This window comes from Lactuca sativa, chromosome 8, assembly GCF_002870075.4.
Source record: "Lactuca sativa cultivar Salinas chromosome 8, Lsat_Salinas_v11, whole genome shotgun sequence".
Taxonomy (NCBI): Eukaryota; Viridiplantae; Streptophyta; class Magnoliopsida; order Asterales; family Asteraceae; genus Lactuca; species Lactuca sativa.
Genome location: NC_056630.2, coordinates 112,191,792 through 112,263,880, shown reverse-complemented (window position 1 = coordinate 112,263,880; position 72,089 = coordinate 112,191,792). Strand labels below are relative to the sequence as shown.

At 37.0% G+C, this 72,089-nt stretch overlaps 1 protein-coding gene and 1 long non-coding RNA gene across 7 annotated transcripts; one reads left to right on the top strand and one right to left on the bottom strand.

The window, feature by feature from the left end:
• Nucleotides 1-17,662: 17,662 nt before the first annotated feature.
• On the bottom strand, nt 17,663-18,687 carry LOC111880361 (transcriptional regulator SUPERMAN). Its single transcript, XM_023876782.3, has one exon. The coding sequence runs from the start codon at nt 18,472-18,474 to the stop codon at nt 17,950-17,952; it is 525 nt and encodes a 174-aa protein (XP_023732550.1). The 5' UTR covers nt 18,475-18,687; the 3' UTR covers nt 17,663-17,949.
• Nucleotides 18,688-50,103: 31,416 nt separating this feature from the next.
• On the top strand, nt 50,104-55,100 carry LOC111880372 (uncharacterized). Of its 6 annotated transcripts, none has more exons than XR_008225884.1 (13): nt 50,104-50,249; nt 50,341-50,573; nt 50,661-50,897; nt 50,993-51,053; nt 51,189-51,356; nt 51,453-51,618; nt 52,409-52,454; nt 52,566-52,616; nt 53,747-54,073; nt 54,190-54,222; nt 54,357-54,415; nt 54,686-54,771; nt 54,877-55,100. It is a non-coding gene; the product is annotated as an uncharacterized LOC111880372 (long non-coding RNA). The 6 variants fall into 6 exon arrangements; XR_008225883.1 differs by adding an exon at nt 53,600-53,691 and having other exon boundaries at nt 53,790-54,222; XR_008225885.1 differs by lacking the exon at nt 54,190-54,222.
• The last annotated feature ends 16,989 nt before the right edge of the window (nt 55,101-72,089 follow it).

Below are 72,089 nucleotides of genomic sequence, written 5' to 3'. Positions count from 1 at the left end.
AACACACGAAAATAGTAAAAATGAGTTTTTGGAATTACATCTCAATCAAATAAACAGCTAAAATAGTAATATGGATAAACTGAAGGTAGACAAATCTATTTAGGTAAATTGGTTTAGATAGAATTACTTCTCAAAGTGATAGATAATTACCAATACAATAGTTATTTATTCTTTATTCAGTGATTTCTAATATGACTAGTTTCTAGGTCTAGACAACTAATCATTTAATCTTTAAGACTTTCAGTTGTAGTGATCAAGTGCACTAATTATCCTAAAGATCAATATTCACCTTGTACTATGAGAGACTTGAATTGTTAACATAAAAGATCATGAAGATAATTACACATGAATGGTCATCACATGCATACATACGCAATTAAATCACAAGCTTACAGTTTAATCCTAGGTTTTGATCAAACACTAGACATACAAATCTATAATTCATTGACTCATATGATTCAAGCACATCAAACTAGATTATCCATCTAACCTAACAATGCTCATCAATAAACAAATAAGAATGTAACTTTAACAACTACGAATCTTTTATCAAGCAAACAAAATAAATTGAATAAGAAATAATAACCTCAAAAGCAATTAATCCACAAATTTAAGGATTCATCTAATCTAACACAACACGTAAGGTTTTTGAATCCTTAAATCAGAAAGTAAATACATATAGAATCACATTGGAATGCTAATCATGGTCGGAACAACAAACCAAATGATTTCTAGCAGGAATCCGCTCTCTAATCCGTTACATTTTTGCTCCTATCAGCTTAACGACCTTCCGACCGCCCTCTAGACCCTCAAAATGGAAGAATATGTGTAACATCCCAAAACTTCATAGAAAATTTTTCATTTTAAAAAAAATAAACCATACAAATGAGTTTTTCCAGTACCAATCAAATTGATTATATCATTTAAATATCATACTAAAAATCATAAAATGCCAACGCGGAAACTCTGTGGGGGATGTTGTGCACTCACGTCGGACCCTTCCACTTCATACTAGAAGTACCTGAAGCAATAAACATGAAATCGTAAGCACAAAGCTTAGTGAGTTCCCCAAAACACCACATACCACTCATATAATAGAGATTTCTATGTGTCATCTATAAGCTTACAATTGCCATTATCCCATGAGTCGTATCAAGGTCTTTCCATGCCAAGTCGGGCACCGAAACGCGGCTCTTACAAACAAGTGCCAAGAGCTTCCTCGTAGACTTCCATGCAAGTATCACAAAGACAACTAGAATACTACATATAATTGCCAAGGTCCAAACCCTGGTCTTGCAGACAGTGTGTCAACCACCTAGTCTTTCTACAAAACATAATCTAGTGGAATGACATTGATGCCTTCGACCCACAAGTACAACATGAAGACTCATCTTAATCCTGAGGATAGCCAAATCTCACACACATTTTGCTACTATGAAAGCTCCTCTTACTAAACATATCAAAACCAATCCTTCTCAATAAATAGAGTGATAGCCTATCATCAACGTCCATTTCTTATTCTCTTCAATGAAGGGTAAAAGACCATTTTATTCTTCCAAGGCTAAACCCACCCATCTTGGCCCAAATCCCAAAAATGGCCCAAGTCCAAATCTGGTAGTACGTCATGCGTACTCCACCATTATGCCCAGTGTACTGATCGATCAAAGAAAAGGAAACAAGTCAAAACCAGTTATGCGCTGCATACCAGAGTGTTATGCCCTATGTTATCTAGCTGATGCCAAATCGAATTATTAAGTTCTTAATACCTCAAGACCTCATCTCCAACTCTCAAATCAGCCTCTAAGGGATGTCTAAAGTTATAAAATTCATGACTTTGCATGACTAGGGTGAGCCCAAAACCACACCCTATTTCCATAACACACTTGAATAACCACAAAATCTTGCGTGAATGAGAAATGGTAACAAAGACTCTGTTTTAATCACCCAAGATCCTCAGAAACGTCTAAAAGTAACAAACTTGAGCTCTCGAGTACCTTTTACTCACAAGAACCAAACCAATGGATCAAAAGCATGGAAATATCAACGTTTGTCTAGATCTAACATATAGTACCATAAAGGTTTAAGCTTTATACCTTTAGAGGCTTGCAAAAGGGATGGAAGTTCTGGATCATCAAGCTTCAAGCTCACCAATGCTTCTTTAATGGATTCCTTCTTCACAAACACCCAAAAACTCACTCAATATGCTCAAGATCTTCACAAAGAAGCTAGGGTTTTAAAATGACTGCTTTGGGGAGAATGGAGGCTGAGTATGAAGAGGCCTCAAGGGACTTAAGGTGTTTAAATAGGGTATCTACCCTAAAATTTAAGGTTTTGGAATCAGCATGATTACGCCCTGTCTACTCCTTATATACGCCCAACGTACTCAATGAAATCCCCACTATCTTTAACGAATTACGCCATGTGTACACATAGTGTACACACCTCATACTCTCTCTTTTTGGAATAGCCATCATGTTTTTGCATCGAAACACCCATCGAAATGAGTACCCTCATTGACCTATGAACCCTCATTCGCATCTGGATACTTCGTTTTCATCCAACCACTATCGTCAGCATTCAGATACCCTCTTTTGCATCCAATCTCTCCCATTCACATACAATGTATCCCATTCGCATATAATAACTCCCCTTTGCATCCAATTGCTCCCATTCACATCTAATCACTCTCATTCGCATCCAATCGCATTTGAACATCAATCTTCACATGGCGACACTCAGTCTTTTTCAAAAATCAAACTTTTGATTCCTTAATACCCCATATCAATCAATCTTGGAAAATGGGTATTATAATATCTGTTACTTATCGACCAAGGATAATTAGAAGTCAAAATCAATCTTTAGGTTAATGATAAAAGACTATTCAAAGGTTTTTTTGCTGACGTATTATGCATGGCATAAATAGATTTACGCATGGTGTAATTCATTAATATCGTGTAATCATCGAATTGTTTAAATAATAATTTCCTTATTTGATAATACTTGATTGTTTAAATTAATTGTTGAATTATCTTGCAAGTAATATTGACTAGGTCAAATTTAGATAATTATTAAATTAAATGTTTAATTGATAAAATTATTTGCTATTTGATCTTTGTGTTTTGAAAAAGTTCAAAACTTGCCCTCAAGTTTTGAAATTTAAATTTTATGGTTAAAATGTTTAATTTGAACTATTTAAATTTCAAACCCTAGAATTTTACAAGTTTAAAATTCAACCTTATACTTTATAATATTATAAGATTAATATATATATATATATATATATATATATATATATATATATATATATATATATATATATATATGTATGTATAACTTAAATGTTAGTCTTACCGTCAGTAGGCCTCATTCACGAAACCGATCTATAAGGGGGTATAAGGTTATGGCCTATAAAATGGCCATTTAATGGGTGTCCACTCTCACCCACCGCTTCCTTGATTGGTGGAGGGTCGTTAGCCGAACGGGTAGGATAGGGCAAACCCTTCCTCATTAAAAGTATAATGAATCTATATAAAGTAACTGAATGTTTTTACAAAATTCCCAATCTTAGTTACTTTAGGCAAAGTGAATTGATGCAATCCCATGAAATTACACTTTGTACCCTTGCTAAGAAGTTAGTGGAGCGTGTGTGGTTAACCAGCACACTAATTGATTCTAAGCAAAGGTGGCAAAGGGTGACTCATTGTTTGTCATAGTTCGATGGAGCGTGTATGGTTAACCGGCACATCGAATGGGTGATTGTAACAATGAGGGCACCATGTACATTTACATGGTTATTCAGACCCACTTTGTGATCCCCGGCATCCCAGTCACAAACTTGAGGGCATATCGAGATTGAAATATGCCATTGAAAGGTTCAATGAATCTCAAAGGAATCTAGGAGTTTTCAATACATTTAAAACTTAATATTCCTTTTGTTTTTCGTGGTGGAGAATTAGTGAATCGTCATTCACTTACCTTCAAATTATTTGCATGTTAGATTACGGCATCCCTTTTCTAATATGCAAATAATGTTGTTGGATCCTAGCCCTAATTTCTCATTTTGGGTGTTTAATTAGGGATTCATTTCTAATCAAACTTTGTTCTTTATTTCTGATGTCGAACTCATACAACACCAACGCTTTAGGATCAACCTCATCCGACTTGTTCTCACTCATGAACTTGTGTGGGAGAGTGATCTTTGACGGGTCCAATTTCAATGATTGGAACCGTAACATCCGAATGGTCACTCGTTACGAGGACAAAGAGTATGTCCTCGATAAGGAGATGAAGGAGGTGAACATCAACACTGCTATTGTGACATCCCTATTTTCACGGCCAGAAAAGACCGATTATGTTTATGCTTTATAAAAATCAGAGTACCCTTTTTATAAAAATGTTGCGGAATTTGTTCCCAGAAAAACATGATAAATACGTTATCAAATCATTTCCGAAGAAATTTATTTTTTATTTATTTTAAAACATTGGGATGTCATTGTCAATACAGAAACATAAGCATAAACAGAACTTACATTCATTATCATTAGTGATTTACATCTCCTTAATCTCTCAGTGTAATATAACTTCATATCGACACTTGTGATACAAATAAACTGAGTGGGTCGGTTGGGAAACCTGGTGAGTACATAGGGTTTTCAACCCACAATAATATAATTAACTTGTTTCTTCACATAATACATGTCAAACAATTAACCCGATTACTCATCCTCATTTTCTTCATTTGATATTCCCTAAAGTATTACCTTAAGGTTCATCTCCTATATCGTATTTACCTCTCATCTCTTTACATCTCATTTCCTTATATTTTCGTTCCTAAGGACTTTTCCTACGGATCATCGCTTACATCACACAGACAATAATGGTTCAGGGATTACTCCCTCGATACACACCTAGTAAGGGTTGGAGTATCATCACATGAATACGTAGTTACAACATCGCATGAACTCGTAATTCATAGTAAGGGTTAGAGTATCATCACATGAATACGTAGTTACAACATCGCCTGAACTCGTAATTCATAATAAGGGTTAGAGTATCATCACATGAATATGTGGTTACAACATCGCTCGAACTCATAATTCATCACCTACAGGTTGTGAGCCTGCTGGTGTTTCCACGGGGTTGTCTATAATAATATGTGGTCGCCATCTATACTCTGGTAGATGACTACATCTCCAAATTGCCGGACAAGATTATAGTATCTTTCATCCTACATCACCGATTCATCATCACCTATCCATCACCTAATTATCATCACCTTCCTATCATCACCTATCTTTCATCATTTTATTTCATCACACACCAACTATTTCATCTACGCATGTTTTATCCCAACATATTTGTAGATATAAAATAAATATATATATATATATATATTTAAATCATTTAAAACATGTATAAAATCATTCATCCATCATAGACAGAAGTATTCAGATAATATGCACACATAGCACGTAATTTATATAAAATACTTCATATATATAGATATATATATATATATATATATATATATATATATATATATATATATATGTGTGTGTGTGTGTGTGTGTGTGTGTGTAAGATGAAAGAGACCATGCACTCACTTGATAAGGTGGTGACTCGGTACTCGGACAACGCTTCATTTACTTTAAAATAATTTCCTTCGACGAAACCTAGTATTATTACCACTAGATTTTAGTCTAATATTTACCGTGACTAATTATTAGTCTTATTATTATTATTATTATTATTATTATTATTATTATTATTATTATTATATAAGCGTTTAAACAATACTTTCCAACTAATATGTACAGCCAGGGGCCAGACCTAAAACACCGGAGGGCAGGACCATTTTAACATATAGCACTTCTGAAATCCAACAACCATATGCAGCCCTTTAAACCAGATTCCCCGTACCGCAAGTAGTTAAAAAGATATTATAACGACACTTATATAAGTCATAATAATAGCTCAAATATTTATTATAAGTTCATAATAACAATACTATTTTTAAATATAAGCTATATTAAAATAGGGTAATCATAACTTACTTACAAGGGGGTTTTAGCTAGGAGTCGGGCTCTATAGGGGCAGAACTTCGTCGCTGAATCTTTCTAAGAAAGATTCATGCAGCGCTTCAGCGCTCACCTCACTATACTAAAACTACAGAAAGAGAAGTCGAATCACGAGGGACCGAAATGCTCGGGGGGATAAGAAGAGAAAGACTCTTGAATCAAGAGAATGGTGCAAGAAATATGAGAGCCCAAGCCTGTTGTTTATAGTAATTGAATTTACAAAAACTACCATCCATAATTACTTAATGACCTTATAGTTATATAAACAACTAAATACCCCTTCATAAAACTATTTTAAATAGATTTAATGATATTTGTACTAAACTAATGTCGAAAGTACTCTACACTAGTCTTATAATAACCGTATCGTTGATACCTTTTTATTGATATACACATTTGTGTATATATATATATATATATATATATATATATATATATATATGTGTGTGTGTGTGTGTGTGTGTGTGTACGCATATATGATTTATACTTTATTTTAATACATAAATATGCTATTATAATTTGTAACTCGTTCATACGAACTCCATTTTAGACGTTCTTTATATCCACGCGTTGGTATTTATGAGTACTACAACTTTCATTTATACACCGTCAGCTAATTCTCATTCTACCTCAGATTTACAAAACTGTATTGAATTTATCGGGCTCGAAGAGTATGGACCAAGTTTCGTCCATATCTTTAACAAACAAGCTCCACTCTCGAAATTCTTTATATCCGCGCGTAGGTAAAAATAAGATCTAAAACTTTCATTTAGACTCTGTCGGCTAATTTTCGACCGATCTTAAATTTAACAGTAGGAGGAGATTATACTGTTAAATGTCCGCGTAAAATTCATAACTTCTATATACGAACTCTGTTTCCGTCTGTCTTTTTACCGTTGAGTTCCTATTAATGATATCTTCAACTCTCATTTAGGTTGCGTAGGCCAAAAATCTCTCGAACTAAAATTCGAGTTTCGGGCTCTGCACTGCTATGCCAAATGTTAGAAAATTCACAACTTCCTCATACGGAGTCAGATTTGGGCGTTCTTTTTATGGAAGCTCTCAGTTTAACATATTCTACGACTTTTGTTTAGATTACTAAGGCTAAAAAGTCATCTATCATAAATTCACTATTTACGTCTCCTGGTGTCGTGCCGGTTTTGACGAAAAACTTCGACGGGTCATAACTTCTTCGTTATAACTCGGATTTCGGCGTTCTTTATATGTACTGAACCTTGTAACATATACTAAAACTTGGTTAGGATTAATCCTTCTAAATAATCTTCCATAAAAAAACTCATTTTTTATGCTTATTGTCTCTAAATTGACTATCCCGGATCTGCGGGCGTTACAATACTTATTCGACAGACCTAGTGAAAATGTGGTCTTTGTAACTTGAAAGGTAGTCTTTCATGAGAAAGATATCATATACAAAGAGGAGAGTGGGAGTGCTATTGACCTGGAAGAAATTATAAAGTTATCCAATGATGGAACCTTAGATAACAGTAGCATTCAACCCACGGATGAGATTCCAGTGGAGCCCATTGGCAATTTATTACATATTCATCGATCTAGTAGAGTAAGTGTGCCACCTGAGTTTTATGGCTTTCATAAAACTATAGATGGGCACACATTCATCTGTGATAACACATCAGTGGATTTGGATGAACTTGCTCACTACAAGGAAGCAATGTCAAGCCCCTGAGGCTTCCAAATAGAGGGAGGCAATAAATAGTAAGATTCAGTCCATGTATGATAGCCAAATATGGAACTTGGTTGATCATTTACCTGGTTAAAAGACAGTAGTATGCAAATGGATCTTCAAGAAGAAGACCGACATGGATAGGAAAGTACACTCTTTCAAAGCTATGTGGGTTATGACTAGTGGCTAAGATCAAGTCTATTAGGATAATGCTTTCCATAGTTGTCTTTCATGACTATGAGGTATGGCAAATGGATGTTAAAACCGCTTTCCTAAATGGAAAGTTAACTGAGGACATCTACATGAGCCAGCCAGAAGGTTTTATACATGCCAATTTCCTGATAAAGTGTGTAAGCTTGAGAAATCAATCCATGGATTGAAACAAGCATCTCACAACGGGAAACATACTACTTATAGGAAATAATGTTCCAACCTTTCAAGAAGTAAAATATTGGCTTGGAAAATGTTTCACTATGAAGGATCTAGAGGAAGCGACATAAATTATTAGGATTAGGATTTATAGGGATAGAAAGAAACTTCTTATTGGATTTAACTAGAGTACATACATGGATAAAATATTGAATCGTTTCAGTATGGAAAATTCCAAAAAAGGGGATTTACCCATTCATCATTCTTTTAAATTGAGTAAGGGGCTGTTTGGTAGTATCTGTATTTTTAAGATCTGAATTTTTAAGAGGTCTGAATTTCTAAGAGAGTCTGAATTTTTAAGATCTAAATTTAAACATGTTGTTTGGTTAGAACCTCTGAATTCTTATACTGAATTATAAAATTGACCATTTTACCCTTATGTATTGTTTTTGTTTATAAAATAACTAAACCAACTTTTTGAATAACTAAAAAATATAAAAACACCATACAAAAGAAAACACTTGCAATTTTGTATAAAAAAAATAACGAAATAATGTATACAAACACAATCACATATGTTCTTGAACATGAAAATGGAAAAATATTGCTAATCTAAAGACCATAATCACAACTGAAAGTTAATCGGTTAAGCCAATTCAAGAGTAACCATCTAATGACCAGAATCTATTACTTGGAAATCTAATATAAATACCATAATAACAACTGAAACTTGATCAATTAAACAAATTCAAGAATAATCATCTAATGACCACATTCTCCATTTGAATAGTTCCATATATGTAGCACATAAAACCCTAGCTTGCACACTTTCTCTTCTGCCTTCAAACACTTTCATGTTTGAAAATGTATGTGCTTTCATCATGAGGAATCTCTTTATTCAAACAAGTTCTATGAAGATCATAAGTCTCTTCCTGTATGGAGAATAAATAGGCTTTAACAAAATCATCTATTTGCAAGAGTACACAGTCAAAGAACTTGATACCTTAAGTTTCGTGACTTCATTCCTTAATGTTATTGCATAAGATGCAAACACTACATATAAAAGTGCAAGCGACATTAAGAAATAAACGCGGCATCATCATACATTAAAGATTAAAATGCGGGATAGATGCTCTGAGGGCTCCCTGCAGAATAACAACATGACATTATAGACTTTTAAACATGATTCAAGTGATAAGTTCAGTACATTAACTCACACAAACAAAATTTGAGTTTCAATGGAAAATTAGGAAATGGAACACAGTTTAGTTTTATATACTCGCTCAGATTATGACTGTATACATATAAATTCTTGCAGAGAAGAATAATTCAGCCGGTTACGTATCAATGAACTCCTGATCCTGGCGTTTTTTCGAGCAGGCGAAGATGAAATCATGGAAGACGAAGAAGTCAAATTAGAAACTGGAACTTGAGCAAGCACTGGCGGAACGATTCTCTCTGATTTTGAATCTGAACCCGGCGTCGGTGAATGTGACGTACTCGCCGAGAGAGCCGACGACGCAGTGGGCTCATTGGAGGCGTTTTTTGCTGGCAATGCTAGCTGTACCAGCAGAAGCGGTGGCCGACACTAAAGGAATAATAGAGAACAGAGGCGATGTCGAAGGGAGGTGTCGGAGGTGGTGTTGACGCTGGAAGGAGGTCGAAGCCTCAGAGGTTGCGTATGTGTCTTGTGTGCGATGGAGGGCAGCTGTTTATGCGATTAGGGCAAGATGGGAAGCGGCCCTTTTTTTTCTTCTTTCAGATGTGATAACAAGTCTGACCGAATAAAAGGTAAATTTCAGATTCAGATGTGAAATTTATAGATAAACAAACACTCTTAATTGAAAAGATTCAGATATGCCTCTTATTAAGAGGCAATAAGAGGCAAACAAACAGCCCCTAAGACTCAATGTCACAGTACTTCTGAAGAAATAGATGACATGAGTCGAGCCCAATATGTATCTGATATAGATACGATCATGTATGTTATGACATCTACTCATCCTGATGTGTCTTATGCTTTGAGCATGTTTAGTAGATTTTAGGATAATCCAAGCAGATCCCATTAGACAGCAGTCAAGAATATTCTAAAGTATTTATAAAGAACCAAATAAATGTTCTTAGTTCTTGGTGGCAATGATACTTTGAGAGTGACAGGTTATAGTGATGCCAACTTCCAAACAGATAGAGATAACTTTTATTCACAATCTGGCTGAGTGTTCTTATTGAATGGTGGATCAGTGACGTGTAAGAGTTCCAAGTAGAAAATGGTGGTTGATTCTACTTGTGAGTTAAAGTACATAGCAGCAAGTGAAGTGTCAAAGGAAGTTGCCTGGTTGAAGAATTTCATCAGGGATATTAGAGTCGTTCTAACTAATGACAAACAAATGAACTCTTTTGTGAAAATGAAGGCGCAATTGTTTTAACCAAAGAACTGAAAGATCATGGCAAGTCAAATCACATTGACAGGAAATATCATTATAGCAGACATGGAGTTGAAGATGGGCATCTCCTGTGAAACGAGTGTCATCAGAAGATAAACGTATAGATCCTTTCATAAATGTTTTGAGCAAGGCTAAGTACATCCAGCATGCGAGTATCATTGGTTTAGAGACGACATTAGTTTTAGTAATTAGTTGATAGGTTGAAACTTTTATCCCATCACATCTCTATCAAATCTATATGAATGCACTCTAACTGTTTGTGTAAATGCCAATGTCAGTATTTTGTTATTAACACATCTTTATCATTCTCCACTTTTATCCCACCAGTACCAGTGACTTATAATCTGGATAATAATATCACCTTGGTATGTGGACTGGTTAGCTTTCTTTCTAGTTATATGAATGGGGGAGGGTCAATGGCGAGGGGTTTGTTTGAAGGAGATGAAAATCCCAGCGATATCATTCAGTTGGATCTCCTTCAAATCAGCTCTCCTTCAACCTTCTGGAATCATGGATCAATAACAACCTTGAATCAGTTGTATTAAAAAACGATAATCATTCATATATTCACTCTTGAAGAAACTTGCCTTCTTCCAAATGGTTTTAGAATTACTGAATCAACCCTCAAAGAGGCATACGAACAAGCACAAATGCATAAATAAATAAATAAATATTAATTTTTTTAAACAAGGGGGATATGTTTTTTTCAGGTGTAAAAATGGTCTCTCATAAGTGAAAAGACAAATATACCCTCATGTGGGAGGCACATGAGGGGGTTAATAGCAATAACTTAACGGAAGTTAAGTCGGGGGACTAATTTTGCGTATAAAGTAGGCCAAGAGGACCACGAATCCAAAAAAGTCGAGGTTTAGACTGAAACTCCAAAAAAATGCATACCTCAGGGACCATTTTTGCAATTTTGTATTTTTCTCCACATGTCATTTTATGAGTTTTTTTATTTTATGCATACCACAGGGACCATTTTTTCCACAATAAATGGATATCTATTTCATTAATAAACGTGTATTTTAATTTCAAAATTCCCAAAATTAAAGATCATTATTTTATTTTCTTTATTTAAATTATTTGTTTAAATTTAAAAAATAAAAAACATTTACATTATATTATTCATTATTTTTCTTATTTTCTTATAAATTCAAAGTTATCAAATATTTTGACATTTATAGTTAATTTTTTTTAAATTAACCTATATAATATATGGGTCTCACAACTAGTATATATAATAAAATTAAGATACACAAAGGTAAAAGAACAAATAAAATAATATATATCTAAACGTTATTAATATTTGGAAAAAGCACAATAAATTTTAATCATTTTTCCGATTTGATCACTAATATTTTTCTGTACAATAGATCACTAAACTATAAATAGAAGAAAAATCTAATTAATCCATGGTTCCACCGGTTACCCTTTGATTATATAACTTTTTTATTTTTTTATTTTAAACTAAAATTAAATACATAAAAGATGCATCTTCTTCTCTGAAACACCCAAAAGCCAAACACAACAATGTCAACATTATTTTCGCCTTTCTTGCCCCTTCACTATGCTTCTCTTCATCAACAAACCGGTAATCCCCTTCACTATGCTTCTCTTCATCAACAAACCGGTAATCCTCCTACCACATATTACTAGCTTCCGATTCGAACAAAAAAACCCCTCAACTAATCAAAGATGGTGTTTGACTTATCTTTTGAGAGGCCAAAAGTCCTTTTAGGAAAAGTTGCAAAAAGTCAGGTTTTCCTGATTTTTCTAAAAAAATCATTATCCTTATATCCAAAATCCAAAAATAGCTTTTAAAAATGTTTTTATCAAACATCTTTTATCTTTTATTTTTTCTTAAAAGGACTTTTGCCTCGGCCAAACACCCCAAACTCACATCTCTAACAATAATTAGTGGTAGCCATCGTCGAAGCAGGAATTGCCGGCCTCTCCACTGTTTCGCTACACAAGTTACTTACATTTCTAATTTCTTGTATCACGAAAGTTGTGACTGCTAATGTTTATTATTTTGTTAGGATATGTTTTATGTTAAAATTGGGGGTTCGATCGGTGGTGTTGGAGCAGGCATAGTTGTTGTGAACCGGAGGAACGTCATTGACTTTGTTTAAGAATGGGTGGAAGGTTTTGGATGCCATGAGAGTTGGTGATGAACTCAGATCCAAATTCTTTGAAATTCGAGGGTATGTTCTTCCCCCTTTTCTCAATCTTATATAATTATAGGGAAAATGACTTATAAACCCAACGAAGTTTTCAAACCGTTCAAAAAATCCAATTATGTTTTGTCTGTTCAATAAAACCCAACAAACTAACATTTTGTCTAAAAAAACCCAACTAACTTGCACTTTGTTCACTTCTCATTTAGGGTCAACCGGCTAATAAAAGTCAACGAATGACATGGCTTATGACGTGTAATTAAATATCGTAAAATGATTTGTAAGACCACGAAGTTTCAAATCCGTTCAAAAAACTCCAATCATGTTTTGTTTGTTGAAAAAAACCCAACGAACTTACGCTTTTGTTCAATTCTCATTAGAGGCAACCAGATTCATTATGTATACAACTAGTTGGCAAATGACATGACATTATATTTAATAACATGAAATAAATAGATTAGAATTACGCTTTATATATCGATTTAGGGTTTCGAGAAGAGAAAAACAAACGTTGTCTGTGTTCGAACTCTTGTAATAGCTACTTCTTATTCTTACTCTCAATCGTTGATGTCCAACTCAATATCCACAAAGAAGATATTTGATGATGAAAACCCTTGTAGATGTGGACACTCTTCTTGGATTTGGACATTTAGAACGGAGGATCATCCAGAAAAAAAAGTTTAGGGCTAAATCGATATATAAAGGGCAATTTTAATCTCTTTATTCCATGTCATTAAATATAATGTCATGTCATTTTCCAACTAGTTGTATACCAAATTAATCTGGTTGTCTCTAATGAGAATTGAACAAAAACATAAGTTCGTTGGGTTTTTTTCAACCAACAAAACATGATTGGGGTTTTGTGAACACTTTTGAAACTTCGTTGGTCTTACAAGTCATTTTCTGATATTTAATTACACGTCATAAGCCATGTCATTCGTTGACTTTCATTAGCTGGTTGACCATAAATGAGAAGTGTAAGTTAGTTGGGCTTTTTAGACAAAATCTTAAGTTCGTTGAGTTTTCTTGAACAGACAAAAGATAATTGGGGTTTTTTGAACGCTTTGGAAACTTCGTTGGGCTTATAATTCATTTTCCCATAATTATATGTTGTTGATCTTAATCAGATATCAGATATCAATCGTGCAGGATGGTGATAAAAAAAAAATTGGGAGTTGGTGATAAGGTAAGAAAGGGGAAGGTTTATGTACATGTCTGATCCCTTATCTTTCCTATCATCTTTTGTCTAATGTGAGCAACTAAATCAGACACAAATATGAAGCAACAATTTTTGAACATCTAGGACGAAAGCAACTGCCATAGTGGGTTTGATTTTTGTTAAAGGTATAAATGATCAAAATTCAATTTTTGGTGCAATGATAGATCGATTTATTGGTTTGAATGGGAGAGATAGAGTTCCTGGATACGTACGAAACCTTGCCATAATGCAAGCGAGCAAATGAGAGACCAAGAATGGAAGAGAATGAGTATGTGGTGATGCAGGTGAATCTTGGTGTCCCTGGTGATTGATTTTAAATAATAATGATAATATTAATATAAATAATATTAAATTTAAGATTAATGAAAAATATAATTTAAAAAGCTACATGGAAGTTATCTCAGGTCTACATAAGCATCTTTGACACATCAGACAACCTTTTAAAATTTAGAATAATAGTTTAATTGACAGGTAAAAATGAAGTTTAATAGTCTGTTGTAAAAGAAAAAAAAAATTAGTAATCAAATCTAGAAAATGACTAAAGTAAAGTTTAATGTAAACCTTTTTAAATCTACAATAACTTACAGGTAAAAATAAAGTTTAATGGTATGTTGTGCAAAAAAAAAAAAAAATAGTAATCAAATTTAGAAAATGACTAAAATTTAATTTGTTACGATGACATTTTTCCTTAATATTTCTTAGTATATTAATAAATACAAGATGGAAAAAGTAAAAATAAATACAAGTTGAGAAAACCTATAATCCGTGTTTTGTCTTTAACAAATAGAAACAACAAAGATGCTTAAAGTTTAAACGCCAACAAATTCTATTAACGAGGGTCAAAAGTTAAAACTCATAAAATGAGTTCAGATGGCAGAAAATTAATAATACTTTTAGACAACCTTAGTAATAACAACAATTTAAAAAAAAAAAAAAAAAAAAAAAAAAAAAAGATGCGTGATCATATCCAGCTCCTTTCCACTTTCCACCTTTCTTGATGAATTAAACGTTTCGAATTTCAGAGTACTTACAAATGTAAATGTACCAGCATCAATGTATAATTAGCAAGATGAAGCTGTAGCCAGACGATAAAGAGAAATTTTCTTCCATCTTCCATGATCGCCACGTGGCAGCTATTAAACGATCTTTAATTTATATCTTATCTGTCTATGAAGAATCTATATGAATTAGTTATTCCTTCTTGTTTCGAATATGTATAAGTATGATATTATTAACAATTAATTAATTTAATACAAATTGTAGGATGCCTAGATTTAGTGATTTATATATTTATACACAATGATGGTGACATTACTAGCAAAAAAAATACTATCACTAGCAACGTCTTATATCTGCAAATTGTATTTTAAAATAGAGTAAATTACACGAATCATCTCTCGTGGAGTTACCATAAAACACGTTCAGTCTTTATTTTCAAAAATTAACCCGGACCGTCTCTCGTTACCTTAAAACTTATACGCTACATCCATCCGGACATAAAAGACAATTTTACCCTTATTTATTTATTTTCTATTTATTAATTATTTATTTCCTTTTATAAAAGATATTAAATAAACATGCCGTAAACCCTAACCACGTCGTCTCTCTCCTACAATTTCTTCTTCAGTCCACTCCATTAGTATCATTGCCGACTCCAGTGATTTCAGGACCTCTTCGGTCACTCAAGACACCTCCAACGATGCTATCAAACCCTCACCCACCACAAACCAACCTACCCTCCCTCTTCTATTTCACTTTTTCCTTCTGTCCTCACTGAAACCAGGTCACAAGTCCATCACGCAAGATCGGAGAAGAGGGATATTAAGATTGGAGAAGCAGGTTCAGATCGAACCCAAATCGTCTCCATCGGCTGTCCTTCTCTGCGAAGACATGACGATGCATACCCTAGATGATGCGACGATAGCAACGCGCCGGTGGCGATAGCCGCTCACCGATCGAACGAAGTGCAGATTTACAACCCCCCCTCTTGCCATCTCATTTGGTAATGAATCGGATTTGCTAGTTCAATGAATCAGGTTTGCTTTCAATTTAAGAACCTTAAATCTTTTACTTCCAATCAGGTTTGTATCGAATCGGATTTTCCATCTCCCTGATTCTTGTTTCCTAATTTACCTTGATTAATCTTTCCCGATTTACAAGTGGGCTTTTCGATGGAGGATGGTGGTGGTGTTAACAGTAAACGTACCTGGTTCTATGGTGGTTTTAGTATATGTTCCTAGTTTGGTGAATAAAGTAGTGATTTGCAGTTATTTTTAGTGAAACATGTTAACTTTGAATGCAGGAATAGGTTGGGTGAAGTGAAGGGTGGTAGTGGTGCTATATTTTCTGATGATGCTCTATTTTTCGGTGAGAGACAGCCGTGGTGCTCCATTTTCCGGTAGTGACATAGATTACCAATGGTGGTGGTGGTTAGGTCTTATTCAACAAAATATAAAAATAATTAAAATAATTTTTAATCATTAAATAATCAGGTCGACTAATTAAAATATATTTTAATAATTAAAAATATCAACAATGTTTAAAATAAATGAAATAGAAAAGGAAAATGGTATTATAGTTTTTTCATGTATCAAAAGGGATGAAATGTGCAAATTTAAACTAATGAGTGATGAACCGTGCAATTTTTAACAACATGAGAGACAATCCGAGTTAATTTTTAAAAATAGAAACTAAATATAAATTTTAACACCTGCATGAGGGACAGTTAGTATAGTTTATTCTTTAAAATAACAAGGGCCTATGGGGTTGCTACTTACTATATCTTTCCTATCTCATAGAAAATTCCCTCGCTAATTATCATATTAATCTCTTAATTTTTATACTTCATCACATATATTTTGATCGAAGTGTTTTCTTTTATTTCTATGTTTCAATGTTTTTTTTTCTTCTAATTTTGGGTTCGAATTTTATGCTTATACAACTCTTTTGGATAAAACTACTAACATGACAAAATATTGAAGATGTGATGTTGTAACCATTTTTTTAGAACGGCTGTAACCAATTTATTCCTTGCCGAGGTAGTAATTATATACTTTACATACCATATATTTCCATATATTGAAGGTAGTAATTATATACTTGTATACAAGCCTTATAGCTACGAGGGTCATTTTAGAACCTTGATTATAAGTGATATATAGATACATTTTAATATTGATACATAATACAAATTATAGTATATAACAACAAACATGAACATAAATGAAATGATATTAACAACATAAATGAAATGAGATTAACAACATAAAGAAATGAATATAAACAAAAATTCACGAATGTAAATGAACAAATCAGATAATTGTTCGTGTTTTTTTGTATATTTAAATAAATAAAAAAATATTTTAATGTCTTGTCATTAAATAAACAAACATACATGAAAATCCTGTTCGGTTTAGCAGTTTGATGAATGTTAACTTCGTTTAGGCTCTATTTGTATTATATATAAACTTATGCATGAACTTCAACGGCACAGACGTAATTGAGTGATGTTTATTTTTTATGGAGGGGCAACACCATGTCGGAGTAGGTAATTCATTTTGTCGATGTTTTGTTCACTACTTATGTGAAATCAGTTCTATAATAATTAATAGTTAAATGTTTTATATAATAAAAGTTATTACGAAGAATGTAGCAATTTAGATACGACAACAGTGAAATCATCGATCAACAGTCACAGAAAGTATAAAAAAAGTAATTATAATTAGGTATTTGCTGATTGATGAATAAGAACAAGGTAGATCGTCCACAATATGAACAAAAGAATGAATTCAAGAAGAAAAAACAAAATGGAAAAGGGAGGGAAAAAGAAACCCTAAACAATAAGAACGGTTTCTTGGTTTTTTGCGAAACAAATCCACAAAAAGCATAAAAAGATTGAAATTTAATACCAAGTCAACATTAATAAATAAATACCATTTTGAATATTAATTTGAATTAGTCAGAAGAATTTTCTGGTGGTTGTACTCTTGTTCTCCGACGATGATTCCGACGGTGGTTCAACATGTCCCAATCTGAGCTCAAGGTCTACTTCCCTGTCCGGCGATGGAGAGTTTCCAGGTTGATGAATGTTTCTTGGAACCTCCGAGACGTCGTTGGGGCCAAAAAGTGGGAGTGGTTTCTTTTCATCTGGTTGTGGGGTAGGAAACCAGTTGCCTTGATGAGAGATTGAAAAAGGATTGGTGGTAGTGGTGGCGCTTAATCTTGGACGGGTGGGAGAGGGTGATTCCACGACGGCGTTTGGTGGCGTTGTGGAAGAGGAGTGTTTGAACTTACCTTTGTCCTTCCGGTGGATGTTCATATGGCCTCCAAGTGCTTGTGCATTTGTGAAACCTCTTTTGCAGAAATTGCACTCGTATGATCTTGGTGTGTGGGTTGTAGTTTGCTGTTGTTCTTCTGGGGTGGTTGTGGTGGAAGATTGTTTTGGGTCGTCGGAGGCTTCTGAAGGCGGTTGGTCGGATTCCATTGACGGAGGAGAAAGGTGTTAAAGGTGGTCAAATGATAGATTCAAAGGGTGGTGGGTTTAATGGTTTATAATATAGGAGTATAAGTAATTAAGAGAACGGCCTGCAATCGATGCTTGCCGCCGTGATTGTTCTTTGGTTTAATTACTATTTCAAAAATTCTATGTTTGCTTTGCATCTTTGATCTTTTCTAATCATATTGAAACATTTATAAAATTTTCATTCATTTGGACACATGGTATTTTTTAGAATTTTTAAAATTTCTATTTTCCACTTGTCATTTTATTATATTTTTCATTTTATTAAATTAAAATTTCACATTCAATATATAAGGTAATATATATGTAAAGTATTTATTAGAAATGGTTTATATATGTAATGTATTCAATACATTAAAGTCTCATTAATTTTAATAATTCAAAATTTTTCTTATTTTTCTTATAAATTCAAACTATTCAAATTATTAAAATTTCATATTAATTTTTTTAATTAAACACATGTAATACATGGGTCTCACACCTAGTTATGTAATATAACCACAATTTAATATGTAATTAAAGAAAATAAAAAAAATGTTTTTAGCAGAAAAAAAAATCACTTGGTCCATAATGACCATTCCATACCAGGAAACAATTTTTCCGAAAAAAATCAAGAATTTCAAGAAAAATCCAAAATTAGTGAATAATTATGGAATTCCAAAAAACATATAGTTTTTACTTAAATTTAACAAAAAGTTAAACAAACATATTCATTTTGAACTATATACATTATTAGTGAATATAGGGAAGTGGTGGTGGCGTTTCAAGGCAAACCCGAATAGTACATGGGTTGTTGTAATAAAATCAATTTATGGTGACGACGGTGGTTTTAGTAGACCTTCGGTAGCTGGAAGGAAAAGCGGGTGTTGGGGTGTAATTGCAAACCTCCCTAAGTACCTTGAAAAGGATGATATCTCATTTGCAAGCCATTTCAAGCTGGTAAGCAATGTAAATGCTCCCGGATCATTGAAGTGGAAATGGGACCTAGAGCCATCGGGTATCTATTCGGTATCTTCTTTGAGATATTATATTGACATGGCCATTCTCCCCTGCTCTGCTGAGAAGTGGCAGTGGAACCCGCTAATTCATGGGAAGCTAAATATCCTAGCTTGGCGAATCATCCACGGGAGACTCCCAACAATGGTAAATCTGTCAAAAATTGGTGTCACAACATCCACCCTATGCAAAATCTGTGGTGAAGCTCCAGAGACTGAGAACCATCTTTTTACTCAATGCGGAATAACAAAAGATCTATGGCAAAGATTATCTGGCTGGTGGCGGCTATTGGATCCAAATGTACGTTCGATTGGGGATCTCCTTAATTGCAAAAATCTGTTGCAAGGCCATAAGAGGTTGTCAAACATTCATGAAGGTATCATGTTAGTATTTTTATGGGTGGTTTGGCGTTTCCGGAACTTGAAGGCGCACGCCTCAGCTGTTAAATCAATATCAGTGCTGGCTTACGAGGTTCAATCTTTCTCAATGTTCTAGTTGAATGCGAGGAATAGAAAGGTTGTCCCCCTTAGATGGAACGATTGGTGTTGCGATCCCGTTCTTGAGTGCTACTCTAGAATGTAGGTTTTCTCCGTCTGTGTTTTGTTTTTGTTTTGTCTCTTTGTCTTTCTAGTTTGTGTTTCCTCCAAAAACTTCTGTACCTCCTAGCCTCTGGCTAGTTTTCTTTTTTTGTTAATGTCAGATTGCCGTTCAAAAAAAAACATTATTAGTGAATAAAATAAGAGATTTTTTTGAAAAACATTGAAATTAAACACTTCAAAATAGACATTTCGGACATAATTATGGATATTTCTTTTTAAAAAATTGGGAAAAAAATAAAAAACAATTCCAAAATTTGAAGATCAAATCCGAAATGGAGCATTCGGGAGTAAATGCTCATTTCGGCACCTTGAAAGAAACATTTCATATATAAGTTACATAGAATGATTTCTTTTAAGAACATTTGATTTTTTTTTTTACTTTTTTTTTTGAATATGAACAACACTCCGAGATGAAGACATTTGAGAGAAAATGTTTATTTTTCAAAAACTAAAAAAAATGATCATATACGTATTTTCTTTGAAAAGCTAATTTATAATGGTTAGATTATTTAATTTTTTTTCTCCCAAATAAACCAAAATTTTATTCGGTCAACCTTGAAACAAATTTTTTTTTCTTTATGAGACATTGAAAACAATAATTGGTTGAATTTTATCTTCATTTGTTTACATGAAAACACATTAAAGTATCGCTTTTTGCTTTAATAGGTCCCTAAACCTATTTTTCTACCTCTTACACCATTAAAGTAAAAAAAATGTCATTCACACAATTTTATATCATGTGTAGCAGTTACTCGATTTGACCTTTGTTTGACTTCTCTTAAATGAAATGTAATCAATTCCACGTGTACGTGGACTAAAAATAAAAATGTAAAATCGGATTGGGTAGAATATATGAAGTACTTATTAACAAACGTCGCACTCTTACACCACAGTTAATGAAGAGATTTTCCACGATAGGTTTTCCTCTCCTGATACGAGTAAGTTTTCTTTGAACTTGGGGTAATTTTGAGATTTTATTGAATTGCATAACTAATGAAAACCTTGATGTTGTTTATCTAAAATTCGTTTTGAACTTTAATGGTGTTTTTATCAAATATTCATACTCTTATACTGGAGGTGATAATTTCATGTTTACTGACTGGATTTTGTTGGAATGAATTTTGGGGAGTGTGCGGTTTTTCTAGAATGGTTCATTGGAGAAGCATTTGAGAAACTTTACAATTCACTCTATAATCGAAGTTTGGCAACTAGTATTAGGTTCATTAAAAACGATCTGGACCATGCCAATTTTCTTGATACAACTTATGAAGACCCATAAATCTCAATATCCTTATATATTGACTGTACTAGGGATGGATCCAGAGGGAAGTGAAAGAACCTTTAGAGGCAACTATTATGCAAGAAGCAACCCATGTGCTTGATGCTAGTTTGGAAGATGAAATCATAACAAAATTATTTTATTCTTATAAAGAAGACAAAAGACAATGAATTCATTAGTAAGTTGTGTCCATAAGATGAGTACAATGGATAGATGGATAATAGGGATGAGAGAGAGAGAGAGAGAGAGAGAGAGAGATTGCAAATGTTGAGGTACATCGTAGCTTCAATCCTTAGTTACACTACTAGAAGCAATAAAAACCAATATTAGGTATGAGATTTGAGGACCCTAAAAAAAAAGAACATTTCTATAATTATATTCTTAAACATGGATATAAACTATGTCCCCATAAGAAAGGAATTTCAAGGCTTCTGGTATTGTGTTGTAAAGGGGCTTGAACTATGGGAAAATTGGATGAGTACATAACACTTTTTTCATATCAAATCACTAAAACCATACCATCATTATGCTAGGAATTACAAGTTAGGTTCAATTTTCAATTATCAATAAATTGGTGGACATTACACCAAGGAGATTTTAAACAGACAAAAAACTCACAATTATGCAAGCAAGATTGGAGGTCATTAAGAAATTTGGTATTGATGTTAGTTTAAGAAAGTGCAGAAGGACCAATAATCATGTCTTAACCATTATTTGAAGGTACTATTGTTGAACATTATGATAAACTTGGTCTTACACAAAGGAGATTATAAGATCAAACCATGGTGCAACAGTCAACATGGATGTACTTACAATGCAAGATGGTAAAAATTACTTTAGTAAATTTTATATGTGCTTTGATGGTGTGAAGAAGGGGTGGATATAAGGGTACATGAGGATAGTTGGGATTAATGGATGCTTCTTGAAAAGTTACATTTCAGTTGAATTACTATGTGTTGGGATCATGGTGTTACTATGTTGGATATTCATACTTTAATGGGATACTTTTGGTTGTTTCGTATTTCCGGACAATGACATCGTCCTCCGGTAGTTACTGTTGTTTGTATAGAATAATATTTCTTATGTCTTTTCCTCATATTTCCGGGATATTGCTTTTATACCAAGAGAGTATTTTATTTAAGTATACATTGTCAAATACTTTGTGGGCAGGGATAATATTCTTGGTATATTTCGCAAGATTTGTATATTAATTCTTGTGGGCTTGATAGGGCTTCCTTTGTCGTCTTGGAAGCTGTAAAAGGGTGGGCACCATCCCTCATTAAGCCCCTATCTATAACGCTTGATTTTCGGCATGTTCTTATTTAACAAGTTTTGAATTTTCTTTAAGAAAGGGAATGGTTTTTGGGTTGGCACGACGTATGCCTAAGTAGTTGTGGCGCGTGTTCGTCGCGATGCGTCTCTCTTTTGGCACGACGCGTAAAAGCTAGCGCACCAAACCCTAATTCTCAAGATTTGAGCCTTATTTACGAGCACTAGCTCATAGTCTCCTTCATCACCCTCCACCTCTAGAGAAACCCTAGAGCGAACCCCAACCTCCCTTTGGTGTGTTCTTGAGTCTTGGTGCTTTTAAGTGATTCTTGTGAAAAAGGAAGCCTTTGGTGCATTGTAAAGCTCATTTCGGCAAAAGATTCCACCTACATCAAATGAAAGTGTTGTAAGTCTTAAAGTTTACTGCTTCATGTTATTACATGCATAGATCCATGGGTTATGTCATAACTAGGAATTCTAATGCTTTTGTAAACATTAACAATAATAACATTTGTGACTAAAACTTGAAAGTATGCATGATGTTTATTCAATAACACCAAAGTTCCATCAATCACCCTATGCAAACACTTCAAATAGTCAACAAAAGATTGGAAACCCTAAAAATCTTGGTTTAAGTCCATTATGGACTAGGATTTCCTTATTGGGCCTAATGGACCAATAAGTTTCCAATTTGACTAATTTGGGTTTAGAACCCTTAATTGGGCTCTAATTCAACCCACTTTCATGAGATTTGACATTTTGGGCCATATTGGGCCTAAAATGGAATAAACTACTCCAATAATCCTTGTTGGGCCATAACTAATCTAATTAGCTGTAACGACCCAAAAATCATGACTAAAAATTTCGTTTGAAAAACGTTACTTAAACCACGATTATCAATCCATAACATGAATTATAGCATCAAATCAGAGTGTTAATTCAAAATATATTCTTATCATCAGAGTAAAACATCCCAGGCTGACTACTATGGTGTGTGCCATGCGATCACCTCGAGCTCTTCCTTCCGCTACCAGAAGTACCTGAAACCAAAACTAAAAACTGTAAGCATGAAGCTTAATGAGCTCCCCCAAACTACCACATACCATACAATAACTTATAAAGCACATACTAGGCCTTACCCACTGCATCAGACTGAAGTTCGGGCTAACTGGGGTCTTGCCCCCCTGCATCGGACCGAAATCCGGACTAAATGGGGCCTTGCCCCCTACATCGGACCAAAATCCAGACTAACTGGGGACTTGCCACCTGCATCGGACCGAAGTCCGGACTAACTGGGGCCTTACCCCATGCATCGGACCGAAGTCCGGACTAACTGGGGCCTTGCCCCCTGCATCGAACCGAAATCCGGACTAACTAGGACCTTGCCCCCTGCATCGGGCTGAAGTCCAGACTAACTGGAGCCTTGCCCCCTGCATCGGACCGAAGTCCGGACTAATTGGGGTCTTGCCCCCTGCATCGGACCGAAGTCCGGACTAACTGAACATAGCATAACATGATCATAGCATACAACATAAGCACATATACTGCATACTAAATCGGACTAAGGTCCGGACTAACTAACACATAAACATGCCCGAATCACAAAGACATCAAGCATACCGAACTACTGCATCGGACCAAGGTCCAGAATTACTGCTATCTAAACGGGCCGGCATTGTGGCCGTAGACCCGTTCCTACTGGAAGGAAAACTCACCTATACTGTTGAATTATGCTGATAATCCTCTGGCTGCTAATCGATTATTCTCTAAAGCGCTGCACTCCTAGCTCACCGAGCTACCAACACCAAATAATAGAACTTATCCTAAACTGTCCTCCAGAGGTCAACTAAGTCAACTCTCGTCAAGGTCCTGGTCAAAGTCAACCTTCCAGTTGACTCGACTCACCGAGTTGTTCTACCAACTCGTCGAGTTCATGCTCCTCAAGTCCCAAACAACCCCGACTCCATTCGTCGAGTCTAGCGAGAACTCGACGAGTTCTCCTTCATCTAACACTTTGGGACTATCTTCAACCGACTCGTCGAGTCCATCTTCATCGGCTAAGGAGATTGTCTTGGACTCGTCGAGTTCCTACTTGAACTCATCGAGTACCATGATCTTCATGTCCATCACGGGCACAGACTGGATGAGTCCTTCTCTAACCCCACTCACTAATCTGACTCATAAACAGAAGGGTTTGGGTTTTGCGACCCGGTTCGTCGAGTCCATGAGCTGACTCGCCGAGTCCTCCTTGTGACAACTCTATGTTGTCGATTGTAGTCTATTCCAACACTTCCAACTCATAGATCTGGACTCCTTATGCTAGCATTGCACGTAAAGTTGCTAACTTTACATGCATGCAAGGTGTTATGAGGCTCGAACACCCTAATCTAAACTACAATGGAGGTCTAAGTCATGAAAGGAAGCCATAGCTGAGTAAAGCTTCACACTAGGAGCTTCTAGAGGTCAGAAATGCTCAGTTCTAATCTCTATTCGTCCTCAAAGGCTCAATACTCGGGTTGGCCTTGGAAATGGTCCCAAAAGTGACAAGATACTAGCAAAGAAGGGGGTCTAGATGATTAATAGCCAAGGTATGAGCTTCATACCCTCAAATGACCTGAGATGACACCCAAACTCTGGATCTATACTCCTTTCCTTGCTCCTTTCTCCTTCAACCTTCAAGATGCACTCAAAAGGGACCTTAATCTTCTCACATAAGCTCAAGAATGAAGTTGGGTGGCTAGGGTTTCGTCTCTGGACAATGGAGGCTGCAAATGAAACCCTAGAAATGAGAATGAGATGCTTAAATAGGGTGCCAAGTCCTGAAATTAGGGTTTCTCAACCCAGACCAGACTCGCCGAGTCAGTCTCCCTGACTCGCCGAGTCGGTCACTTAATCCGCGACACGGGCCACGCTTCGACTCGTCGAGTTCCTCCTTGGACTCGATGAGTTGACTCCTTTGACTTAGGGCTTTTCTTTCCTTTCCTGGTCTTCCTAATTCTGGGTGTTACAACTCTCCCCTACTTAAACTAGACTTCGTCCTCGAAGTCCGCTACAGCCAACTATCCTGCAATCCGTTCGCATCACCATTGCCTGATGAATATAACTCTGGCCGACCACTTCCATGGACCTTCCACCCGGTCACTCAGAATAAAATTAGTTCTTGTAGCTAATCACCTTGAGTGCACTCTAATTCTCAACAATCCTGAGAACACATCTTACCCAACTGACCATCCATCTAGTACTCTCCGAGTACTTATGATGAACATCCTAGGAGCTCACCCTCTTTTCCTTGCACGTTTTCTGGCTTCCTTAAGGCAACTCCCCATAACTAACCATCTCCCCTGCCACTGCGAAGAACATATCTTTCACGCTATCCATTACTCCAGCCATTTAAATTAGATTTCATCCTCGAAATCATTCCTTACATTCCTTACATGCTAACTACTCCAGATTCCCACTAGAACAACAGAATTCACAGATCCACTTATCCCAGCGATCCACTTTATACTTGGCCATAACTCAAATAATCATGCTATGAGTGACTTGCCACTCCCCAAGCTATCCATGAAAATCCAAAATACCATTACCGCTGGAGACCCAACACTGTCTGAAACACTGATCTGCCTGGAAACACTGAACCGCCTGGAACACTGATTGCCTGAAACACTCAACTGCCTCAACACTGAATTGCCTGAACACTGAACTACATGAACACTGATTGCCTGAAACACTGAACTGCCTGAACACTAAACTGCCTGGAACACTGAACTGCCTGAAACACTGAACTGCCTGAAACAGCATGTTGCTACATGGCTGCTTTTCCAACATCTCTTAAGACCTTCCTGGTCTCAATTCATTCGTCAGCCATCTGAAATATCGGGTTCCAACCCAACTGCGGTGCCAAATGACTCCCTATTTTAGTCGCCACACACGACATCCAAACAAAAACCTTCCCTGGAACTACTTGCCACTAGTTATCATTCAAGGGTTTTGGTCATAAGACATCCTATGTGCTCATACAAACCCTAATGCTTGGATCTAGGTTTCTCTATTGTACATGCAAGTTATCCAAGGCTATAAACCCTAATTCTAGTATATGGGAATCGATATTAACATATAATTAGGTATAATATATCACCTTGATTGTTATGTAGCAATAACAATCCAATTCCTCCTTGTATTGACTTTAGAAAGCTGAGAGTCACAAGTGTCACTCCTCTAATGGCTTACAAACACCAAGAGCAAATGGAGAAGGTATAAAGAGAGAGGAGAGGTATAAGATTTCATCCCTAAGAAGCCTTGGGAAGGTCTGGCCGAAATCAAGAGCCAAAGGGGTGTTTATATAGGTGTAGAGATAGGGTTTCAGTCCTTATCCTTATCTAGTTGCTTGCTCACCAAGCAACCCATAAGATAAGCCTTGAATCCTTATCATGGTCAAATTCTAAGGCCTTATCACCTCAAATTCGTCCAACCTATCCTTAGGATAATCCTTACCTTATTTTGTAACTATCACATAATTACAATTCAGCCCCTCTAGTTTAATTAATTACATTTGATCAAAAAATTAATTCTTAATTAATTATTGACCAATATTAATTAAACAAATATGATTTCTCCTTTAATATAGTATTCTTATAACATATTAATAAATCTTAATAACCTCTCTCTCTATTTATTTCTCCAATCAAGTTGCTTTGGTAAAGGCAACCCAAAAGGACCATGCACAATCGGGTCAAGTACATACCAAAATAGTTATGGACTTAGACATTAATCCAACAGTCTCCCACTTGGAAAAGTCTAATAACTATTATGCGTATGACTTCGGATCCTGATATGCAATCGTAGCTTTCCAAAGCCGCTGTCAACTCTGATCCTATCATATACGCGTGTCCTTAGATAAGAGATCATATATTCCTCCATTCTAGATATCGTATGAGACATGATTTCTAATCATTCTCTTTTGTACTATATCTCGATTCTTGATTTATGACGACTGACTAACTGAACAAATCAAATTAGCCCTATCCCGGCCGAGCATTTACGTTTGTCATCACTAAATCATTCAGGGGCCCAAAGATATCGCTTTTATCCTACTTTGGATAAAAGGAACGGATAAACTTTGATACAATGCTTGCTTGCACTCACTCACCGAATCACACACAACAATATATTTTATAACACCAAGTTACTAGTGCGTTTACATATTATCAATGTGCAACCGATTTGCAAGATACAACTCACACATCTCGGTTTCAAGAATATAAGATGTTATCGTCTCACCAATCACTCGTGATACAATTCATGGAGTGATCCAAGTGAGCGTGGGTTTAATCCAATGCTCAAATCATATTCGTAAGCACTCATGAACGTTGCAGCAAACATTTGCTTATGTCTAATACTCTTCTAGACAATCCACACACCAATTCACGACAGTCTTCATTCATATCTACTTCCAACATATGAATGATTGTGGCCCATTTGAATAATTCGATTATTCTTAACAAACTCAATTATTCTGGAAGTCAAAACATGCAAAGTGAAACACAAGAATAATACTAATCCCATATGGCCTCAAACCTTTGAGTATAAATAAAACACCTTTTATTTATCACCATATCGATTACTCATTATTTGTCGTTTCGGTTAATCAACTTCTTACTTGAATTATAACACTCGTCCCATGCTCCTAGCATGCACACAATGTTTACCTATGGTTCTTACTTTGTGAAATAGATCACATTGAACACATTTCCAGTCATTCTCATTTCACAACTCCAAATCCTTTTTCCATAAGTGAAAGAATATCAAATTCTTGTTACTAATATGCTAGATTATAACATTCTATGCAACTTATCCTTTCGTAATGTCACTGCACCAAAGTCACAAAGACTATTGCCAATGATATTACAAAGTCTTCTATCGGAGATTGTTACAAGACAATTCCTTAGATATGATGTCTCTCACTCAAAGTACATTCCTTTGAACATCCTTTTGCATAAAAGTTTCTAATCTAGACATAGATTTTCCATATTCAATTCCCAATATGGACACACTTCCATATTTTCCATATGACAACTCATTCTTAATAGAATCTTATCTATTCGTAATGATGTCGATATGGTCCATCCAATATGGAAACATTTCCATATTTTTCCAATACTATACTTCCAACTACTCACAAGCGACCAATCCTCATCGAACTTTGGATTGTCCTTTGATAGTTGTTTAATTATTTTAGTCAAAACCGATTCTAGTCCTTTTTCCCTCTAAATGCGCTAGACATTTGGAAAATTTTAGAATGGTCAAACATTAAATCATTTTCAATTGATCCTATACCCAAAGCGTATGGGACACGACGCATAATGTTTTATTTGCTATGTTCTCAAAATTCGAATTGTGAAGAGGAATGCCGTAATCATAATCGAAATTTTAAGAACACACTATGTACCTTTGACTAAATTTATTAACATTTCTCAACCTAAGCCTTTAGATTTGAAATGAAGCATAATATTCTCTCCCTTAATTATAGCAAAACAACTTTACAACCCTTACGACTTTGCAAGGTATAACTCTTGTTTTCTATAATTAAAATTGCCAACTTGCAATACGTGCCTTAATAATCATACAATCATAACATTTATGCTCCCACTATCATGATGATTATTATAAAACATAACACTTATGCTCCCACTAGCTTCGACATGGATTCATAAACATCTTTACTTTCAGTAAAACAATACTTATTGAATTTCTTAAGTTCATGTTTCTAATACTTAGTGCTTTGATAATCTTTTATCAAGGCTTCTTATACACTTTTTCCTTAGATAGTTCATATGTGTGTCTAAACAATTAAGACTAATTGTCAAACCTCACAATTCAAATTATGGAAAGGGATACCGTAACCATAATCGAATTCGAGAATGCAATTTTACAATCACTATCTTCTTAAAATCTTTCTTAGTGAAAGCATTTCCTCACAATCACTTTCATGAAGGAGGAAATCTTATGACACTTAGATTTAAAACGGTGTATGTGTTCCTATCCATGTGAATTTGTTAAAACCAAAGTTTACGACAAATTCGAACTCATATGGACCGAACTTTCTTAATCTTGATTTCTTGCCTTATGGTAGCACAGCTGCCCACCATGTCTTCCAAGTAGTTAAGCAGGTCACCCTTTCCTATCAATGTACCTTTCATTGATTAAGGTGCCTTGCCTTTTATGCGTTCAAAATGAGAACTCATAGAACTCACATGCATAATTAACTCAATTGGAACATCACAGAAAACAAAATAATGTCAACACGATAGGTTGTAAACCTCAACTCGTGTGCTAGTGATGATCGATAAGGTTTATTTGATTTGTTCTTGAAACCTTTCAATACCATTAAGACTCCCACTGACTCCTTGACATATAAGATTCTCTTGTCAATAACCATTTCTTGACAACCAAATATTCAAGAGTTAGTGTAGCTTTTATCAAAACACTTCATAAATTGGTCCTAGTTGGTTTTTGTCTTATCCAAGACATCACAACTTTCCACATTTGATGAATGTTATAAACCTTCTTAATACTTTTCCACTCAATGTCCCAATCTTAACTCTAAGACTTGTTTTGGAACGAAGTATGATTGACTTCTTGATTTAACCATTTTTCAATTCTTGATTCCTCTTCTTAGACATACAATTGTACTAATACTCACTTAGAGGGTCAATTGAGACATGGTTCTTAATCATTAAGACCTATCATAAAGCATAAAAGGTACTCTCCCTTCTTCTTAGAATGGAGAAACTTTTATCTTTCTGTCTACTTGATTCTTCTTATCCGTTCTGCTATTGATTTAAACTTTTTCAATCAATTCAGAATTACACTTAATCTTATAGGTATAATCATATTTACTAAACCTTTAGTAAATCATGACAAATATCTTTGTTACTCTTATGGTGGACTTTGATCAACATACAAATTTGTGTACTCGATCTCCTAGCCCTTCACTTGACACTTTGTCAATGAATTAATCTAATTTCCAAATATGAAATTTCTCATTCATCGTGCAATCAAGTTACATGATTCCAAGTTTCTGTCCAGTTGAAACTTGGGCGATGAGAAACTCTCCCTATTTGGTAAATTTTTGACATTTCCATAATTAAGAATCAAATCCATTATTGCTAATCAATTTTCATACACGCCATTGCAAGGATGAATAAATAATACAAAATCAAAATTTATATTATTGCGGAAAAATTTGTCCTTACATTGCAATTCATTGCTAATACATATTTCTTAGCAATCTAATTCTAACTCTAAGTAGTGGCTCAAGAATCTAATCTTCAATTAATGCGATCGAAATCCATTTCTTCACGGTTAGATTCTGCTCACTTCTTCCCTTAAGCTTCCACTCTTTTCTTCGATCCTACAAAACATCAATTTTAATCTCATCACATTATGTATTAAGAATCTAGAATAGAAGCTTAAAAGAGTTAGTCAATGGATTTTACCTAAAGCAGAGCCATACGTTTTGACTCTCCCATCTCTTAGATCTCTTAGGTAAATAGGGCAACTTCGTCTCCAATGCCCCTTCTCTTGGCAATAAAAGCAAATGGACTCTTTTGGAACAGAACATGGAATTACTTCAAACATTGCCTTTCTCTTATGATCAAACTTTTCGATCATAGCATGTCTTTCGTTGCCATTGTCTATATCCATAGAGTTCTTGAAGGCATATTCACCAATCAACTTTGCTTTTCTATTGCGCCAAACCATTGCTGATTCAGCAACAATAAGCATATAGGTGAGATCTATAAGGGTCACGTCGCAGTTCATCATATAGTACTCTTTTACGAACTCACGATATGATTTAGGAAGTGACTGAAGAACCCAATCAACAGCCATCTCCTCACAGACAACAGATCCCAACGTTCTTAACCTATCAATGTGTGACTTCATCCCTAGGACGTGTGCACACACTGACTTTCCTTCTTTATGTTTACTCGCCAAAAGGGCTTGAGTGAGCTTGAACTTTTCAAGCCTTCGAACTTGTGGGTTAGGGGGAATAATTGGAGGAGGTAGAGGAAGTGAAGCATGATCTCTTGTTCCTCGATTGAATCATGGAATATCATCTTCATGTGGAAAGCTTGTTCCACGGGATTTGGGAAGACCATAGTTGTCGAACTTTGACATCTACAAAACGGGAGAAAATGAATTCAAGTTAGTTAATTGATTGAGTCCTTAGTAAATCACCCAAATAAAATACTAAGGCTAGGACCCATCACAATATTCCACAACTCGGGAGAGGGATGTCGTAACCCTAATTGCAGAATATTTGAAGGTAAGTGAATGACGATTCACTAATTTCCACCACGAAAAACGAAAAAGAAATTTAAGTTTTAAATCTATGAAAACTCCTAGATCCTTTGAGATTCATTGAACTTTCAATGGCATGTTTAAATCTCGATATGCCCCTCTTGTTTGTGACTGGGAAGCCGAGGATCACAAAGCGGGTGTGAATAACCATGCAAACTACATGGTGCCCCCACATGTTACAGTCACCTATTCGATGTGTCGGTAAACCACACACGCTCCACCGAACTATGACAAACATTGAGTCACCCTTTGCTACCTTTGCTTAGAACCATTTAGTGTGTCGGTAAACCACACACGCTCCACTAACGTCTTCGCAAGCGCACAAAGTGTAATTTCATGGAATTGCATCAATTCACTTTTGCCTAAGTAACTAAGATTGGGAATTTTATGAAAACATTTAGTTACTTTTATACTTCATTATACTTATAATGGAAGGTTTTGTCCCATCCTACCCGTTCGGCTAACGACCCTCCACTAGTCAAGAGTGCGGTGGGTAAGAGTGGATACCCATTCAATCGCTATTTTATAGGCAATTTCCTTAAACACCCCTTATGGACCAGTTTCGTGAATGAGGCCTACTGACGGTAAGACTGACTTTTACTCATACATATATATAATGTTAGACTTTTAATGTTTTATATATACTATAGGGTGTATTTTACACTTTTAAAATATTAGGTGGTCTAATTTAACAATTACACTTTTAATTCAATTAAATTGTAAACCTAAACTTTTTATGGATTTATTAAACTTCTTTTAATTATACACCTTAACTAATTAATAAAACCATAAGGGTGTGATTTGAACTTTTTCAAAACAATACTAGAGTTTTAGAATTTAACATTCCTAATTAAACTTTTAATCAACTTTTAAATTCCAAAACTTGAGGGCAAGTTTTGAAACATTTCAAAACATTAGGGTTTAGAATTTAAATATACATCAAAATTAAACTATTAATTAAAATTTAAATTCCAAAACTTGAGGGCAAGTTTTGAAACCTTTTTCAAAACATTAGGGTTTTATCTATTTAAATTTCAAAACAACAAAACTTTTGGGTTCAAATTTAAACTATAAAACCTAAAGGGAAAAATATGAAACATTTCATAACATAAGGATCAAATAACAAATAATCTAAATTAACAATTAATCACATAATTATCCATATTTGATTTATTTAATGATTTCTTGCAAAACAATTTACCAATTTAATCAAAATAATTAATCAATTATCACATAAGGAAACAAATATTTTATTAATTGATAAATATCTTCAATTAGATCAAGAATATAGTCAAATATATCATAAAACCGGATTTATATTGATCTAATATGATAAGGTAACTATCCCAAAGCAAAAACAGCAAGAAATCCCGAGATATGCTCCATCTGACGAGTTGACTCGTCGAGTCAAGCTAGGACTCGTCGAGTCTGCATGGACTCGGCAAGTTCAACTATGGACTTGGCGAGTCCAGCCTCCAGAACATCAAAAATCGAATTTTTTTGAACATGTAATGCATCAATACAATTGAAACCAGTCTAGGCTCTGATACCACTGATGGGTTTTTGTCATAAGACATCCTATGTGCTCATACAAACCCTAATGCTTGGATCTAGGTTTCTCTATTGTACATGCAAGTTATCCAAGGCTATAAACCCTAATTCTAGCATATGGGAATCGATATTAATATATAATTAGGTTTAAGATATTACCTTGATTGTTATGTAGCAATAACAATCCAATTCCTCCTTGTATTGACTTTAGAAAGCTGAGAGTCACAAGTGTCACTCCTCTAATGGCTTACAAACACCAAGAGCAAATGGAGAAGGTATAAAGAGAGAGAGGAGAGGTATAAGATTTCGTCCCTAAGAAGCCTTGGGAAGGTCTGGCCGAAATCAAGAGCCAAAGGGGTGTTTATATAGGTGTAGAGATTGGGTTTCAGTCCTTATCCTTATCTAGTTGCTTGCTCACCAAGCAACCCATAAGATAAGCCTTGAATCCTTATCATGGTCGAATTCTAAGGCCTTATCACCTCAAATTCGTCCAACCTATCCTTAGGATAATCCTTACCTTATTTTGTAACTATCACATAATTACAATTCAGCCCCTCTAGTTTAATTAATTACATTTGAGCACAAAATTAATTCTTAATTAATTATTGACCAATATTAATTAAACAAATATGATTTCTCCTTTAATATATTATTCTTATAACATATTAATAAATCTTAATAACCTCTCTCTCTATTTATTTCTCCAATCAAGTTGCTTTGGTGAAGGCAACCCAAAAGGACCATGCACAATCGGGTCAAGTACATACCAAAATAGTTATGGACTTAGACACTAATCCAACAATCATGTCACTGAGGCTCTAACAACCTCCTGATCTAACCGATTGGGTCCGAGCGTCGAATCCTAATGTTACCAACCCGCGGCTAACGTGATTGCTACATGACCAATTGTAGCCTTATATAACAAGTAAGCTGAAGCAATCCATTGCTTCCACGATATCAAAACTGTAGTGGCATTCCTATAGTCTTATCATTGGCTCAACTAGGTCTAATCCATCTAGATAATTCCGAAATCCACTTCGTGGATTTCCACATCCTTAATTGTACGCCCGAACTGTGGGTCTAATGTTCCTTCCGCGTCCTAACAACGCGCTCATGCTATCTACTAGCCAAGTGTATTCCACGGCTACGCCCATAGTCTCACAACACTCTAGCACTACCTAACTGCTAGTGAATGCTACGGCTAACCCGCAGACTTACAACACTCTGACACTATCTGGCTTCTAGTGAATGCTACAGCTACACCCGCAGACTTACAACACTCTAACACTATATGGCTGCTAGTGAATGCTACGGCTACACCCACAGACTTACAAGACTCTAACACTATCTAGCTACTAGTGAATGCGACGGCTACACCCGCAGACTTACAACACTCATATTACTGCTAGTGAATGCTACGGCTACACCCGCAGACTTACAACACTCTCACACTATCCTGGTTGCTAGCGAATGCTACGGCTACACCCACAGACTTACAACACTCTAACACTATCTGGCTGCTAGCGAATGCTACGGCTACACTCGCATACTTACAACACTCTAACACTATCTCATTCATTGGTTACTGATCCGAACACATCCGACGATGAGTATACATACGACCTATCATTCAAGACTGTACCCAGGTCCTGACTGGAATCCCCAACCTGATTCCCTAAGGCTTGCTAGAAAACATTACGGAAATGCGATCTCCTTACTAGCAAGTTTTTTTTTTACAAACTTCCATCTCACACTATCCTCAAACCACACAGCTGCCTAGGCTATCTTCCTTTCTAATAAGGATGCGAAACTTATCCCAATTTCAAAACTACTCCTACTTCCAAATCCTTGGATGATTCTCCCCCACTTAGATTCAACTAACGTCTTACAGCACACAATGTTGGAAGGATCCTCAATCCTTCATACCATTCTATGCCCAATCTGCTGAAAACATGTTTGCCATTGCTAGTGTGTCACTACTAACTAATCCAAAAGATCACACCACTTCCAAGAATCTGAATACATCTCCGGTGATAACCTGCTAGACCCAGGAAGCTCCGAATCTCAATTGGAGACCTCGGAAACTCCCACTGAATCACGGCCTCTATCTTAGCCGGAACGACTAGAATACCCTTCTGATTGACAAGGTACCGAAGAAATTGAACCTCGCACAACCAGAACTCACATTTGGAGTACCTTGGAAAAAGTCTCTCCCTTCTCAAAGTCTCTAGCACCTCCCTCAGGTGCTCCTCGTGCTGGAATATAACCGATCTATACCCGAACAACACCTTCCCAAAGGTAGTGAGATACTACCGAGTCTTACTCATACTTGCTACACTTACTGCATCTGTAGTAACCTGCTCTACAGGGGATGACCACCAGCTATCATTCCAAATCCAAGATATGCAGATGGCATATGACTCACTCGCAAGAAGGTAATATAATATTCCAATATATGTACCTACTAAATCATACAGTAACATAACAACAACATCATAAATAATAATTGACAGGAAGGTAAAAGATACGTACCTCCAACATCCCGTGTTGCTCGAATCCTTGCTGAAATCAACCGGAATGATCTGCTCTGAGCCGTGGGTGCCCTTGCCCGACCCTGACGTCTGCTGGCGGTTCTCGAAGTCATAAGGGCAAGAGCTGTCACCTGCCTTGCAAAACACAAAATCAGACAGTGGGCCTTCTTGTGGCCCCTCCGACTGTAATGGAAACATATTGGGTCAAGTCCCTGGGCGATGGTAGCAGTACAATCTCTACTAAAATGACCAGTCTGGCCGTACTTGAAACAGCCAAGATCACCACCTCTACTACTCCTACACGCACCCCCATGCGGACCGCCACACTTACCGCATCGGCTGCGGCCCTGGAAGTCTCTCGATCTCGAACTCGGCCCTTTGGTTCTTTTACCCGAACCTGTGGGCCACTAAACCTCATCCGGTTTCCTCTTCCTTTTTGACTCCTGTTCAATCTCTCGCTCCTACGTTACCCCCATCAGTCGTCTGAACAACCGTTGTCTGATCCTGGAGCTTCTCGGTCAGCCTATCAATGACCCTCTCGACGATGTCAGGCAACTCCTCGCGAACGACTCGTGAAACCTCCGCAGCAACCCATCATGCAGAGAACTCTCCTGGGGACAGGGTACCCCACTCACTCCCGACCTCTGATGGCAAGAGCTAAAAATGGGATCCCCCCCTGATGGATCCCTGGGATCCATAAGAGTCGGGCTCTAAACAAGCCCCAAACTGCCCTGAAACTATCTCGGCCCTAAAGGCCTCAAGACGACTGTCCAAAAGCTCCACGATGGCCTCCCTAAGCGAACCAAATATCACGGGAGTCTGATCAATGATGTTGCACATAATCTCTGCGGAAATGACATCTCTTATCTGATCATCAAGTTGTCCGGCTCTAGAGCCTGAGCCAGATCCCTCCCCGCCCCCGGCACCTGAACTGCCAACTAGTATCTCTCGCAACGTCACCATGCTGAAAACATATCGCAATAACTGTCAGAATACTCATTGCTGCTGAGGTATCTCACACACACTCTATAATTTCCCTGGTTTCATCTTGGCCCCTCTTGAATCGAGTACGGATCCTCTGCTTTCAGTAGTACGGGCACATACTACCTTCCACATCTATCCGTACTCTTCTCAAGAGTTACCTTAACTCAACCAAGTCCCTTCTACTGTTACTGATCTCTGCTACTCTCATCCTTGGCTTGCCCTAGGGAAATCCCAAACTCTACCCAACCCAGTCTTCAGCTGCTGAAGGCCTCCTTGTAATGCCAATTAGCCATCACCTGAATACCATCACATGTGACGAGGCTCAGATAATCCTTCAAGTAGAATACTCATCCCTACAACGGTTAGACTCAGAAAAGAGCTGCATAATAGGGCCAAATCCAGCACTCTGAGATTATTCAATCCTGATCACATGTAACATGACGTATTCACCTGATGGCTAACTCCCATCACTCAGAGTCCTACAGAGCACAAAGCAAGCGGCATTCGGACACAGGAAACTACTCAAGCACATCTATTCTCAAAACGAGAAACTGTACTAGCATATAATGTTAAGCTCATACTATCAGGCATAACCTAAACAGGCTATCCTACTACTGGCTACTCAATACTAGCATGCAATTCTCATAAAGTTGAAACACATATAGCCAACACATAAGGCATCCTCCTAGATCCTTAGTCCTATTATAGCATGATGTTCTACTGAAACTGAAATTGATAATCATAACATAAACTTGTATGAGTAATTTGAGAGTACTTACTTGAGCTTGACTGGTTGCATGCACCACACCCTTTTCTCTTTTCAAAATTCTTTTCGCTTATTCTAAAACTCTTTTCTTTATACATTTCCTAAAATTGTTTTCTTTTCTCAAAATCCTTTTGTAAACATGGTTTTTATCTTGAAAACTTTATAACACTTCCTTAATTTGAGTTCAGACACACCCGAAAGTGTGCCCGAATCCCTCAAACCAAGGCTCTGATAGCAAATTGTAATGATCCAAAAATCATGACTAAAAATTTCGTTTGAAAAACATTACATAAACCACGATTGTCTATCCATAACATGAATGATCGCATCAAATCAGAGTGTTAATTCAAAACATCTTCTTGTCATCAGAGTAAAACATCTAGGGTTGACTACTATGGTGTATGACATGCGATCACCTTGAGCTCTTCCCTCCGCTACCAGAAGTACCTGAAACCAAAACTCAAAACTATAAGCACGAAGCTTAGTGAGCTCCCCCAAACTACCACATACCATATAATAACATATAAAGCACATATTGGACCTTTCCCAGTGCATCGGACCGAAGTCCGGACTAACTGGGGCCTTGCCCCCCCCCCCCCCCCCCCGCATCGGACCGAAATCCGGACTAACTGGGGTCTTCCCCCCTGCATCGGACCGAAATCCGGACTAACTGGGGCCTTGCCCCTGCATCGGACCGAAATCCAAACTAACTGGGGCCTTGCCCCCTACATCGGACGGAAGTCAAGACTAACTGGGGCCTTGCCCCCTGCATCGGACCGAAGTCCGGACTAACTGGGGTCTTGCCCCCTGCATCGGACCAAAGTTCGGACTAACTAAACATAACATAACATGATCATAGCATATAAGATAAGCACATATATTGCATACTAAATCGGACCGAGGTCCGGACTAACTAACACATAAACATGCCTGAATAACAAAGACATCAAGCATACCGAACTACTACATCGGACCAAGGTCCGGAACTACTGCTATCTAAACGGGCCGACATTGTGGCCGTAGACCCGTTTCTACTGGAATGAAAACTCACATGTACTGTTGAACTCTGATGATAATCCTCTGGCTGTTTATCGGCTATTCTCTGAAGCGCTTCACTCCTAGCTCACCGAGCTACTAACACCAAATAATAGACCTTAGCCTAAACTGTCCTCCAGAGGTCAACTAAGTCAACTCTGGTCAAGGTCCTGGTCAAAGTCAACCTTCCAGTTGACTCGACTCGCCGAGTCCATGCTCCTCAAATCCCAAACAACCCTGACTCCACTCGTCGATTCTAGCGAGAACTCGACGAGTTCTCCTTCATCTAACATTTTGGGACTATCTTCAACCGACTCGCCGAGTTGTTCTACAACTCGCCGAGTCCATCTTTATCGGCTAAGGAGATTGCCTTGGACTCTCCATGTTCCTCCTTGAACTCGTCGAGTACCATGATCTCCATGTCCATCACGGGCACAGAGTGGCTGAGTCCTTCTCTAACCCCACTCACTAATCTGACTCATAAACAGAAGGTTTGCATTTGCGACCCGACTTGCCGAGTCCATGATCTGACTCGCCAAGTCCTCCTTGTGACAACTCTATGTTGTCGATTTCAGTCTATTCCAACACTTCCAACTCATAGATCTGGACTCCTTATGCTAGCATTGCACGTAAAGTTGCTAACTTTACGTGCATGCAAGGTGTTATGAGGCTAGAACACCCTAATATAAACTACAATGGAGGTCTAAGTCATGAAAGGAAGCCATAGGTGAGTAAAGCTTCACACTCAGAGCTTCTAGATCTCAGAAATGCTCAGTTCTAATCTCTATTCGTCCTCAAAGGCTCAATACTCGGGTTGGCCTTGGAAATGGTCCCAAAAGTGACAAGATACTAGCAAAGAAGGGGATCTAGATGATTAATAGCCAAGGTATGAGCTTCATACCCTCAAATGATCTGAGATGACACCCAAACTCTGGATCTATACTCATTTCCTTGCTCCTTTCTCCTTCAACCTTCAAGATGCACTCAAAGGGACCTTAATCTTCTCACATAAGCTCAAGAATGAATTTGGGTGGCTAGGGTTTCGTCTCTGGAAACTGGAGGCTGCAAATGAAACCCTAGAAATGAGAATGAGATGCTTAAATAGGATGCCAAGTGTAACACCCAAGTTTTTAAGGCCAAGAAAGGAAAGAAAACCTTAATGTTAAGGGACGACTCGGCGAGTCAGAGCGGGATCCGGGTCGAGGAGTTAGTGATCGACTTGGCGAGTCAGCCAAGGTGACTCGGCGAGTCTGGTCTGTGCGAGGAAAACCCTAATTCCGGGAGTTGTATCCTATATAAAGGGTGTTATGTCCCTCCCTCAGCCCCCATATCACTCCAGAGGACCTGTAAACCCTATTTTCGTGTGAGCTTCCATCTTTGAGAGAAATAGCTTTGAGAGGAAGGAACTTTGGGAAGGAACTTGAAGATCAAGAAGGTTGCTTCAAAGGGGAGGTGTGTGCTCGAGATCTACTTCAGTTTGTGTTCATCTTGGAGATATTAAGCTGCCATTTTCCCTTCTTTGCATCTAGACCTATTTTGTCATGAGATTTGGGGGTTTTATGGTTGTTTGAGACCCAAATCGGGTTAGGGGCTTAGATGTGTTGTTGCCACTTCAGATCTATTGTTGGGATGGTCCAATATGTCATAAAGCATCAGGAGATGAGTAGTTGGTGAAGCCCTTTTGTCCTTAAACCAAACCCTAGTATGTTTTGAGCCTAGATCTCTTTAGTTATACGTAAAGTTTGCAACTTTACATAGGGATTGAGCTTTGGATGTATGGATCTATGGTTTGGAGTCCCTGCATGACTCAAAAGCCCTCTGCATGTTTGGAGATCTGAATGGAATCGGCGAGTCCTTTGAGTGGACTTGGCGAGTACCATGAAGATGGGGAGGAACTCGACGAGTGGGATGAACAGCTCGTCGAGTCGGATGAAGTTGGGTATGAACTCGGCGAGTTGGATGAACAACTCGGCGAGTTGGATGAAGATTGTCTTGTACTCGGCAAGTCAGGTCGCGAAACCCCAAACCCTTTGAGTTGAGACTCGAATCAGTGAGTCGGTTGGAGACTCAGCGAGTTGGACAGGTCAGGACTCGGTAATCGTTGGGCTCGGCGAGTCATGGACTGACTCGGCGAGTCATGTCGCGAATGGAAGGACCCTGAGTATATGAACTCGGCGATTCGGTAAGTGGACTCGGCGAGTAGGGTTGACCTGGAAAGGTTGACTTTGACCAGGACTTTGGCTTAGACCAGAATTGACTTGGTTAGCTGTCGGGGGTCAGTTAGACTAAGTATTGCATTGATATTGATAGCTCGGGGAGCCAGTAGAGCAGGAGTTCAGTGAGTGGTCGGGCAGCAGCTAGTGGGATCATCAGCAAGTTCAGCCAGTGCAGGTGAGTTTCCCTTTGTATGAATGGGTCTACGGCCACAATGTCGGCCCATGTAGTTATGAGTAGAAGACCCGGGGGTTAGCCCTAGGCACAGTATGCTAGTATGATATCCGGACGAGGTCCAATGATAGAGGGCGGGTGCCCAAGGAATGGTTTATACGATATTTTATACTTGTTGTCTGTGTGATACTTGTATGTGCCTGGTAGGGAGGTGAGGGTGGGCGAGGTCCCGTATCTCACCAATAGCAGAGTGTGGATGGTGTTCCACATCTCAGTAGCAGCAGTCTAGGGGCGAGGCCCAAGTTAGGAAAGGAGTGAGGGTGGGTTGGGCCCGTATCTCATTATCAGCAGGAGTATGGACGAGGTTCCATGACTCATCAGTAGCAGGACACGGGCGGGGCCCAGAGATAGGCGAGGCCTTAGAGCAAGAGCTGTTAGTATATGTTTAGCTTATGTGATGTTATGTGATATGTTTATGTGCTATTATATGTTGGTGGGCGAGGCCCTGTGACAGGCGAGGCCTAAGTGAAACAGATATGTATCCGAGCGGGGCTTGAAGCCAGGCGGGGCCTGGAGCAGTGGGGCTGTTGTAGCGGGTGACGCCCGAGGTAGGGGCGAGGCCCAGGATAGCGGGCGTGGCCCAGTATGTGCAGTATGTGGTTTTGCATGGTATGTGGTAAGGTGGGGAACTCACTAAGCTTCGTGCTTACAGTTTTTAGTTTTGTTTCCAGGTACTTCCGGTAGCGGAGGGAGGAGCTCGGGGTGATCGCATGGCACACACCATAGATTAGTCAGCCTGGGAATGTTTACTCTGATAATAAACATGTGTTTTGAAAACTTATACACAGATTATGTTTTAGAATGATGTCTTTGCTTAAAGTAATGTTTTATTAAAAAGAAATTTTTGGTCTTGAATTTTGGGACGTTACACCAAGTCCTGAAATTAGGGTTTCCCAACCCAGACCAGACTCGCTCGGTCACTTAATCTGCGACACGGGTTACGCTCCGACTCGTCGAGTTCCTCCTTGGACTCGATGGGTTGACTCCTTTGACTTAGGGCTTTTCTTTCCTTTCATGGTCTTCCTGATTCTGGGTATTACATTAGCCCTAATGGGCCACAAACCTAGTCTTTTATACTAATTGGGTCGTGAACCACCCTAAGGGCTCAATGGGCTGAAATCTTCTTTATGGACCTCAAAATTTCGAACCAAGATAAGAAGTGGGCCAAATTGATCTATTTCCTTCCTCCTAGCCCAAAATTTCGGCCCAAGATAAAAAAAACAAAAGAAAAACTAATATGGAAGATAGTATTGTGCCACCTCATAATCTCATGGTGGTTCTCCATGCAAATACCCCCTAAACAAATAAGCAAATCTCATACATCTATGAACCTATCACATCTTCATCTCTCTTCTCCCCTATCTTCTTCTACCTTCGGCCAAGAGTATCAACACCCACACCCATAATTCATTCTCAAACATTTCCAAATTCTCTCAAGAACAGACTCTTCTCCATCCAAATTTTTGAAGAATCTAGGGGACTTCCAAGAAGATCCTTCACTTATATCACCATCATTGGTAAGTTAGGTAGTGTTTGTTTTTTGTCTGCAGATCTGCGTGGTCTCTTCTGTGTGTGCCGCGCAGACCACGCGCAGACATCAACCTTTGCAGACTGTTTGTTTTTTTGAAGACTGCAGACCTAAAAATATATGCGCGTCCTCTTCTTGGCGCGGATGTGGACCAGAGTCTTCTAACGTCTTCAGACATCTTCTAGCCTAAAAAACATATATATCTTTATTTTTTTCAAGTTTTTTTTTAATTTATATTTTTTTTCAACTTTATTAATGATAAACAATTTGAAAAAAAAATAAAAAACTTAAAAAAAAAACGTTCGACGATACAAACATGATATTTTTGACAAATTTATAAATAAAGATTTATTATAATAATAGTCGTTGAAGTTGTTTATATAAATATGAAAAAAAATCATAATATATTCTTATATTTTTTTTTGTCAAATTTTATAAAACATTATTTAATACAGTATCCTCAATTTCTCAAGAAAATATGTATGGTACGTTTTTAATGGATTTAATTGAAAAAATCGAAGTTTATTTCCATCCATTTATGTATCAAATTCTTTGATCACTAATTATAATGTTTAGTTATAACTTTGCAATCAAAGTTGTTGGTTTTATCAAATATATACGTTAATTCATACCATTTTTATTTTTATTGTTATACAATAATACATAAAAGTTGACATGGATTCGTTAATTATCTATAACAAAGTCATAAAAATATTAAAAAATCACTTTGAAGTTTAAAAAATCAGTTTATTTAGATTTCAGTTTATTTTAGTAGCCCGCAGATGTTAAAAAAAACAAACAGTCTTCTTTTTTCAGACTGCAGACGTTTGGTCCACCTCTTATACTACAGAGGTCTACAGATATGGTCCGCAAACTGCAGATATTTTGCCTCAGAAAAAACAAACAACACCTTAGTGTTATACATAAGTCTTGGTTTCCATTCTTAAGCTAAAACAACTCCTTATATGACTTCATTTGGTGATCATACTTCCTAGAAAACCTCATAGTTCGAAAGTTCTCTTCAAGGAAGTGTCTAAGGCCGAAAACCACATCACCTTCTTCCAATTCTTCTTCAAAATTGTGAGCAACTAAGCAAGGTGAGTTTATACCCCTTGTTTTAGGTTTTTGCTTGTTTTTGGGGGAGAATACAAGTATTATGTGTTGATCTATGTGTGTATGCTTGTTATATGTGATTTCTTTGGTTTATGTTGTGAAAATATGATATTATTTGCTAAATCTTGAAACCTATGGCTAAAGTGTGAAGGATACATGAACAAATAATATAATAAACAACTTACTTCAAAGATCTAAGGGTCTTTAGGCTCAAGAAGTGAAAACGAAGTCAAAATCCTTATAAGTGTCATTTTTACAAAAATAACAAAGATTTGGGAAAAAATATGATATTTTCGGTTCTATAAGGATAAAATCGTATTATTCACATAAAAATCTGACTTTTATGAAAATAACACTTCTCTAGGGGTCAAAAACATAAATTTTAGCTTATTGAGCTTTAATTTGGGCCTCACGAGTTTTTGGGCCCAAAAACTATGAGTCTAAAACGTGAAAAACTGTTTTAGGGGCTGAAAATGACTTTGATGCAAAAATTGGACTAGAAATGCAAAGTTTTTGATTTTAGGGTCAAAATTGTAAAACTTAATGAATTTGAGCCAAAAGTGTAAACTTTTTACAAATAACGGCTGGAAATGACAAATACATTAGTTTTGGGCTGAAATTATTACTTAAATAAAGTTTGGGTCGAAAATGTCAAGAAAAATGGTTTAAGGACCAAAAATGTCAATTTTCATAAAAAGGGACTAAAAGTGCCATTTTTGATAGATAGAGGGGTTGAAATGGTCAAACTAAATGTTTTTCGGCCAAATAGACAAATATAAATTTTTGGGTTAAAAATATCAAGTTTATAACGCATGGTTTTAAATATATATATATATATATATATATATATATATATATATATATATATATATATATATATATATATATATATATATATATAAAACCAAAGTTTCGTTATAAATCAAACGTCAAAGTATTTTAACACTTCGAATAAACATAAAACTGACAATAAATACCTACATTACGAACTTAAGACCAATAATTTATAAATGATTCAATGGTTGGGCTCAAATATCTTCTATTCATGATATTGGGCCCAATATATTCACACGTGTTTATTGGACTTCCGATGAGTTAATTACATACCCAATGGACCTTTATCAGTTTTAACATGCTATTGGGCCTTAATGGTCCATTTGCATTGTTAATAAGACCCTAAACATTCATAATATGCTTAATGGGCTATAACGTGTCTGTAGCATACTCGACAGCCTATAATAACATACAAAGTTAGTGGGCCTCCGTTGCCCTCTTCTCTTCGTCTGTTAGGCTTACCTTTTATTGAAGTAAACAAAAATCAGGTTTTAAAACAAGGTTATTCAATTTCAGTTGGATTTAGTGAGAAATAACGGGTGACCCCAATAAGTGTCGGTCGTAGTCTGTAGTTATAACCAGAGTCTCCTGGAGGGAGAGCGAGAGTTTGTGTATAGATCGATACGGGGGTGACTCCCCCACACCTGATATGTTCGGTACAGTTAGACTCGGCCAGTCTAGGGTGACAAAATCTTAATTCGAGATCGGGATTCGATAAAATGCCAAGGCAGGCGAATTAGTCATTATTATGCATGGTTATAACGACTCACATAGAGATCCATTACCATCTAAGTAATCATGGGAAATCATATTCATACGCTATGACGATACAATAATACAAAACTATCATACTATTTATATCGGAAAACATTGGGTTTTTCAGGGGAACAACATTATTCACTTTTACTTACAACAACTATAATACAAGAAACTATTATGAAAGGCATTTCACATTTACATGTTTTGAAATCATTCACAAGTATACTTATGGATCTTCACACCTTTCTCGTAAACAATTTCTGTTACAGAAAATATCAGATTTTCTGGGTTTTACAAACAATACAAAACATTTACACATCAAACCTGCTTATGAACTCACCAACATTATATATGTTGACTAATTTCAAAATAACTTGTGTTCTAAGGTAACCGTTAGAATAAAGAATTATCAAGCGTATGTATGAATGTATTTTGTGTGATGTCATTCGATAAACAATTTATGCTTGGGATTATGTAATATAAGCAATGTACTTGATGTGAACAATGACGGTTATAATTTATTAATGCATGGTGATGTTTATGTTATGTTTCATTTATATTCATTGTGATGATATTTCAATTTAAGTCACACAACCCCCCGAACGTTTCGGCCGACTGGTTCGGGGGTGTGACAGGTTGGTATCAGAGCTCTATTTATAGTGAACTGGCGTATCTAACCACACATTGATATGCAACTATAAACCCAAAGATGGACTAAATAACTCTATACAAAACAAATAAAATATAATAATAAACACTCTTACTCGTGCGACTTAGAAAAAAACAAACATAATAACAATTCAAATAAGGTGATTGGAAAATCCTGACATCTCGGTTAAGCTAGGACTGTTCACAGTTGTATTAGGGATGAATGTAGCCTGATCAACTACATTTCCTTCAGAATACAACTATCACATGCCCTGAAGCGATCATGATGGTTAGTAAACCTAAGGCGTACCCTTTTGTTAACCAAGAGGAGAACATCGACCCAAATTTTATAACAACTAAAATATCTTAGGAATAATAGTAGTTTATTTATATACCCTCCTTACGTGTTCCTCATCACAGTCACCATGGAAGAGGAGCATCAAGCCATTCAGTTTCACCAGGTCTTGGTGGCCCACGGAATGATTGAAGACGGCCCCGAGGATGGACAAGGGGCAGCACACGACACTGGGCCCGACGAGTACACTGATACGAACTACGAGTTTGAGGGGACCGATGACGACATGGAGGAGGAAAGAGACACAGACGAACCCCGTCAAATCACCTACCGACGAGACACATCACGACCACCTTGCCCACCAGGAAATCCCGTGGGAGAGGATCGTTCTTTGGAAGCATAGGTTGCCGCACTACGGTAATAGCTTTCTGCCATGGAAGCACGAGCGATGCAGGCTGAAATGGAAATGGATGAGGTCATCAGGGAGATGACCGAGATGGCCTAGATGTTGGCGCAACATTTCGGAATATGATTTCGCATTCACCATTGGCGCCTCCTAGTGTGTTTAGAATTAGTAGACCCCCTACTAGTGTTATGTTCTCTTATGCTTACCATGTTATGTACTACCGACTCCATGTTTAAGTGATTATACTACTTATAGAGTCGTTATGCTGTCGAACTTTGTACCCTTGTGTATGCCCTTTTGGGCAAATTTTCATGTATCAAAGGTGGAATCGGTGTTCGAGATAAGCGGATTCCCTGAAGAATTCAAAGTGAAGTTTGCTAGCATGTACATTTGTTGATCAAGCTCTCACCTGGTGGAATGGACATGTGGAGGATATGACTCTTCCCGTGGCTAATGTCATGCCATGGGCGGAATTGAAAGAAATGTTGATGGCTGAGAACTGCCCACGCGGCGAAATTCAGAAAATGGAGCAAGAGATACGGAACCTCACAGTCCGAAACTCTGACATCAATGCCTACCTATCAAGGTTTAGTGAATTGTTTCTGTTGTGCCCTGGCATGATTACCTCACAAGGAAAGAAGATTGAACAATTCTTATAGGGATTAACCTTCCCAATTCAAGGAAACGTGATAGCCACAAATCCTGAAACCTTTGACAGTGCCAAAAGGTTGGCCAAGAAGTTGTACGACCACAACAACATAAAGGGAGAAAAAGCAAGGGAAACTGCAAGCAAGAAGGAGAGTGATAACAAGAAGGGAAGGAATAACAAACGGAAGGGACGACAAGGCTCAGAGTCGTCAAAGAAACAACAAACAGTGATAGTTTGTGCTGCAACCACCCAAGTCCCCGCCACACCACATGCTCCAGCCGCATCCACCCCAAGTGCCCCTAAACAGTATTTCAGGAATCTCCAAAAGTGCAACAAGTGAAATCTCCATCACAATGGTGAATGCAGGGAGATGCATTGTACCAGTTGCAACCGAAAGGGTTACACGACAAAATACTATAGGACCTATCCTCCCCAGAACCAGCAACAGGGAAACAACAACAACAACCTCAATAACAACCGCAATAACAACAACAACAACAACAACAACAACAACAACACCAACAACAACAATAACGGCAACAACACTGAGGCTAGCCACACCTATTATGGATGTGGATGGACTGGGTATTTCCGTCGAAACTGCCTCAATATCAACAACCAAGGGAATGGAGGAGCAGGGAGAGTGCTGACCATGGGTCAAGGAGAAGCGGTTCAGGATCTCGTTGTTGTCACTGGTACGTTTCTCCTTAGCAACACGTATGCATGCATCCTGTTTGATACCGGGGCAGAGCGGAGTTTTGTGAGTAATAAATTCAAACATTTGCTAAAACAACAACCCTAGAAGCTTAATGAAACCTTTACGGTGGAAATGGCTATTGGGAAAACAGAATCAACTGGGGAAATCTACGTAGGATGTACCCTAACCTTAAATCACCACACATTTCAAATAAACTTGACGCCTGTAACTATTAGGAGTTTTGACATGATTATCGGTATGGATTGGTTGAGCCCCCATCATGCCGAAATTATGTGTTGCGAGAAGGTCGTTCGCCTTCATCTCCCTAACCACAAAACCCTAATCATATACGGAGACAAACCCAGTACGAACCTTCGTCTTATATCATGTATTAAGGCACATAAGTGTCTACAAAAGAAGGACTGTGCATTTCTGGCTCATATCGTGGATAAATCCAAGGAAGAGGTCAATATTCGAAACATCCTAGTGGCTTACGATTTCCCTGACATCTTTCCTGAAGATCTTTCTGGGATACCCCGAGACAGACAAGTCGAGTTCCGAATCGACCTTGTGCCAGGAGCTACACCCATCGCCAAAACGCCTTATAGGTTGGCTCCTACGGAAATGCAAGAATTGTCAAGCCAACTCAACGAACTCTAGAACAAAGGATTCATCCGACCCAGCTTCTCACCTAGGGGAGCTCCGGTCCTTTTTGTTAAGAAGAAGGACGGATCCTTTAGGAAGTGCATCGATTATAAAGAGCTAAATAAACTCACTATCAAGAATCGCTATCCACTTCCACGAATCGACGATCTTTTCGACCAGCTTCAAGGAGCAAATTACTTCTCTAAGATAGATTTGCGATCCGGCTAGCATCAACTCAAGGTCCGAGAAGAGGATATCCCCAATACCGCTTTCCAAACTCGCTATGGACATTATGAATTTGTTGTAATGCCCTTCAGTCTAACCAATGCCCCTGCTGCATTTATGGTAGATGAATCGAGTTTGTCGACCATTCCTCGACAACTTTGTCATCGTTTTCATCAACGATATCCTGGTCTATTCTCGAAGCAAAGAGGAACATGGTCGACATCTCCGACAAATCTTGGAAACCCTACGGGCCGAAAAGTTATACGCAAAACTCTCTAAGTGTGAGTTCTGGCTCCGCAGTGTAAAATTTTTAGGCCATGTTGTCAGCCAAGAAGGGATACATGTGGACCCTTCTAAGATCAAAGCCATTGAAGGATGGGCAGTCCCAACGACGCCTAAAAAATTCATCAATTTCTGGGTCTCGCAGGCTATTACAGAAGATTCATTCAGAACTTCTCTAGAATAGCCAAGCCACTTACCATGCTTACACAAAATGGCGTACCATTTGAATGGACAGAAAAGTAAGAGATTGCATTCATAACTCTGAAACAAGCTCTCTATAGTGCACCAGTACTATCATTACCAGAGGGAATTGAGGACTTTGTAGTTTACTGCGATGCTTCGAATCAGGGTTTAGGCTGTGTACTCATGCATCGTGGGAATGTGATAGCTTATGCATCCTGACAACTAAAGACACATGAGGTGAGTTATACCACCCATGATCTCAAATTGGGAGCTGTGGTATTTGCTTTGAAGATTTGGAGGCACTACCTTTATGGTACAAAATGCACCATTTTCACTGACCACAAGAGCCTCCAACACATTATATATATATATATATATATATATATATATATATATATATATATATATATATATATATATTAAAGTTGGACAATCCTTAGGAACAGTACCTGACCTGTTACTCGGGCTCCCTTCCTCAACCATGGTAACCGCCCCATCTCATCCGGTATAACCCACTGCCTCATCTCGATCCTTCCTCGTTACACTATCCTAGAAACCCACCGACTCATAACCTCTTCAACATCAGACTCATCGATCTTCAACATCAAACGAACCCGTCACCGCCTTCCCTTCTCTCTCCCGACGTCGACCTAGGTGCAGACCAATACCGATTTGATTTTGCTGCTCTTCGAGTTCGTGTCTCATTACACAGTGGTTTTTGATTTTGTTTGTTTTACTATAACAGAGTAGCCGGAGGAACAGTATGTTGATGTTCCGATTTAGATCAGACATACGATGAGTTTGAGGCTTTCTCTAACATGCACTTAGTTTACTCTAATCTCCCATAAGCACGTTGAACCATGGGAGTCCGTCGACCATAGAAACGACGACTCACCGACTGCCTCTTTGTTCTCGGTTGTGTTTGTTTCTAATCTGCAGTGGTCTTCCTCCGGTTGCAGATCATAGTCGACACTCCAGGTATGTCGTGTTTTCAAAATTCTCTCTGCTACTTCGTTGTTTTATTTGGTCAATCACCAATGGAAAAATGGTCCTTCAAATATCCAGATTTTGTGTTTCAAGCGGCCTCGAAATATCTTCCGTCCTTCCAGACTATTACTATTGCTGGCCTCCTACGGCGTCCACCAACTAGAAATATGTTTCCCGTTCCATATCCTCAGCCGGCAACCCACCCGCTGCGGATTCCCCGGTTTCAACCTCTCATGTGACGAACAAAACCAAACAATCATCTGACTTCCGTCATCCCGCTCATACATCGTCAATAGAATTTCCTACGTTTCACAGGTTCGTTTCCAAAACATTACAAAATAAATCGCTTCAAATTCAAAATCACGTCCCTAATCAGAGACATGTAAACGATTCACATGTGATCTACATAGATCCAGAATATCTCCTGTTTCCAAATCTGAGTCTCTGAATTCATCTGCATGAACATCAACTGTAATCACCTTCTCTATATCTCTCTATTTGTACTTTTGGAGATGTATATATATGGTATGTACATAAGGTGTTCTATCAAATGTTTTACTATTTTTTTATTGCCGATTATTGCTTTTGTTTTGATTTGTTTGACAGATCTCTGATTCCAAGTTGAACTTTTTGGGTCAATTGCGTCCCAGATAAACGAGATCACGATTTTCTGGATGTGTCGCTACTCCTCCTCCCTCGAGTTCAATGAAAACTTCAGCTACAACGGACCACGTTTATGATATTGACAAACAAATTCGACAACTGAAAAAGAAGGTAACTCTTTACAAAACATGGGTTTAAACAGTGTAATTAATCCCCAAAATTATTGTTTTCGTGATATTATTGTTTGTTTATAATGTTGGGTTGCAGATTCTATTGATGGAGGCTCAACAACAGAAAGCAGGGTGTGGTCATGATCCAAAACAAGAACAAGTCGAGAAGGTTGCTAAATTTGAAGATTGGAGGAAAGAATTGAGACTTCTGTTGGATGCTTCTCTAGGATCACTATAAAGGCATTTTTGTTGGGATAAAAAAGGTTAGATGTTCAAATACATAGAAATTTACAATTCTTCATTGTTGTTTTTTGTATGCAAAAATCAAAACCATGTTTGTTAGACATGTAGCAATAAACTGAACATATAACAAATGGTGATTTTTTCGGATGTAGTGATTTCCATTTCATGGAAGTATGTGTTTTTCACTTCTATTTTTGATAATGGAATGATATATTGTAATTTTACATTATTTTTATGAATATTATTTTTAATAACACATGCGTTCAAAAAAAATTTTAAAAAAAACTTATACTAAATATATATTTGTTATATATCTATTGAGATATATTGGTGTGTAGCAATAATTGCATGGTGTTTGATGTTAAGATTTTCCAATCTTAAACTACATCCTTTGCTTTTGACTACAAATTGGTGAATGAAACTGGTATCTTGCTATGTTTTAATTACTAATTTTTTGTTGCTTATACTTGTATAAAGAAAGATTTATATAAGTTGATATAATCTATTATTCATTAAAATTTCTAACCTTTTTCTATGCCTGTTGACAGAAAAATGCAAACTCATTATGCATGCTCTGAAAGATTTATATAAGTTGGTATAATCTATTATTTTAAGTAAAATAATCACCAATAAGTTAGTTCTTAGAATAATTTTCCAAAAATACCCTTATGTTTTTAAGTAAACTCATAAACACAACATATCATAAGTTACGGAGCATATTTGCAAACTAGAATATGATGTTTTTTTTCCAATATTGCTTTCATAAAAAAGTAACAATAATAATTATGGGGTTTTTTCTTTCTCTGAAAGGGTCTATATGAAAGAAAATGTTTTCTTCACTGCTTGACCTGATGAGGTAATTTCTATCAACAGTAAAAAAAATTACCTCCTAGATTGTTGTATTGTTTAAATTAAAAATGAAGTGGCTATTCGGATGTAGAGAATTTGTATGTTTGATATTTTGTAGGTAATTAAGTTTGAGGATCTTAAAGAGTTGGGAAGTGTGCCTGCTATTAAGGTATGTAAGCAAAAAAATCTATGTTTATATGATTTTTGTTTTGTGTTTTATAGGAGATATTGCTTATTTTTGGAAAATTGAAAAACTGAGATCTGAATTGATGAAAACACATATAATTGGGATAAAATGGTGGAATTTGAAATGAAAGTTAGCGAATACTAAATAGTAATGTACTTTGCATTTTTGTTACGCCTCTTTTACCAAAAACCAAAGTACATTGCCATTTAGTGTATTTTCCATATTTAGATGGTAAATGCAGTAAATAGCAATGTACTTTGCATTTACACGTTTTTTTTCACATTTTTTGTAATTTCTTTTAATTTTTTCAAAAAACCTAGCTACAATGCCGTTAGGTGCATTTTTCATTTTCTGGAGTAAAATGTCCCAAATAGCAACGTACCTTGCATTAACCAAAATACAATGCTATCAGGTTATTTTTCCGTTTTTTGGTTATTGATGTAGTAAATATCACTGATAGTTGAAGAGTAAAATTGTTTATGTGCATGAAAACAGAACATGGAAGTCATATTTTGGTCCACCTTCAAGAAATGGTTGACTGACGATACTACCATATCGTAATTAACAATTTTTTCTCAACTCACTTTGCAGTTACACCTATTTCTTTATGTTTTTTTCCAATTTATTTCAATTTATCAACAAAACTAACTATTAATGCCCCATTATAAACATTAGTATATAGTATATTTTATCACCAGTTCATGTGAATTGAGCCAGCTCTGTGTAATTATTTGTTTCAAAATTTTTTTTTTACAAATTAATCATCATCTAAAAATGTAAAAATTAATGTAAAGATTTTAAATTATGGTTAGAATTACTAAATTAAATTGTTTCTATTAATTCCAATTATTATATCTCAATGTTACCTAAATGGTTAATGACATCCATTTGGAAGAATGTATAACTACATAGTGATAATAGTGATAATGTTGACCTATTTAACTATTCTTCATGCTTCTTAACAGCAATCAGCTATGAAGGAATAGAAAACTGATATACAAAATGTCAAAAAAAGGGTTTTTTTGGTGGAAAAAGAATAGTGTAATTGAAATACATGGTAATTTGAATATCCTTTTCTAATGTGCATTCAATCTATTTGTTTTGTAATCAAGCTCGAAGTTGGTTGATAAACACATCTGCACCTTCTTGGAGTAGGAAAAGGAAATGTTGGATGAGATCAGATAATCAAAACAGTGGATGTCCAAGTCAGTCCTTTGTTTTTTTTCTCACTTTTGCTAATCATAGTGCCAGATCCACCTCTATCTATGAAATCAGGTATGTTCACTAATTTGTTGCCTTTTTAATTTGTTTTTCTAGATTTGAGAACGTTTGGTTTGCTGTTTGTTCCCCAGATTAGTACGGATAGATGGGTTTGCGATTTTATGAGCACACAGATTTAGCTACAGTTTTATGAGTTTTTGGCAAAAATATCATATGAGGTTAGTTTAATTATGTATTCAGAATATTGTTTTTGGTTTTGTCCATGGATTCTTTTCTTTAGGGTTCTGACTGGAAGGTGAAGATTTCTTTTTTTTATTACTCTCATTTTTTCCAGTTGGAGCACTAATAAGAAGAAGACATCGATGCGGTTAGTTTTTTTTAATCAAATTGATGCTATGGTGCTCAGATTAATATAAAGCTTCTATTGTTCTTTCAAATATCTATAATTTTTCATGTGATTTTTTAGATTTTAGGGTTTCTTAGTTTGTGGTTATTGTACAGGTTATTTAAATAACCTTCCTGCTGCCTTGCTCCACGTTTGAACCAGATGCCCTGTTAAGGTTGGTTTACATGATTCCTAGATATATTAACAGAGAGTGTGACCAACTATTATTTAATTAAAAAATGAAAAAAACTTTGAACAGTTGGGACATTTTTTATTTTGATGCTATTGTAGAGGTATTTTTATGCATTTACAGTATTATAAAAATGAAAATTGTTGAATAATTTGATTAAAAACAATATATTACAATCGTATGTATGTATGATTTATATTCATTAAAAAATATTAATATTACAAATAATGATAACACATACTCTGGACTTTATAGGTCGTTGTGTATCTTTGTGAGATGGCGGGGGTACGTATGGTTGAAAGAAGAAAAAGCAAAACACTTGCAGCAACAGATGGAAGAAGGTTGTTATTATGAACATTTAATAGTTGAAAGTATATTCTTATTTGAAAATACTTTTTAGATTAACGGAAGCCATTCTAACTTTAAGTAACACATCTTTATGCAAGGTAACTCTCATTGCAACCCGGTTTAATTCTTTAGATTTGGAGCTATAATTGCAAGGTTGCAACATTTTTTATTTTTTGCTAAATATTAAACTAATACTATCATTTTGTTTGTTATAGACCTCCAATTACAACTACTCATTTTAATAATTGTTTGTTTTAATATTGCATGTCACATGGAAGCATTTGAATAATTGCGGTAAATAGCAACATGCTTTGACTTTTAATTTTTTCTTCTGTTTTTTTTTTTCATTTTTTTGTTTTTTTTCCCAAAAACTTAAATACATTGCCATTAGGTACATTCTCTATTTTTTTGTACTAAAATGCCCTAAATAACAATGTACTTTCAAGTTCTACCTATTTTTCTTTTCTGTTTTTTGTATTGTCATTTTGGTGACTTTTCCATTTTTACGTTATAGATGCAGTGAATAGCACTGTACTTCAAATTTAAAAAATCTTTCCTGTTTTTATTGAATTTTTTCCCGTAAAACTTTTGATCGTATCTGTTTAGCTCCATGCCCTGCAACACGGGGCTCCTCATCTAGTTTTAAATCAAAATGAGTTAAACATGAGGCAACGAAGATGGGTTGAGATGCTAAACGATTATGAGTGCGAAATCAAGTACCACCCATGCAAGGCTAACGTGGTAGTTGATGCCTTGAGTCGGAAAGAATACTCAAATCGTCGTGTGAAAACTCTTTCAATAATAATTCAATCACATATGTTCTCGCAAATTAAAGAAGCCCAATTTGATGCCATGAAGATAGAAAACAGAACAAGCAAAGAGTTACGGGGAATGGAAAAGAACTTCGAGGTCAAGGAGGATGGAACATATTATTTCATGAACTGAATTTGGTTCCCTAAACTTGGGGATTCAGAGAGGTAGTCATGAATAAGGCCCATAAGACACGATACTCCATCCATCCGAGTTCAGATAAAATGTACCTGGATATCAAGCAATATTATTGGTGGCCAAACATGAAGGCAGAAATTGCCACTTATGTTAGCAAGTGCCTCACTTGCGCTAAAGTGAAGGTAGAATATCAAAAGCCCTCATGACTATTACAACAACCGGCAATACCCGAGTGGAAATGGGAAAGGATTACCATGGACTTTGTAACCAAATTACCCAAGACAACTGATGGATTGGATGCCATATGGGTAATAGTCGATAGGTTGACGAAATCCGTCCATTTCTTGCCAATAAAGGAGACATTCAAGATGGTCCGATTGACGAGAATCTACATCAATGAGATTGTGAGACTCCATGGAGTACCAATATCTATCATCTCAGATCGAGATAGTAGATTCACTTCACGCTTTTGGCAATCACTTCAGAAAGCTATGGGAACACAACTCGACATGAGCCCTGCTTACCACCCACAAACGGGTAGTCAAAGTGAGCGAACCATACAAACACTTGAAGATATGCTTCGAGCATGTGTGATAGAATTTGGAAGGTCGTGGGATACCAATTGCCTTTAATTGAGTTTTCGTACAACAACAATTATCACACAAGCATCAAAGTTTCTCCTTTTGAAGCATTATATGGGCGTAAATGTTGATCACCGTTGTGTTGGGCTGAGGTAGGTAATACTCAGCTAGCAAGAGGACAGACACCAAATAATGCATTAACAGGGCCAAAAATCATACGTGAGACGACAGAGAAGATAGTTCAAATCAGAGGTCGACTTCAAGCATCACGAGACCGACAGAAGAGCTATGCTAATAAACGACGAAGGCCCTTGGAATTTTATGTCGGGGATCGGGTGTTGTTAAAGGTCTCTCTCTGGAAAAGGGTGATTTGTTTCGGGAAACAGGGAAAACTAAGCCCACGATACATTGAGCCATTCGAGATTCTTTCCCGAATCGACCCAGTGGCTTATAGGTTGCAGCTACCTATTGAGCTCAGCAGTGTACACCCCGTATTCCATGTTTCCAATTCGAAGAAGTTCTTATCCAACGAAACTCTTTTCATCCCATTGGAAGAAATCGAAATCAACGAGAATCTTCTGTTCATCGAGGAACCAGTTGAAATCATGGACATGGAAGTGAAGCATACTAAGCAAAGTCGCATTTCGATTGTGAAAGTTTGGTGGAACGCAAAGCGTGGATCGGAATTCACATGGGAACGCGAAGACCAAATGAAGCAAAAGTACCCTCACCTATTCTCGCATTCTCAAATCTAGCTTCAAAAAGAATTTTAGGACGAAAATCCCTCTAACGGGGGGATGATGTCACAACTAGGAATTCTAATGCTTTTGTAAACATTAACAATGATAACATTTGTGACTAAAACCTGAAAGTATGCATGATGTTTAATCAATAACACCAAAGTTCCATCAATCACCCTATGCAAACACTTTAAATAGTCAACAAAAGATTGGAAACCCTAAAAATCCCGGTTTAAGTCCATTATGGACTAGGATTTCCTTATTGGGCCTCATGGACCAATAAGTTTCCAATTTGACTAGTTTGGGCTTAGACACCTTAATTGGACTCTAATTCAACCCACCTTCATGAGATTTGACATTTTTGGCCATATTGGGCCTAAAATGGAATAAACTACTCCAATAAGCCTTGTTGGGCCATAACTAATCTAATTAGCCCTAAGGGGCCACAAACCTAATCTTTTACACTAATTGGGCTGTGAACCACCCTAAGGGCCTAATGGGCCGAAAACTTCCTTATGGACCTCAAAATTTCGAACCAAGATAAGAAGTGGGCCAAATTGATCTAATTCTTTCCTCCTAGCCCAAGATTTCGGCCCAAGACAAAAAACTAATATGGAAGATATTGTGGTTCCACCTCATAATCTCATGGTGGTTCTCCATGCAAATACCCCCTAAACAAATAAGCACATCTCATACATCTATGCACGTATCACATCTTTATCTCTTATCTCCCCTCTCTTCTTCTACCTTCGACCGAGAGTATCAACACCCACACACATAATTCATTCTCAAACATTTCCAAATTCTCTCAAGAACAGCCTCTTCTCCATGCAAATTTTCGAAGAATCTAGGTGCTTCCAAGAAGATCCTTCACTTATATCACCATCATTGGTAAGTTAGTGTTATACATAAGTCTTGGTTTCCATTCTTAAGCTAGAACAACTCCTTATATGACTTCATTGGGTGATCATACTTCCTAGAAAACCTCATAGTTCGAAAGTTCTCTTCAAGGAAGTGTCTAAGGCCGAAAACCACATCACCTTCTTCCAATTCTTCTTCAAAACCATGAGCAACTAAGCAAGGTGAGTTTATACCCTTTGTTTTAGGTTTTTGCTTGTTTTGGGGGAGAATACAAGTACTATGTGCTGATCTATGTTTGTATGATTGTTATATGTGATTTCTTTGGTTTATGTTGTGAAAATATGATATTATTTGCTAAATCTTGAAATCTATGGCTAAAGTGTGAAGGATACATGAACAAATAACATAATAAACAACTTACTTCAAAGATCTAAGGGTCTTTAAGCTCAAGAAGTGAAAACAAAGTCAAAATCCTTATAAGTGTCATTTTTTTCAAAAATAACAAAGATTTGGGTAAAATATGATATTTTCGGTTCTATAAAGATAAAATGGTATTATTCACATAAAAATCTGACTTTTATGAAAATAACACTTTTCTAGGGGTCAAAAACATAAATTTTAGCTTATTGGGCTTTAATTTGGGCCTCACGAGTTTTTGGGCCCAAAGTTGCGAAAAAATGAAGTTTTGAGGGACTGAAATGGAAAACTTAACAAACTATGTGTCGAAAACGTGGATAAACTATTTTAGGGGCTGAAAATGACTTTGATGCAAAAATTGTACTAGAAATGAAAAGTTTTTGATTTTGGGGTCAAAATTGTAAAACTTAATGAATTTGAACCAAAAGTGTAAACTTTTTACAACTAAGGGATGGAAATGACAAATACAATAGTTTTGGGTTGAAATTATTATTTAAATAAAGTTTGGGTCGAAAATGTCAAGAAAAATGGTTTAAGGACCAAAAATGTCAATTTTCATAAAAAGGTACTAAAAGTGCCATTTTTTATAGACAGGGGGCTGAAATGGTCAAACTAAATGTTTTTGGGCCGAATAGACAAATATAAATTTTTGGGTTAAAAATATCAAGTTTATAACGCATGGTTTTAAAAATATATATATGTATAACCAAAGTTTCGTTATAAATCAAACGTCAAATCATTTTAACACTTCGAATAAACATAAAGCTCACAACAAATACCTACATTACGAACTTAAGACTAATAATTTATAAATGATTCAATGGTTGGGCTCAAATGTCTTCTATTCATGATATTGGGCCTTTGTGGCCCAATATCATGATTATTGGGCCCAATATATTCACACATGTTTATTGGGCTTCCGATGACCCAATTACATATCCAATGGGGCTTTATCAGTTTTAACATGCTATTGGGCCTTAATGGTCCATTTGCATTGCTAATAAGACCCTAAACATTCATAATATGCTTAATGGGCTATAACGTGTCTATAGCATACTCGACAGCCTGTAATAACATACAAAGTTAGTGGGCCTCCGTTGCCCTCTTCTCTTCGTCTGTTAGGCTTACCTTTTATTGAAGTAAACATAAATCAGGTTGTAAAACAAGGTTATTCAATTTCAGCTGGATTTAGTGAGAAATAACGGGTGACACCAATAAGTGTCGGTCGTAGTCTGTAGTTATAACCAGAGTCTCCTGGAGGGAGATCGAGAATTTGTGTATAGATCGATACGGGGGTGACTCCCCCACACCTGAGATGTTTGCTACAGTTAGACTCGGCCAGTCTAGGATGACAAAATCTTAATTCAAGATCGGCATTCGATAAAATGCCAAGACATGCGAATTAATCATTATTATGCATGGCTATAACGACTCACATAGAGATCCATTACCATCTAAGTAATCATGGGAAATCATATTCATACGTTGTGACGATACAATAATACAAAACTATCATACTATTTATATCGGAAAACATCGGGTTTTCCGGGGGAACAACATTATTCACTTTTACTTACAACAACTATAATACAAGAAACTATTATGAAAGGCATTTCACATTTACATGTTTGGAAATCTTTCACAAGTATACTTATGGATCTTCACACCTTTTCGTAAACAATTTCTGTTACAGAAAATATCGGATTTTCTGGGTTTTACAAACAATACAAAACATTTACACATCAAACCTGCTTATGAACTCACCAACATTATATATGTTGACTAATTTCAAAATAACTTGTGTTCTAAGGTAACCGTTAGAATAAAGAATTATCAAGCGTATGTATGAATGTATTTTGTGTGATGTCATTCGATAAACAATTTATGTTTGGGATTCTGTAATATAAGCAATGTACTTGATGTGAACAATGACGGTTATAATTTATTAATGCATGGTGATGTTTATGTTATGTTTCATGTATATTCATTGTGATGATATTTCAATTTAAGTCACACGACCCCCCGGACGTTTCGGCCGACTGGTTCGGGGGTGTGACAGGTTGGTATCAGAGCTCTGTTTATAGTGAACTGGCATATCTAACCACACATTGATATGCAACTATAAACCCAAAGATGGACTAAATAACTCTATACAAAACAAATAAAATATAATAATAAACAATCTTACTTGTGCGACTTAGAAAAAACAAACATAATAACAATTCAAATAAGGTGATTGGAAAATCCTGACATCTCGGTTAAGCTAGGACTGTTCACAGTTGTATTAGGGATGAATGTAGCCTGATCAACTACATTTCCTTCAGAATACAACTATCACATGCCCTGAAGCGATCATGATGGTTAGTAAACCTAAGGCGTACCCTTTTGTTAACCAAGAGGAGAACATCGACCCAAATTTTATAACAACTAAAATATCTTAGGAATAATAGTAGTTTATTTATATACCCTCCTTACGTGTTCCTCATCACAGTCACCATGGAAGAGGAGCATCAAGCCATTCAGTTTCACCAGGTCTTGGTGGCCCACGGAATGATTGAAGACGACCCCGAGGAAGGACAAGGGGCAGCACACGGCACTGGGCCCGACGAGTACACTGATACGGACTACGAGTTTGAGGGGACCGATGACGACAGGGAGGAGGAAAGAGACACAGACGAACCCCGTCAAACCACCTACCGACGAGACACATCACAACCACCTTGCCCACCAGGAAATCCCGTGGGAGAGGATCGTTCTCTGGAAGTATAGGCTGCCGCACTACGACAATATCGTTTTGCCATGGAAGCACGAGCGGCGCAGGCTGAAATGGAAATGGATGAGGTCATCAGGGATATGACCGAGATGGCCCAGATGTTGGCGCAACATTTCGGAATATGATTTCGCATTCACCATTGGCGCCTCCTAGTGTGTTTAGAATTAGTAGACCCCCCTACTAGTGTTATGTTCTCTTATGCTTACCATGTTATGTACTACCGACTCCATGTTTAAGTGATTACACTACTCATAGAGTCGTTATGCTGTCGAACTTTGTACCCTTGTGTATGCCCGTTTGGGCAAATTTTCATGTATCAAAGGTGGAATCGGTGTTCGAGATAAGCGGATGCCCTGAAGAATTCAAAGTGAAGTTTGCAGAATGTACATTTGTTGATCAAGCTCTCACCTAGTGGAATGGACATGTGGAGGCTATGACTCTTCCTGTGGCTAATGTCATGCCATGGGAAGAATTGAAAGAAGTGTTGATGGCTGAGAACTGCCCGCGCGACAAAATTCAGAAAATGGAGCAAGAGTTATGGAACCTCACAGTCCGAAACTCCGACATCGATGCCTACATATCAAGGTTTAGGGAATTGTCTCTGTTGTTCCCTGGCATGATTACCTCAGAAGGAAAGAAGATCGAACGATTCATCTGGGGATTAACCTCCCCGATTCAAGGAAACGTGATAGCCTCAAATCCTGAGACATTTGACAGCGCCAAAAGGTTGGCCAAGAAGTTGTACGACCACAACAACAAAAAGGGCAAAAAAGCAAGGGAAACTGCAAGCAAGAAGGAGAGTGATAACAAGAAGGGAAGGAATTACAAACGAAAGGGACGACAAGGCTCAGAGTCGTCAAAGAAACAACAAACAGTGACAGTTCATGCTGCAACCACCCAAGTCCCCACCACACCACATGCTCCAGCCTCATCTACCCCAAGTGCCCCTAAACAGTATTTCGGGAATCTCCCAAAGTGCAAAAAGTGCAATCTCCATCACAATGGTGAATGCAGGGAGATGCATTGTGCCAGTTGCAACCGAAAGGGTCACATGGAAAAATACTGTAGGAATTATCCTCCCCAGAACCAGCAACAAGGAAACAACATCAACCGCAATAACAACAACAACAACAACAACAACACCAACAACAACGACAACAACACTGGGGCTAGCCACACCTGTTATGGATGTGGAAGGACTGGGCATTTTCGTCGAAACTGCCCCAATATCAACAACCAAGGGAATGGAGGAGCAGGGAGAGTGCTGACCATAGGTCAAGGAGAAGCGGTTCAGGATCCCGCTGTTGTCACTGGTACATTTCTCCTTAACAACATGTATATATGCATCCTGTTTGATACCGGGGCAGAGCGGTGTTTTGTGAGTAATAAATTCAAACACTTGTTAAAACAACAACCCTATAAGCTTAATGAAACCTTTACTATGGAAATGGCTTATGAGAAAACAGAATCAACTAGGGAAATCTACGTAGGATGTACCCTAACCTTAAATCACCATGCATTTCAAATAAACTTGATGAATGGAACTATTAGTAGATTCACGATTCACAATATGAATCTGTACTGAAATTTCCTTTTGTTTTTTTACATTAACTTGAATCTATGTTTAAAGAGTACCAAAAAATATGGACTTTGATATATTTATTAAAAATTTACGATAAAAAATAGACCTTAACTTTTCAAAAAACAAAGAAATGAAGTGAGTTTTTTGAGAAAAAAAATATTCATTTTTTGTATATCAATGTCGATATCTATTGAAAGAGGATGAAAAATCATGAACAATGGTATATTCGGTATTTTTTTTCGATAAAAAACATAGCCTAACAAAATTTAAACAAAAAAAGTGACTTTTTTTATAATCCGGTGCAAGTGCATCCATTGTAAAAAATCTACAACCCTTCTTTTTGCCGTTGATCGCTTTAAATTCCGATGTTTTAGATTGGTTTATTGGTTCTTTGATTAATAATAGTTCTTTATTAAATTTTTCCATACATACATACATACATACATACATACATACATACATACATACATACATACATATATATATATACATATATATATATATATAGGAGTATTCAATCGAGAACATTTGAGAACAAATTTGAACCACATAGTGTTTTTAAATTAAAATCATCAAATAATATTAATATAAATAAAAAATAAGTTAAAAAAATTAAAAATCCCACTAACCAACACCACTTACCACCAAAACAACACCACCCACCACCACCACCCACCCATCAACACCACCCCCACCCACCACACACGAAAACCACCACTCGTCACCGCCAACCACGACCACCATCAACCACCACCCATTACCATCGACTACCACTACTCATCACCACCACCCGCCACCACCATCCCCACAACCCATTACAGCCACCACCTTCCCACCCACCTTCACCATCACCCATCACCACCACCTGCCACCACATCGAGCCCCGATCGGATTTCAGATATGTCATTCATTAGGCCCCGCCTGACATCAGGCCCCACTCAGTACACATAATAAACATATAACATATAATCATGTTAACACATGCGATAATCACAAAAACAATAACATATAATACAATCATCGGGCCTTGCTTGGTATACATACCAGCACATAACACATGCAAGATTCACGCAAACATCTAACATCCTATCATAATAATCATAAGCTGACATTGGTGCCTTCGACCCGCTAAACACAGTGAGGAAACTCACCTCAAACTGTTGAATCTCACAGATAAATTTTTGGCTACTGATCTGCTAGAATCCTCATGCTATCAATCATAAAATAACATCCAATTAATAATTAGATTCTGACTTACACTAAGAGTCCAAACTAGGGTAAAAGACCTTTTTACCCTTTACTGAACTTGGCCCAAGGCCAAGGCCTAAGCCGACTATCCAAAAGGCCCAAATTCCAACATAATCACCTAAAGCCCAATATGGCCCAATCTTCCAAATTAGGCCCGAATCCCTTCGTGGGACTTCAACCAAAATAGTCCAACAAAATAGCATCATCCCAAAAAATAGAATTATGATGGCCCAACAAAGCCCTAGACTCCTTAGGTCCAACATGACCCAATATCGAAAAGCCCAAACTTCCAAAGCCCACTGCTGAGTACGTTGGGCGTATTCATCTCGTACACTTTGTTGGATAAGGTGTCTAAGTCCATAACTGTATTTGGTATGATTTAGCGTGGTTCATTTGGGTTGCATGGCATCAGAACAATTTGGATAGACTTTTGTGAGAAGAGGATATTTATTATTTATTAATATATTATAAGTTCTAATATATATTAATATGAAAACATATTATTTAATTAGTATTGATCAAGAATTAGTTTGGAATTAATTTTGTGATCAAAAGAGACTAATTAAATAAATGGGGATTGATTTGGTAAATCATTCATTCTTATATAGTGGGCTTATTATCCATAGTTCTTCATGATGGGCTAAACCTATGTGGTTACCCATGGATGCTCCATGGAGGTTAAGACCTATGGATCATGAGGAATGTGGAAAGGCATGAGTTACATGGTGTAACCCTAATATGCACACTATATAAAGAAGCCTCATCCTTGTAAAATCGGCACTAAGAGATACAAGTGTGGGCTAGCCGATTTTGGTGCATATCAATCTTCTCTCAAGTTATTCCAAGTTGTTGGTGGTGTTATGTGAAGCATTTGAGGCATCGCATTTGGGGTGTTAGGCTCACAAAGTCTTAAGGAATCCAAGCTACAAGAAAGGTATGTCATTCTACTAGTTTTATATCACATATACCCCATGATATGCTAGTTAGGATGAAACCTTGGAAAAATCAAAGTTTGCATATATAATAAAGAAAACATAGATCCAAGGTTTCTAGGGTTGCATGCACACCATAGGAGTGTTAGAATGCTCAAAACCTAACACACTTAGTGTACACGCTCTGGGGTTAGTACATGCAATTTACTAGCTTGTACGCTCTAGGCTTCTTTTGTCCCCTTTTTCATAAAAATGCAAGTTTTATGGTGTATCTTAGACCATGCATTTTTTAAGACCTTTTTTAAGCTCTTTTTGAGCTCTTTAGACCCATTAAGCCATGCATGTGTGTAAAGTTGCCAATTTTACATGATTAGTGGTCTTATAGAATTAGATCTGAGAGTTTTGCTTGAAGTCTCAATGGATTAAGTGCTTAATGAAGTGGGGTAGTCAACTGGGGAGTATGTTGGTCGTACCAAGCTGGTATGTTTTGCGCACTAGCCCCAAAGGGTGTATGCTAAGCGTACGAGCTGAGTACGCCCCGCGTACTTAACAACGGATTTTGGGCTTCTTGTTTTTTGGCCCATGTTTGGACCTTAGGAGATTAGGGTCTTGTTGGGCCATCATATGTCTATTTTTGGGCTGATGTCTTTATATTGGGTTCTTTTGGTTGAAGGCCTACGAAGGGATTTGGGCCCAATATGGAAGATTGAGCGATTCTTAGGCTTGGGTGTCCATTTTTGGAATTGAGCCTTTTTAAGTAGTTGGTTTGGGCCTTGGTCCTGGGCCAAGTTAGGTAAAGGGTATAATGGTCTTTTACCCTAGTTTAGATTCTTAGTCATGAGTCGGGATCCAATTATTAATTGGATGTTATTAAATGATGATAGCACGGGGATTTTCGGACCAGCAGCCAAAGATTTATCTGTGAGATTCAGCAGCTTGAGGTAAGTTTCCTCACTGTGTTTAGCGGGTCGAAGGCTCCAATACCGGCCCATAGTTTATTATGTTAGGATGCTAGATGTCTACATGACTATTGCATGTGTTATGTGTTGGAATGCTTACCGGGAAAGGCTCAATGTCGGGGCGAGGCCCGATGTCTGTGATGCATGCTATTTGTCTTTTTGATTATCACATGTATTTGTATGATTATATGTTTATATGTTTATCAGGTGAGGCACGATGCAAAACGGGGACTAATGACTGACACATTTGTATACCGAGCGGGGCTCGATGTCAGGCGCGGCTCGATGACGGGCGGGTCCCATTATGTGTTTATTATGTATAGTATGTGGTATTTTGGGGAACTCGCCAAGCTTTGTGCTTACGGTTTTCAGTTTATGTTTCAGGTACTTCTTATTCAAAAGGGAAGATCTCGGGATGATTGCAGAGCACACACCACCTCATTCCGCATTTTGTGATTTACTCTGATATTTTATGATATAGTGATACACTTTGATCCACCTTGGTTGTATGACAATGTTTTGGATTACCTTTTTATTAATTTTAAAATTTTTTAGGTCGTTACACTTTCTACATTACGCCAGTTCCTGATAGTCATTTTGATTGACTTTAGTCTAATTGCACACGCCTTATCAACAGGACCATATAAAACAATACCAGAACATGCATTTGTAACAATCTATGTTAGGTCTTGTGATTGGAGCCGACTATTATAAAAGCGGAAGAGCGTGGGGAAAAAGTCAAATGATGTGGACGATAATATTAGAGGACAATGGTCGGAGTACTCACGTGGAAGGGCAGTTAGCGCATCATGAGGCCACCAGATCAAGGAGTTGAGTACTAAAATTTTGTCAATTTTAATTAATTTACTTCCATCTCCGTTCATATAGGTATACCGTTCTCCACCCATTGGAAACCCAAACAAATGGGCATTATTTATGAAGGCATTGAAGAAATTTGAGCTAATCTGACAAAAAGAAGAGTTAAACCTCTCCTCCTTCGATCTTACTACATTGAAGTCCCCAAGCATGACCTAAATCCCAGTGATAGAGCATTTAAGATTAAGGAGTTCCATAATTTTTCTTTTCGTTGTAACCCTTGTGGCGTGTATACATTGGATCTTCTACCAATCCCCGACTCTCTGACTTCAAAAAATAAAAAGACCTTACACTCAATCCACTTTGTTGATCTTTGAAGAAACTAAGGCGAACACTTTCATTTGACTGAAAACACGGGTGAATGTTCCTAATATAGATTGGAAAATCCGGTGTTTAAACCCGTTACGGGTTTTTTTTTCTCTATAATGTAATTTAATACTAACACCTTGCTGAGCTTTATTAATAAATTATATCGCCGTTCAAAAAAAAAACAATAATTTAAGAAAAATATATTTTTTTTCTAGTTTAGTTTGATTAGCATATTGTCTTTTTAGATATTATATCTTATTAAAATAATTACGATACTAGTTGTTCTTAAATGTTTAAATACAAATATAATGGTGTGTATATAATCACATGGCATCTATGACATGTTACTAAATTTAAACAATCAAGCTTTACAAAATAAATATCTAGTATATCTTGGTAATTAATTTTAAAAATATTACTAGTAAATATTTTTTCAAAAGACTATATATGAGCACAAAACTCGACATTTGAAAGCCTCCACAGTGATTTGCACGAATTGTTCTTCAAGAAATGTTTCGCTCCTCCATCGTGTAATAACTTGTTTGAACGAAATTGTTCCTCTTTCCGACGTCGTTCTGTATTTGCCTACTTTCTCCCACCGTCTTTCTGTTTTCGCCCTCCGCCACCAACGTCTTTCTGTTTTCGCCCTCTGACACCACCGTCGCTCAACTTTGGTCAAGAAACCGTCATTTCAGCCCACCTGTCATGGGATGACTCTTTTAGACTAGTCAATACCGTATGCCACTTAGTGCTTCTTCGACTAAGTCAGGCTTGGAACGCTTCCTTACGATGTACTAACGAATAAGATAGCAAGAGATGCGATAAGGGATGCTACGAAAGTAAGAAATACAACTTCTATATAAGACTCAACTACTTTACAAGGCAACCTCCCAATGATTCCTACAAATGAGAGATCATTCCTATTTATAGGCACCTTACACCCCTTCAAATGGAAGTTTCTAGGTCCCGATCATTCTTGACTAATCTAGACTCTTCCTATTATATACATGGCATTTACAAGACTCTAGAAAATGGTATACTTGTTGATGTGCACAAAAGTACCCACTAATTTTAATATTTATGACCTAACAAACTTAGACTAACTATGCACTTATAGGCAGTGTACCTAGTCAGATTACAGTATAGCTTAGGTAAGTCGGGTGTCGATCACAGGGAATGGTGGTGAATTAATTTAAAATATTTGATTATAGGTTACAGGTCACATGAAAGAATAAAGAAATAGTTTAATAAATCTCAAACTAACAATTAATTAACAACTTTCGATAAACTAACAGGAAAACAAATCTCTTCAGGTACTTTGATTTAGATAAATTACACCTTAAAAACATAAACAATTGCATACATAAATTCATTTATTTATGTTCACCGATTCCTAAAATGATTAGATTCGCGTTCACTACAACTAATCCTTTAGCAAACAAGTCAATTCAAACCGTGATCAGTTGATTAAACTAACATGCTTCCTAGTGTCCAGTTCGTATCAAGCAAGACTTGTAAATATAGTTAATCAAATTACTAATTCAATTTAACCTCTTGTTGATGGTCATCAAACAAGGCTCGCACATTAACTTACTTATTCTCAATTTAATCCTAGTTTCACATTCGTTATTCCTAGACTTATAATCTCGATGGTCATCAAAAATCATAAGAGACAAGCAATCAAGTAGATGTTCAAGCAACTCAATTCACTTAACAATTAACAGAAAATAATCATCATTAACACATAAGGGTCTTTTAACAAGCTTGGCAAGATAAATTAAACATAAATAAACAATTCAATATAGCAATTAGTCTAATAATCAAAGCTTCATTCAATCATAAACACAAAGTAAAAGGTTTTTACACCTAAATCAGAAACTAAATACAGAATAGTAACACAATGGAATGCTAAACATGGTCACGTTAGCAATCCATATGATTACCGACATGTATCCGCTCTCCAGCCCTTCCGATCTCTGCTCCCGTTAGCTTAACGGCCTTCCGTCCGCCTTCTAAACCCTCAAAACGGCGTAACATAAGTTAAATATAGACTAAACTAAGTTGTAAGTCGAATCCCCCCTCCTGCTTAGCTGAAAATCGACTTTTGTAACCTTTGTAGCCGACTTACGTACGCTGGGAGTAAGTCGGATTACGCGGGGCGTACTAAGGATCACTACACGATTGAACATATCCGAGGCCAACCAGTATGCGGCGCGTACCATTAAGTTACACGGGGCGTACGTCACTTTGGTCATTACGCGAGGCGTAATTGCTATGGACGCGGGGCGTAATCATATAATCCAGCATTTTTAATTTCTTTTAGCTTCTAAGTCCGGTTTCCGCATTCAGTCTTTTCTTTTGTGCTTTATCTACAATGAATAGCTGCAAAACATAATTCAAAGTATTATGAGTACTTTTTAGTTCTATAATAGAATAAATAAGGCCAAAATATTAAGATAAAGTGCATAAAATTATATATATAAATACACATATCACTTGTCTACGATGCTCTAGAAGTTTCTAGGTTGTCCCAACATTATCCAAATTGCTCTTGTATGATCTAGCATGTTCTAGATCATTCCAAAGTCTTTCGAGTCATTCTAGCTTCGTCTAGCGCCCTCTTGATTATTCCGGATCATTCTCCTTTGTTCAACGAATATCTATAATATTCTAGCATCTTCCAGGGTCTCGTAGAGCCTTCTTGATCTCTCCAGAGATTTATCGAGTATACTTGATCATTCTAGAGTTCTTTAGAAGATCTTGAAATTTTCCAGAAACTTGGTCCGTGACACCCTCCCCCACTTAAACCCATGACGTCCTCGTCAAGTATTCTATACATATGTCTCGATCTTATCACGGAGCTACTTCGTGTCTTTTCGTTTTCTCTAAAGTATATCTTCGAGTAAAGCGTGCTTTTATTTCTTAATGTACTTTGAATCCTACTTCTTCTCTCAGCCTCGTAAAACCTTGAGTAAATCTTCAAGTGGGATATGGATCCTTGTTCCTTCAAATGTGCCTCGTTTATTCGAACTTCCATTTTTTGCTTCATATTCTTCTTGACATAGTTTGTTCTCCCCCACCATTCTTCTTAACCGTGCTTTCTCTTCGAAATTCCATTAGATCTTCTGCCACGGCGATAGCTTTGTCGATGTCTCTAACATTTCTCCTCTTGATCTCATTATAAGCCCAAGATTGTAGTCCATCCATGAAATAAAATAGTATGTCTTTCTCTTGCATGTCGGGTAACTCTAGCATCAAGCTCGTGAACTCGACTATGTAGTCTCGGATGGATCCACTATGCTTTAGCCCCTGAAGTTTCTTCATAACTATGTCTTCAACTTTATGTGGTCATAATTGTCTCTTAAGTTACCTCTTGAACAATTCCCAGGTGTCTATGGTGTATAAGCCCTTTTCAATGTCTCCGTGCTTCCTTCTCCACCATAGAGCTGCACTTTCACATAGGTAAAGGACTTTCGTATCTACCTTCATCTTGTCTTCAATTACTTGATTAGCATTGAAGTAACATTCCATCGACCAAAAGAATTCTTCAAGTTCTTTAGGGTCGCGTTTTCCTCCATACTTCAATGGTTTAGGTGCGTCCATGTGTGGAAACTTACTCGCAACGGCTCTTCCGGCGATTGCTGCCTTGCACAAGTTTACTTCTGTTGGATTAGTGTCTAAGTCCATAACTATTTTGGTATGTACTTGACCCGATGGTGCATGGTCCTTTTGGGTTGCCTTCACCAAAGCAACTTGATAGGATGAATTATGGAGAGAAAGGATTAAATATGATTTATTAATATATTATGAGAATAATATATTAAAGGAGAAATCATATTGTTTAATTAATATTAGTCAATAATTAATTGGTAATTAGTTTTGTGACTAAAAGAGATTAATTAAACTTAAGGGACTGGAATTGTAATTATAAGATAATTGCAATTTGGGCCATGGATTGCCTTATATTAAGGAGTGGACGAATTCTATGGGGAAGCCCATATGAAATTGTCCAAGGCCTTAAGGAAAGGGATCTATGGGTTGCTAAGGGCTTAAGCATCCAATTTAGGGTTTCCTTGTTAGATAACCCTAATAGCCTAACTATATATACATCCCTTATGACCCAAAAACGTGTCCAAGCATCCTTCTAGGGTTTCACACGTTTTAGGGCAGCCTCCCTCCTCTCTCCTCTTCATCCTCTTGCTTATGGTGTTTGTGAACCATTAGAGGAGTGACATTTGTGACTCTAAGCTTTCTAAAGTCAATACAAGGAGATTTGGGATTGTTATTGCTACATAACAATCAAGGTAACATCTTAAACCTATTCTCATGTTAATATGATTACTTGAATGCTAGAATTAGGTTTTATAGTCTTGGATAACTTGCATGTACAATAGAGAAACCTAGATCCAAGCATTAGGGTTTGTATGAGCACATAGGATGTTCTTATGACCAAAACCCATCAACTTCGGCTTCCAACGTAGTTACCTTCTCACAGAACTCATTCCGCAAGGTGTTGGTAAGTCCAACGACTTCTTCCTTGATGAAACAGATGGTCTCCTTCAATCCATCGCTCGTGTCACTTATCTCTGCAACAAACTGATTGACGGTATCCTTCCACCCAAGGATCTCATCGATGCTAATCTCCACCTTTGTAAGCTTGTTTTCTAAACTTGCCAAAGGTTCAACGGATTGGTCCCTCCTCCTGGACTTCCTTCCTTTCTTTTCGACGACAGGGGGAATGTTAGCTACATCACTTCCTCCTTCCATTGCTACGATCTCTTGCTCGTACGAACTCTGGCTCTGATACCAAGTGTCACGGGATGACTATTTTAGACTAGTCAATACCGTGTGCCACTAAGTGCTTCTTCGACTATGTCAGGCTTGGAACGCTTCCTTACGATGTACTAATAACTAAGATAGAAAGAGATGCGATAAGGGCTGCTAAGAAAGTAAGAAATAAAGCTTCTTTATAAGACTCGACTACTTTACAAGGCAACCTTCCAATGATTCCTACAAATGAGAGATCCTTCCAATTTATAGGCACCTTACACCTCCTTAAATGGAAGTTTCTAGGTCCCGATCATT

What these genes read in the sequence shown, in the direction of transcription:
- LOC111880361 (XM_023876782.3), bottom strand. Translation starts at nt 18,474, where the DNA reads ATGGAATCCGACCAACCGCCTTCAGAAGCCTCCGACGACCCAAAACAA.